This window comes from Hibiscus syriacus, unplaced genomic scaffold, assembly GCF_006381635.1.
Source record: "Hibiscus syriacus cultivar Baekdansim isolate YM2019G1 unplaced genomic scaffold, ASM638163v2 tig00111587_pilon, whole genome shotgun sequence".
Lineage (NCBI taxonomy): Eukaryota > Viridiplantae > Streptophyta > Magnoliopsida > Malvales > Malvaceae > Hibiscus > Hibiscus syriacus.
The window spans coordinates 224,647-296,735 of record NW_024063129.1 but is presented as its reverse complement, the minus strand read 5'-3'; the positions used below and the strand labels follow the sequence as shown (position 1 = coordinate 296,735).

The 72,089-nt window shown below is 33.9% G+C and overlaps 4 protein-coding genes and 3 pseudogenes across 4 annotated transcripts; 5 read left to right on the top strand and 2 right to left on the bottom strand.

The window, feature by feature from the left end:
* Window positions 1-30,832: 30,832 nt before the first annotated feature.
* LOC120165704 (protein YIPF5 homolog) lies at window positions 30,833-31,803 on the top strand. The gene has a single exon (XM_039175161.1). It carries the CDS (start codon window positions 30,884-30,886, stop codon window positions 31,640-31,642), a length of 759 nt encoding a protein of 252 aa, XP_039031092.1. The 5' UTR covers window positions 30,833-30,883; the 3' UTR covers window positions 31,643-31,803.
* A 7,014-nt stretch (window positions 31,804-38,817) lies between these two features.
* LOC120165702 lies at window positions 38,818-41,039 on the top strand. The gene is made up of 5 exons (XM_039175160.1): window positions 38,818-39,019; window positions 39,436-39,689; window positions 39,786-39,997; window positions 40,109-40,373; window positions 40,622-41,039. The coding sequence occupies exons 1-5, from the start codon at window positions 38,926-38,928 to the stop codon at window positions 40,916-40,918; spliced, it is 1,122 nt and encodes a 373-aa protein (XP_039031091.1). The 5' UTR covers window positions 38,818-38,925; the 3' UTR covers window positions 40,919-41,039.
* Window positions 41,040-42,619: 1,580 nt separating this feature from the next.
* LOC120165693 lies at window positions 42,620-44,847 on the top strand (annotated as a pseudogene).
* Window positions 44,848-45,126: 279 nt separating this feature from the next.
* Window positions 45,127-47,642, bottom strand: LOC120165668 (iron-sulfur assembly protein IscA-like 2, mitochondrial). Its single transcript, XM_039175141.1, has 4 exons — window positions 47,318-47,642; window positions 46,490-46,620; window positions 46,268-46,376; window positions 45,127-45,344 (listed from the first exon to the last, which is right to left on the bottom strand). Exons 1-4 carry the CDS (start codon window positions 47,483-47,485, stop codon window positions 45,279-45,281), a joined length of 474 nt encoding a protein of 157 aa, XP_039031072.1. The 5' UTR covers window positions 47,486-47,642; the 3' UTR covers window positions 45,127-45,278.
* A 2,662-nt stretch (window positions 47,643-50,304) lies between these two features.
* Window positions 50,305-51,343, top strand: LOC120165671 (annotated as a pseudogene).
* Window positions 51,344-54,527: 3,184 nt separating this feature from the next.
* LOC120165665 lies at window positions 54,528-56,085 on the bottom strand (annotated as a pseudogene).
* Window positions 56,086-60,384: 4,299 nt separating this feature from the next.
* LOC120165691 (NAC domain-containing protein 90-like) lies at window positions 60,385-61,305 on the top strand. The gene is made up of 3 exons (XM_039175156.1): window positions 60,385-60,553; window positions 60,655-60,959; window positions 61,045-61,305. The coding sequence occupies exons 1-3, from the start codon at window positions 60,385-60,387 to the stop codon at window positions 61,303-61,305; spliced, it is 735 nt and encodes a 244-aa protein (XP_039031087.1).
* The last annotated feature ends 10,784 nt before the right edge of the window (window positions 61,306-72,089 follow it).

Below are 72,089 nucleotides of genomic sequence, written 5' to 3'. Positions count from 1 at the left end.
ACTAGGCATAAATTAGTCATATCAATAGAGTCTAAATGCACCATATATATGTTTCCTATTCTATGACCAACAAGCATAATCCGATTAGATGCAATGTCAATAACTTTACAACCATTAGTTTCAAACATAACATTAAATCCTTTATCATATAATTGACTAATACTTAGGAGATTATCCTTTAATCCATTCACATATAAAACATTTTTAATTTGTATGGAAGAGGTCTTACCTATGGTACATATACCTTTGATGTGACCTTTTGAATTATCACCAAAAGTCACTTCTCCATTTTTGGCGTTAAGCTCTATGAATCGGCTTTTGTCTCCTGTCATGTGTCTTGAGCATCCACTATCAAGGTACCATGAGTTTGAATTTGTTTCCCGTGCCTTGTAGCAATGCTCATTTTCCTACAAACATAAATTAATTTCTAATTTTTGGTACCCAAATTCTTTTGGGTCCATATTCATTAGTTTCTAAAATCCTAGTCCCCTTAGGTATCCATTTGTATAGGATATCTTTATCTTTAGTAGTAATGAGTCCTTTAGGAACCCATATACTTCTAACGATTTTTCCATTAGAGGTTCTTCGGGGACCTCTATGATTGTAGTTTTTAAAACTTTTTCTAACAAAGTTGGATTTTGAATTTTCTCCATTTTCAAAACGTTTTGTTCCAACTTTATAAAAAAAATCTTTAAGATTATCAATTTTCTTTTGATGATCATCATTGACCTTTGAAAGTAAATTTTGCAAATCCGAATTTTTCTTTTCAAACTCTTCTAGTTTGATTTGCAAATCTTTGATTTTACTTTCAAAATCATTGTTGGTCTTGGATATGAGCTTATTTTCATTTTTCAATTTTGAGACATCATTTTTATATTTTAAAAACAATTTCTCATAATCCGAAGCCAACTCATTATATTCCTCTAATAACTTATCATAAGATAAATCATCTAATTCAGATGAGTTAGAGGTTACCTTAGAATCTTCCCTGAATGCCATCAAGCACAAGTTTGTTACTTCTTGTTCCTCTTCATCGGAACTCTCTTCATCGATCCATGTAGCCACATGAGCCTTGTGCTTATTCTTTGATTGACCCTTTCTTTTCAATTGTGGGCAATCATATTTGACATGCCCCGACTTTTTGCATTCATAGTAAATGATAGGGTCCTTCTCTTTTGGTTCATTTTTTAGACCTTCATTTCGTTTAAATTTTCTTCTTCGGTAAGGTCTTATCATTTTTCTGAACCGTTTGGCAAACAATGTCATTTTCTCGTCATCGTCATCTTCATCTGAATCACTCTCATCTTTTATGGATTTGAGAGCAACTTCAATGTTTTTCTTCTTCTCATTCTCCTTTGGTGTCTCATCAATCTTATCGAGGTCCACCTCATCTTCAAGCATCATTTCATGAGTGAGGAGGGAACCAATTAGCTCTTCAAGAGTTAAGGATTTCAGGTTCTTAGCCTCGATGATTGCCGTCTTCTTGGATTGTCATGATTATGGAAGTAAGTAAACTAACTTTCTCACAAGCTTTTCGTTTGGAATGATCTCTCCATATGATTTGAGACCATTAACAATCGTTGAGAATCTATCCGTCATAACTTTGATATCTTCATTTGGTTTCATCCTGAAATTTTTCATAGCTATGTGTTAGAAGACTAATTTTAGATTCTTTTACCTCGTCGGTGCTTTCATGAGTGACTTGTAGTTTATCCCAAATTTCTTTGGCGGTTGTACAAGATGAAACTCTTCCATATTCATCTGGTCCAAGAGCACAAAATATGATATGGATTACTTTGGAGTTGAGTTGGAACATTCTTGTATCTCCTTCACTCCACAATCTTGGATGAGTGAGAAGCTTGATATATCCGTCTTCTACAACATTTCATGCTCTCATGTCACTTTCTTGAATGAAATACATCATCCTATTCTTCCAATAGGCATAGTTAGCTCCATTGAAGAAAAGAGGCTTGTTGACGGGCATCGAATCGAGACCGGAGTTGACATTTGAAGTAGAGGCCATTGATGACTTGATAATCGATGTAACTCTTCCTGAATTGACTCAAGAGGCGATTAAACCTTCAAATGAGTGAGGCTCTGATACCAATTATTGAGTTAATCGATCGACAAAATCAGCCAAGAGGGGGTGAATTGGCAATTTAAAAATTGGTGGAAGCTTTTGCAGAAAATTAAAAGAAATTGCACAGCGATTTAGAGTGTTAGACTTTCTCAACCAAAGTATACGTCCACTACCTTAGCTATCCACACTAAGAATTTTCCAACAAATTCACTAATTTGTTCTTCCTTTTGAGGACAAAGAGTAACCTTACAACTCCCTCAAGAATTATACCCCAATTCTTGAGCACACTTTTTTTCAAAGAGAAATACACAAATTTGTAAACTTACAAGGAAAATCTCACAAGGCAATATGTTTGCACAATTCTAGAACAAGATAAGAACACTCAAAGATAATTATAAATGAGCACAAATTATGTTCTTGAAAGTAAAATGAATATTGAAAGGAAATTTTGGCTTGAATTGCAGAAACTTGATGTTTGATGCTTTCTCTCTTGTTTCTATATGATTTCTTCTTGATTGTTGTTGATCAATGGCTTCAGAACTTGTTTAAATACTCCTTCAAATGATTCTGAACATTGAGGATGGTTAATGGAGTCAATATAGATGTTTAAGTGTGAAAACAATTAATAAAATCAGTTGGGAGCGTCAGTGCATCGATGCATACCCATGGTGCATCAGTGTAAAATTCAAATATTTTGACCGTTGGATCCTTAGTGCATCGATGCATCAAGTGCATCGATGCATCAAGTGCATTCGATGTTTCAAAATAGCCTAAGTGCATCGATGCATGGCTTATTCATTTATGCATCAAATGCATTCGATGCTTTCATAAAATCCTCAGTGCATCGATGCATGGTATGTGCATCGATGCATGAAATGCATTCGATGTTCAATTTAATTCATGGTGCATCGATGCATGGATTGGTGCATCGATGCATCACTTTGATAAATTGATTTTAGGCTTGATTTTGGTTCAAAATACTTTATGAAAATTGTTTCAAAAATAGTTTAAGTATAAAACACAATTTTACACATTTAGTAAGGTTTGAATTTGAACTTGAAAGATATGGAGTAATAATTTGATATTCGATTAATTAAATCGAATATACTTAAAAAATCATTTGTAAAATCTTAAAATTCATTTAAACTTAATTTGTTATATCGAAACACAAAAATATTTTCAATACTATAATATTTTTTCCAATTCAACCCTAACCAAGGATCACCCTCCACACTGGGGGCAAAGATGAAAGACATCTGTTCGCATGAGTGAACATCATCAATCTGAATTTCGCTACAGAGGCAAGTAATAGGAAGAAATAACAAGATATCACAAGGTGGACCAAATACGAAGCGCTTGAATATCAAATCGAGTTGACAACACAGAGAGAAAAAGAAGAGATATAGAAAAAAAAACACAAAAAAAAAGCAAAAACAAAATGAAATAAAGAGAAAAATGAAAAAAAGAAAAAAAGAAAAAAGAAAAAAAAGAAGAAAGAAGAAAAAAGAAAAAGAAAAGAAAGAAAGAAGTTATAAAACCGATCAAACATTTCAAGACGAGTGGTTCAAAGATCTCAAATTTATTCGCCAGAAAATCAAAGAACACCAAAAGAATAAGAAGAATATAAGACGCATGAGCAGATTCAAATGAGGCAGAGAAAGATTGAAGATGACAGAACGAATTGATCCCTTGTTCAATAACCCTTAAATACCTATTTGGGCCTATTTATCCCTTTCTTTCATAACCATGAGCCCTAGCTTACGTTACGTGTCTGAAAAGTCCATTCTAATCATACATGGATTTCTAAGTGGAGAGACTATCTTCAGATTTCATTCCGCCTCTCAGGGTTAATTTTATTTGCAAAAAAATAGTTTTCTAAAATCTTTAATGTATGATAGGGAAAAATAATAAAAGGAGGGTTCAAGACGTAAAATTTTAGATGACGTCTTGAAACCAAAGGAGAATTCAAGTTGAAAACCTGAAAAGGCGGCTCGAATATGAAGATTGTCAAATATTGCATAGAAGACAATCTTATACATCTATTGATAATTCATTACACAGTCCAAAGGTGCTCACGAGGGTTGAGAACCAGTGAACATTTCCATAAGAGAAGAATGATGGTTGCTTCATCAGATCAATGAACACTATAATCAAGGAAGCAAGAAGCCAACCTAAAACACATTACCTCCCCAAATTAACTTGAAACACATTACCTACCCAAGTCAGCCTAAGCTTTATATAAGCATTAATCTTTACCCTTTTCAAATTTATATAATTTTTGAAGGATTAAAAGAGAAGTTGATTTATTTGATATTCAATGAACTCTTGTTTTACAATTTGTTTTGATTGTGAGCCTGAAGAAAATGGAAGCATTCTTGAAATTTATTCATCAATTTTTTTCACATTTCTAAAACTAAAAGAAAGGATAAAAATATTTTCAAACAGGACAATCTCACATGAAAAAGGTCTTTAAAGCTTATGAGTCTCATTCTGCCTCTATCGAAGAAAAATAGCAAACAATGTTGGAGCAATGAAGCATGTTTTAAAAACAAATAATCCAAGAGATCAGAAGGACTGGAGGACAAAACTTCTAACAATTCATTGTGACGTTGTCAAGAAGTAGACGGTCGCCTTAGTTGAATGTGGCACATATCTCAGCTCATAGCAAAGATGAAAGACAATCATGTTAGAGGAATTAATCACTTTTTAAGTGTCCATTTGATTGTGGCATCATGAAGAGAAGCCCTCAAGTTATTTGTTAACATTACTGATTAGGGATACAAGAGCAAGACCATTAGAGATTAAGATTTTGGCACGAAGAGAGCCACAAGTACCCACATTGGGGCATTACCAAAACCATATCTCCCTGAGATAACAAGATTCAAATCAAACATACATGTTAAATGAACCTCACTGTTTGGGAGTGCCAAGGGAAGAATGAGGACAAGAAGAGTTTACCTCACAGTTTCTGATAGAACCATTGAATTAAAGCCAGAAAAAAGCATCAAGATCGTATACCTGACTACATAAGAGCATTTCTTCTAAGATTGTAGTGAAGAAACCAAAGATAGAAGATAGAAAGGCATGATTGCACAAGATAATCATATTACTCTTCGGAAGATGCAAGCTTAAGCTGACAAGTTTCCATTGAGGCAGAATTCATTCAAGATGATCAAAGTGAGGGAAGACTCATATCTCCACTTTGGAGCGAGAAGAAGAATAATTAACATTTCTGCATACAAGAAAGTCGTGCATTATATTTAGATTCATTTAATTGTATTCATACATGCATACATAATTTTTACAGATTTTCCAGGAAAATAAGAGAAAGAAAAGAAAAATCAGAATTCAAACCTCAAACGGAGGTAATTACATTAAGAGTTGCAGAACCTCAAGAATTGAGGAACTCAATACACATAACAATCATCATTTTGAAGTGGGGCATGCTACCCAGCTAATGTGTTTTTTTAGAAACTAAGTCTGATTTTCAAAAGTTTCTTGATGATTTTCAAATAAGTTTAAAAAAAACTAAGTCCAATTTTTGGAAGTTTCTTGATTATTTGAGATTTCAAAGAAACTAAGCTTTATTTTCATGGGTTTCTTGATGTTTTTAAATGAACTTTTGAAAGAAGCTAAGCCTAATTTTAAGGGTTTCTTGATAACTATAAATGGATCTTTTGAAGAAGCAAAATTTACCCCAAGGACAAATTGTTTTTACTGGGGCAAGATGTGCCCATTCACAAGTCAATATTCGAAAGAATACACTCAGGTGCGACAGATAAAGAAGACAATCAAACCAGGAAAAGAATGAAGACTATTCTAGCAACGAAGATTGCTCTTATAACTATTTCCAATAGATTAAGAAAATCTGCATTCATACATGAATTTGCATCTTCGCATCATACATTTCATCATTTCATACACATGAAAAATTTTGATTTTCCTCTCATAAGGATATCTGTAAAGTCTATTTTGAAAAATTATTTTATCCTTCTTAAGATCATTTTTCTAGAGAATTGTTTGAGTCCTTCTTATGACCGTTTTTATGGGATGTCGCATGAGTCATTCTTAAGATTTTTCCCTAGAAGCATTTTCAATAATTTCTTTCTTCCAACTTGACTTTTCTAGGATACTTCCATGAGAATGAGCAGTGTCGTTTGTAGGATGTATGCAACAAAGACAAAAACTCAACAATTTACAACATTAAGGAATTCGAAGAGCCAACAAAAATTTCATTTCACGACTTCAGCAGAGAATCAATCCACATTTTTTTACCATTGAAAGAAATGTATCTTAGTTTAAAACTCTTCAAAGAAAGGATGAACCAATCAACATTTCCAGTGGAGAGTTCATAATGAGAAGAACTCATCTGATGAGGGAGAAGAAGTTCATAATGAGAAGAACTTGTTCAACCTTAGCTTGATTCATCACATATGGAGTTGAATCAGCAACACCTCACTCGAGGGATCGACATTTCCAGTGGAGAGTTCATAATGTGAATAACTCATCCGACAGAGAGAGAAGAAGTTCATAATGAAAAGAACTTGTTCAACCTTAGCTCGATTCATCACATATGGAGTTAAATCAGCAACACCTCAGAATGAGGTGAATCAATATTTCCAGAAGAGTTCATAATGAGAAGAACTCATCCGACAAAATGAGAAGTTCATAATGAGAAGAACTTGTTCAATCTTAGCTCGATTCATCGCATATGGAGTTGAATCAACAACACCTCACTCGAGGGATCAACATTTTAAGTGGAGATTTCATAATGAGAAGAACTCATCCGATGAGGGAGAAGAAGTTCATAATGAGAAGAACTTGTTCAACCTTAACTTGTTTCCATCGCATACGGAGTTGGAACAGCACTAACATTTCGTTCAATTTCATCACAGAATGAGGTGGATCAAATATTTTCATCTCACTTAAATCCATCGCATAAGTAGTTGGATTAGCATCATCTTGGCTCAACCATCGCAGAAGATAGTGGATTGATATCCCCAGCGAAGAGTTCATAATGAGAAGAACTCGCCTGATAAGAAGAATTTGGAGCTCGAGTGTTTGGCAGTCCGATCAGATGAAAAATTGGTGCTTCATGTCTTTGCTCTATTTTTGTTTCACAACAATTATCAAAGAGGGGTAGCTGTAATCACCAATTTTTCCTAACCTCTACTTTGCCACCCTTATAGCAATACCCAAAACCCAAAACAACCCAAACCTCAAACAGACCCTAACTAAACCCCAAATAACCCAGACCCAAATAAAAATCAAACATGTTGACCCGAGTATAGGCCCAAACCCGGATACTAACCTAACCCTAATCCTAACCCTAGAGATATCATGCCTATAGCCATCGCCGTCGGTTCCAAGTACAGCCGCCGCTGTCGGTTCCATGTACAGCCACCGCCATTGCCACGCCGGTCAAAGCCTGTCAGAGATATCAACAAAACCCCAGAATATCCGGGGCATTAAAAGCACACCATCATAAACACAGTAGCACCACAGTAGATATATGATTGTTTTTATTTATTTTTTTAAACCTATGTAAAATCGGTTATAAAAAACCAAACCATGTAACAAAAGGAATGATCTTCTTTTCCTTTCGTTTTTTAGCAATCAAACTCTTGAAGGTATTCGAATCCTTGCTTTAAGTTTTGAACCTCTCGGCCAAAGGATGGACGAAGGGTCTAGGCTGGGTTCGACGGGGTTTATGGGCGATGAGTTTCGACGAGGCTTTGAGGATAGAATATCGAGAGAATGACCACCCATGTAGGGTGGCCGAGGCGGTGATGCTTTGATTTCCTTGGTGAGCTGCCACCGTGGGTGAGTGAAGAAGGAAGGGAGAGGAAATTTAAGTTTAGGCTCGTGCAGAAATGAAATCTGGAAAGGGGAGAAGTTGATATTTAAAGATTTTTGGGTAAATCACGCTAAGGTCCCTGGACCTTTAGCATGTTTTACACTATGGTCACTAGTTTTAGGTTAAATCACCCTACTGGTCCTTTATGTTTAAGGTAATTCACGTTTTATTAACTTTTTAGGGTTAATCATACTTTAAGTCCCTTCCATTTTAGCGTGTTTTGTGATTTGGTCCCCAGTTTCTACTTATTTTCTATGATTTGCGAATTGGATGCATGATTTTACATTATTTTAATTTAGTCCTCTGATTGGATGTATTATTTTTGTTCGAAATTGGCTATTGATATTTATTTTATTGCATTTTAGTCCTATATTTATGGTTTTATTACGATTATGGTGTTTCTATTGTGATATTTTCTTGTTTCATGCTATAATATTCGTTTTATTAATGTTTATAATACCCATGTTACTTTATAATTATTTTGTCACTATGTTATGAGTGATTCATATGTATATTGTTTATTTATCATTAAAGTGATTTATGTTTTAAATATTTATTTTACTTGTATTGTATATTACTTTATTATGTACATAAGATTGTATGCATAGCATGGTATAAATTTTATATTTTTTCATTTTCATTATATTTTAGAATAAATATTTGGTTCTATGTTTAATATAATATTTAGAAAATATTTATATATTTATAAAGTAAAATAAAGTTAAAAATAAATTTAAAATTGTTCTTGTAATCCATATGTGTATTTATTTATTTTTCCTCTAAGTGCTTCAATGTACCATATTTTATTTTGTTCAAAAGACTCATTATCATAATTAACTGATTACATAATTGGTTTAAGTGTAATATTTATTTATTTTAAAATATTAAGAAGTGACAATCTTAAAATAATTAGATGTCATTTTCTGATATTTTAAAATAAATAAATATCACACTAGAAAGACCTAAAAAATTGATTGCATTAAAATTAATTAATTTTGAAAGGAAAATGAAATATTCACTATTTTAAACTTATCGAGACAATTCGTCTAATTTTATTAGGGATTTAGTCTCTGTATTTTTAAATAATTGAATATCTTTATCTTTTCTAATCATATGTAATTTGGATTAATTGGTTTTATATGGTCAAATCAAATTATTTTAATCTTGAATTTTTAGAAGAAATTATCATATTATTTTATTTCAGTTGGAAAGATAAATATTTGTCCTAATATATTTTAGGGATTATTTTCTTTTCTATTGGAAATATTAGAATATTTTTTATTTCTTCTTAGAATTTTTCATTAAATAAAATTGCATGTTTGAATTTGGAATAATGAGATCGTAATTTAAATTTATATTCAAATTCTTAGATTTTCACTATTAGATACAATTTATAATCGATGAGTACCAATTTTGGGCGTTGTGGGGTGTTTATCCTTCCCCACACGTAATCGATACCCGAACCCTTTTTTTATTACAAAAAAGAATGAATCTTTGGTTACACGTAGACTGAATTATCTTTTAAAATGATGTTTTCTTAAAAACTCTTTTAAAAAAAAAATTTTAGGTATTGGATCTACCTAACCCAAAATGACAATGGCGACTCCTTACATTTCAAAACTTTTTCAAAGAAAAACCCCCAAGTCGTATTAAGTTTTTCCCAACCCAGGCGAAAAACAGCGTCGACAAACTCTTTTGATTTTTCTTCCTAAAGTTCCTTCCTAGGATTCCATTCATCGATTTCGTCCAATAAGTCTTTGTAACGTGTTGTACAAAATCATTACGAAGATTATAATGAATAGCCTAAAGCCTTACCTGCCTGATTGGGTCTCTGATAACCAAACGAGTTTTGTGTCGGGTTGTTGTATAACGAACAATATTATAATAACGTAGGATGTGATTCACTCCATGAAGAAGAAGACCGGTAAGCGTGGGTGGAAATTAAAATTGATCTTGAGAAAGCTTACGACAGGTTAGAATAGGACTTTATTGAAGATACTTTACATGATATTGGCATACCTTGTAATCTCATTCACCTAATTATGCAATGCATTACAACGGTGTCCACTCAGATTTTGTGGAACGGATCAATGACCGAAGCTTTTGCGCCAACCCGAGGAATTAGACAAGGGGAACCCTTATTGCCGTATATTTTAGTTTTATGTATAGAAAGGTTAGCTCAAGCGATCCAGATTGAGATCAAGAATGGGAATTGGAAACCATTCGCACTGCGAAGAACTGTCCAGGTATCTCGCATCATTTTTTTGTTAATGACATGATTCTATTTACAGAAGCCTCTTTTGAACAACTCCAGATTATGCGTAAGGTTCTGGATAGATTTTGCATGGTGTTGGGTCACAAAATCAGTTTGGCGAAGACGACAATCTTTTTTTCCAAGAATGTTATGATGACCAACAGAGTTAGCATCAGTGGGGAGTTTGGTTTCACAATGGTTGAAGATCTTGGCAAGTACCTAGGTGTGCCGATTCTTCACTCTAGAGTTACGAAGGTTTCTTACCGTTATTTGGTTAGAGGATTAAGTGAAAATTGAGTGGTTGGAGGGCCAGGACTCTTTCTCTTGCAGGTCGTATTACGCTAGCAAAAGTTGTCCTATCAGTTATACTTACTTATACGATGCAATCAACAACCATTCCGAAAACGATATACTTAGAGATGGAACGTATAATACGAGGTTTCATTTGGGGAAAGGAGTCCAGTGGTAATGGCATTTCTCTAGTGCGTTGGGAGACCGTATGCCAACCGGTTGATTTTGGGGGTCTTGGCTTTCGGCGCCTGGATATGCAAAACGAAGCCTTCTTGAAGAAACTCATTTTCAATCTCATTAAGTGAAAAAATACATTGTGGGTTCGTTTTCTCCTGGCGAAGTATAAAATAGAGGAGGACGTACCAATGACCATCTGCTCTCAAAGGTGTTCCAAGCTCTGGAGGGGTATTGGCATTTTTTGGCAAGATGTTCGGAATAATATCACTCATGTGGTTGGAAATGGGCATTCTACTGATTTCTGGAATGACTAGTGGGTGCCGGATCGACATCCGTTAATTCAGTACGTTAACCACAATGAGGTTAACCGATGTGTTTCGAGTTCGGTTAGTTGTATGGCTGATGAAGGCGAAAATTGAAAGTGGCATTTATTTGAACATCTACTTTCGAGCAATATTCTGTTGAGGATGGCAGCGATAAAGGGTCCGATTCGAGGTGGTTCGGCGGATACAATTGGATGGGGTCCTTGTGAGAATTTAAATTTTTCCGTTAAGTCAGGCTATGAGATTCGGAAGGGACCTAATTCCAGTACAACTGATAACATTTGGAAAGCTATTCAAAGGTACAAATGTATGCAACGGGTGAAGGTTTTCTTATGGACTATAAGCTGGGGAAAACTAATGACCAATGCAGAGCGATTAAAATGGCACTTCACGTCTAATGGTGATTGCCCGTGTTGTGCGGATGCTTTGGAGGACATTGAACATATTTTTCGAAAATACAGTTGTAGATATTCGATATGTCCGGGACTAAATCAGAACAGGGGCCCGAATCAGAGCAAACCCATTTGGTCAGAGCCCAAGGCACAATTAACCCAGCAAGTGCAGACTCAAGGGTGGAGACAACACCAAAAGCCTCAGCAGTTCCTTTCCATCCAACAGATGCCAGACAAGCCCCATAACCGTGCACCCGTTTGGAGATACATGCAACAAATAAGGGACGTGGGGATATCTATAGGGGATAACCACTCATCATTAGCAAAAAAAATAAAGAGGGGAAAACTATGAACCATCAAGAAAATCATACGGAGAAGGGGGAATACACACAAGAAACAGAGAAAAAGATCAGATTTTTTTTTGTTTTTATTTACACACCAGAACTAATAGAAAACAGAAACATTGTAAACAACATTTCCATTTTCGAAAAGGCAAGCAGTGTAACAAGGATTTTTCCCTACTATTGTCGAAGCAATACAAGTTTATTGAGGTATTTTTTTTTAATTTTTGCTTTCCAGTGCCTTTGTGTGTGTTTAAGGATGAAATATTAGTAAAGAAGAAAGGGTTTTGGGGTTGAGTTACCTGGGTTATAGGAAATCCGGTGGAGTTTAGTTGACTTCTTCTCGTCTCCGTTAGGATTCCATGGTCGTAAAAAATTGGGTTTAGTCTTAATGAGTCAAACGATTTCAAAATAAAATAGAAAATAGATAAATCTATTTACCTCGTTATATTGGGTCTTCACCGGAGTAGGGAAGTAGTTTAAGAGTCCCAGAAGCTTTGGGTGATCGGAGAAAGGGGCTATCGTTGAGCGGTGGCCAAGGAAGTTTTGAAGGCTAATAGGTATTGAGGGTCTCAATTAAGAGTAGTGAGAGAGAGATGTTCACAGTTGCGTGGAAGAAAGGGAGAGTGGAGAAGGATACTGGAAATGACTAGGTTCTTTAGTTTTAATAAAATAACTTAAGTTTTGTTTTTAAGTTAGGTTATATATTAATTATTTTGGGTTTTGCGTGAGGTTCCTGTAGGGTTAGTTCATTTGGGCTCTATATTAAATATTTAGGATAAAATTAGGTTTTAGTCTTCTTATTTTAGCGTGTTTATATTTCAGTCACTTGTAAGTCTATATTCGAATTTTAACATTTTGTGTTTGTCCTAATTTCGCTATTTTTCAGTTTTAGTTTTAGTTATAATTTTCAGTTATTCACGTGTAGACCCTTTATTATTGATGTGATTATATTTAGGTCCTTGGTTTATTTTTGATTTGCAAGCTGAATTTTACATTTATTTAAATTTAGTCTTAGTTTTAATATGTATATACATTTTTTAAATTTTTAGTTTAGCATGTTATGTTTTTGTTTTTATATTTGAGTCACATTTGTACATTACATGTTAATATGCATAATTTTTAATTTTTAATCAAAATATATGTATATATTTTTTTTGTCATGTTGTATGATATTTTTAATTTTGTTTAATTAATTTTGGCATGACATCCTTTTTTGTACTATTCGTATGGTAACCTCATTTGCATAACTCGACATAATACATAATTGGATTAAGGGTAATACACTTTTAATTTAAAATTATTTTAAGTGGGCAGTCATAACTGATTTGAGGTCCGCTTTTAATAATTTTAAAATAAAAGTGTATCCCGAAAGTGAAACCAAAAAATTGATTCGTCACCTAAAATTTGGGAACGAGAGAAAAAGAAATGTTCGTTTATTTAAATATATCGAGAAAATGTTGTTATATCTTTAAGATCTGGTCTCGATATTTGTAAATAATCGAACATTCTTTATCTTTCTAAAACGACTTGGTAATTTTAATTTAATTATTTTGAGTGCTTTTGAATGTTTTAAATTTACATTTTTATTTTATGGGATCAAAAATCAAAATAAATTTGAATTTGTAAAGTTCATTGCAAAGACGTTAATTAATCGACTAGGTACCGATTTAGGGCGTTGTGGGGGTGCTAATCCTTCCCCACACGTAACCGACTCCCGAACTCGGATTTTGGTGACGCAGACCTCAATTTGTTGTTTTAATTAAAATTAATTTTTATTTAAAATGACAAAACATTTTTGGGTGTCCAATCACACCCTAATCAAAGATTGGTGGCGACTCTTCGAACCTTATTTGTCGATCGTAAAGGAAATTCAAATTTTTCGAAACGAGAGGTCTTTTAAATCGCATATGTTTTTAAAATGAAAAGAGACAATTAAGAATTAATGTGGTTTTCAAAATCTCACCTTTTTTAACCTTGTAAGAAAAAAATCGTTTCGACAGCTTGGCGACTCCGCTGGGAACTTTTTTTTAAGAGAGTCAAGCCGATAGTCGATTAATTAATTGTCTTTGCAATTGAAAATTACAAATTCGTTTTAATTTGATTTTTGATCCATCTTTTTTGTTTTTAATAAGTTTTGTTTGTATTTTGATTTTTTTCGATTAACAATTAAATAGTTGTACTAATCTGTTTGCTATTGGTTTCAGAATAATTGTTTGTTTTTAGAATTGATTTTGAGTGTTTTTATTGTGTTTTTTCGCTTTTCCTCACACACTGCACAACTGCATTATCATGCCATGAGCTAAAACCCCGCTCCGTCCTATTTAAGTAGGAGTGAGAGACTATGCCCTCGTGTGGTTTTCACATCCGCATGGGATAGTGGATCGCTCCTGGAGCTCACGCCTTATGGTCCTCGTGATGGTAATCACCTCCGCATGGACATAAGGAGGTGTGTTCCCTCGAAATTAAACTCGATCCCCTAAAGCCTGTGATGGGCCAGGATTGAGGGTTCGGCAGCCCAATGGGGCACCGGCAAGGACAATTCGAGAACCTATTACTTTAGAACCTAACCCGACATATAGTGAACATAGAGCCTGAACTTAGGTTGAACCAAACCCGAACCTTAAGAATCCCGTGAGGAGGGTACACAAGGAAAAGCTTTTTTGAGTCATTTATTTTCGTTTTTTCGAATAAATGCATGCGAACTAGATATCATGCGGTTAGGTTTATTTTCTGAATAAGCATGCGAATTAGATATCATGAGGTTAGGATTTCTTTTTGTGGATAACAAAGCATGGGGGTAGATATCATATTGGGTAGGATCTGATAAAGCATGATGGGGTAGTCAACATATGTGGGTAGGATTTTTGAACAAATTATTATCCTGAATTAATTGCTTCATGTTTACTAACCGATCTTTTGTTGTTTTTACCTTGTTTCTTTTCTGTTTTGCATTGCATTGTCCATTACATGGTGTTGATTTGGGATCGATGTCCATATAGAAGGCCAGTAATATGGAACGAACGGCTCAGAAAGATGTTGAAGTCAATGCAGATGTTTTGAGGTGGTCGGAACAGTCCCAACTGACCAATGGGGACAGCGTGATGCCTGGATACGTGTCGGAGTTATTTGGTTATACTCACATCAACGTGCGTCAGAATGATCTAAGTGAGCTAAAGGAGATATGGGGAAGATGGACAGTAGCCGATAAGGAGATGTTTTATCAGTTGTACGGCGATATTCCTTATCTTCTGGATGTTTCTATTGACCGAAATCTGTTTAGAGCATTGGCACAGTTCTGGAACCCGGCTTATAGCTGTTTCACATTTGGTAGAGTAGATCTGACACCAACAATAGAGGAGTATCAAGCATTGGTCCGTTGTCCGAGGTCCCAGATAGATAGAATATATACCAAGTTGCCAATCACTCCTTCATTTAAGAAAAAATTACTATTGATGACCGGAATGAGTGAAGATTGGGTAGTCAGAAACATTAAGAAGAAGGGAGACAGTGAGTGCATCTCTTGGGCTGTTCTGAAAGAAGTAATTGCTCATCATCCTGATAAGAGAAAGAAGCTTGACTTGTTTGCTTTAGGGATTTATGGGCTTGTTATTTTTCCAAAAGTGCTAGGATATGTAGACGTATCAGTTGTTGACCTGTTTGAAAGATTAGACAAGCACGTGGATCCTGTTCCAGCTATTCTAGCTGAGACGTTCCGGTCTTTGAGTTCTTGTAGGCGCGAGGGAGAAGGACACTTTATAGGATGTGCGCCTTTGCTGCTAGTGTGGATTCTGAATCATTTTAAACATGTTGAAAGAGCACCAGGACGAGTGTTTCTAGAGGGGTTTTCGCCTTTGAAAGATTTTCTTTCTAAAGAGTGGCCTGAGGGTTTTACTGAAGAAAAATGGATGGTCATCTTCAAGGATATCAGAGATGGAGATATTTTGTGGCGAGCTTCGTGGAATACCTCTTCGGATATACTTTACCGATGTGGAGAGAGAGATTGGGTTCCTTTACCAGGTATATGGGGCTCTGTTGGGTATGCACCGCTACTAGTTTCCAGACAGTATGGGTCAAGGCAGTTCATTCCAGCCACATGGAACTTGGTAGGGTCGGATTTTGCATTCAAAGGAGATCAGTATAAGGGTAAAGTTAAAGGGGTTGCTGAGGCCTGGAAGCAAACTCGTCGCGTGAATTTGTTTACCTATGATCTCGAGTTGTCTCAAGAGTACGAGCAGTGGAGAAGCGGTCGAGTAAATGACAATATCCCGATGGTGAATCCTGAAAATATTCAGCCGGTGGAGGAACAGTTGAGAGTGGTGCCATCTCCATTAGAGTTAGCCAAGCGCGATTTCGAAGCAGAACGGAGACAATGGAGAATGACTTTGCAGAAGCTAGAAGATGAAGTGTATCAAAAAGGATTGGAGATTGACATTCAGAAGAGTAGAGCAGATCGAATTGAAAAAGTAGAGAAGCAACTTCGGCTAGACTTTGACGATCTTCGGTCAACTTATCAGCGAATGGTAAAAGCTCAGGCAGGTTCTAGCTCGAGTAAGTCTGTCGAATTAAGGCAAGAGGTGGCGAGCCTCAAAAGAGTAGCCGGAGAGAGTCAAGAAGAGCTCAAGCAAAGCAGGCACCAAGTGAAAATTTTATCGAAAGAAAAGGATTCTTTAGAGCAGCGGTTACAAAAGAGTCAAGCCCAGAATGAAAAGTTGAAGGAGAAAATTTCAAGTTTAGAGACTGCATTACGACGATATCGAAACAAGGAAAGTAGCTCGAGCCAGGGAGAGGTTGAAAGTCTGAAAAAACAAGTGAGTGAGCTTGAAGCCACGGTTCAAGATTTTCAGAGGCAAGCAAGTGAGTTATCGATAGTTCCTTATGAGGGGGATATACAGTGGCGTTTTCGGTGGGAGCGAGCTCAGGCGAGAGTTAAGCAAATAGAGGACTTTATTGCTTGTTACCTAGAACACGCGCGAGGAATAGCTCAATATTTGGTCATTCTATCTGAGGAAGCTGCTGATGTGACTGAAGAACTGGATCCCGAGGCTGAAGAAAACCAGAAGATCGTGGAGTTGCTAGCACATGTACAGCAAATAGGAGAGATGGTGCAAATTTATTTGTGATATGTTTCAACTTTGTACTTGAACGTCGTTCTAATATAAAGAGTTGTTCTAAGGAGTCGTTCTAGGATCAACACCCTGCATTTTGCATATACATTTAATTTTTGCATCGCATTTTATTCATTCATAATCATATGTTTCATATTCATTAATAAATATCAGCGATAACAAAATGACTCTGTGACAGAGTAATACTGGAAAATCCCAAGTATATCTACAGAACCAGGAAGAAAGTTATGGAAGACAAACTTGCCCAAATTGAGAAGGCTCAGTCGGAGTTACAAGATAATATCAAGAAAATGCAAGAAGATATGATGAATGCCCAAAAGGAGATATTTGCCAAGTTTGCGAGTATGTTGGATGGAAGAAATCCAGAACATGGGAAAAGCCCTATGCCAGAAGGTGTAACTGAAGACCCACTTCATCATCCAGGGTTAACCCCAGAACAATCTCAGAATGTTCAAGTGACCCCTGTTCATGTCGGGAAGGTGCACATTAATCCAGTCGGTGCTTCTGTTAACGTACAGCCTGGATCTAGTTCATATCAGGAAGAACATCAATATCATCAAGTTCCGGACCTTGATGAAGAAGCCAAGAAGGACCAAAACAATCTGTTGGAAGAGAAATGGAAACAGTTAGAAAGAGAGGTCAGAGCCATGAAAGAAGATACCAGTGTCTATGGATTTGACGCAAAGGAGTTAAGTCTAGTTCCCGATCTGGTCTTGCCTCCAAAGTTTAAAGTTCCTGACTTTGAGAAGTTTGATGGTACTAGGTGTCCCTCTACGCATATCACGATGTTTTGTAGGAAGATGATCGAATACATAGGGGACGATCAATTGTTGATACACTGCTTTCAGGAAAGCTTAACTGGTTCGGCAATCGGATGGTATAACCAGCTGAGTAGAGCTAATATTAAATCGTGGAAAGACTTGGCTAAGTCCTTTCTTGAGCAATACAAACATGTGAAGGATGTTAGGCCCAACAGGATGATGTTGCAAGGAATGGAAAAGAAGTCTAACGAGAGTTTTAGACAATATGCTCAAAGATGGAGAGATGTAGCAGTGCAAGTCCACCCGCCATTGGAAGAGGAGGAAACAAATATGCTTTTTGTCAACACCTTAAAGTCTCCTTTTTTCTCACATCTTATCGGTAATCCTTATCGAAGTTTTACTGATGTAGTTACGGCAGGAGAAATGATTGAAATGGTTGTTAAGAATGGGAAGCTCGAGGGAGGAGAGTCTAGTAAGAGACCACCAACGAGGAAAAAGGAAAACGAAGTCAGTAATGTGAGGCAGTATGATTCTAATAACATTACTGTTTCCAGTCCTCAAGGAGCAGGGTCATCAACACAAAATGACAATAGACAAGGGGCAAGGGACCAGAGGAGAGAGAGGCCTCAATTTGATCCAATTCCGATGACTTATAAGGAATTGTTTCAGATTTTGTATGATCGACATGTGGTTTCGCCGTATCACGTGACACCAATGCAACCTCCTTTTCCCAAATGGTATGATGCTAGTGCTCAGTGTGAGTACCATGCAGGGAACCCTGGGCATTCCATTGAGAATTGTACTGCTTTTAAGAAGGTTGTCCAAGCTTTGAGAACGAGGAATGTCATCAACTTTGGTGACAGTGAGCAGCCAAATATAGCTCAGAATCCATTGCCAAGCCATGCAGGGGCAGGAGTTAATGCGATTACTGAAGAGAAAGGAAAGAGAATTGTAAGGAATGTTGGTGAGGTGGTATCACCCATGAGTTGGGTGTGATGCCAGATGGTCAAGGTAGGATTGTTGAAGCCCATTTTGATGGGTGAACAGTTTAAAAGTGGAGAGGTATGTCTGTATCATAACAGTGAGGGACACAATATTCAGCAATGTCCTGACTTCCTATCTTTGGTACAAGACATGATGGACAGTAAAAAAATTGAGTTCTTTAGAGAGATTGCTGAAGAAGAGGAAGCGGAAGTTTGCGCTTCAGAAGGATCGTCTAAAGGGGTATACAATGCCAGTTGTCCCCTAATTATTACTCCCAAAAATCGAGTTGCTGAGAAGGTCGCCCCGAAAGTGGTTATTACACCTCCATCTCCATTCCCATATCGGGGTAATAAACAAGTGCCTTGGAGATATGATTGCCAGATGGGAGATGTAACAAAAGAGAATGAGGAAATAGATGAGGTGGGACGCTTTACTAGAAGTGGTAGGTGTTATTCTCTTAATCCACCTAAAGAGTCTGAGAAGAGGGTTGCAGTTGATAAAGGGAAAAAGGTTGACGTGCAGATAGAAGAAGATAAGCATGTTATCAATGAACCAATAACCGAGAGTGAAGCGGTAGAATTTTTGAAGTTTTTGAAACACAGTGAATACAGTGTTGTGGAACAGTTACACAAGTTGCCTGCCCGTATTTCTATTTTATCATTACTTTTGAGTTCAGAGGCCCATAGGAATGCTCTGTTAAAGGTTTTGAACCAGACTTTTGTTCCGAAAGATTGCCCATTGAAAAGTTGGATCGTTTAGTTTCTAATATACAAGCTGATAATTTTTTATCTTTTTCTGAGGATGAAATCCCTTCTGGGATGATGGGTAGTCAGAAGGCTTTGCACATTACAGTTAAATGTAAAGGGCATGTGTTGTCCCGGGTCTTGGTTGATAATGGTTCAGCTTTGAATGTGATGCCCTTAGTGACTCTAAAGAAGCTTCCATTAGATAGTACACTTATGAGAACCTGTCAAAGTGTGGTTCGAGCTTTCGATGGGACTAAAAGAGAAGTGTTGGGCAAGATTGATGTTCCTCTGAATATTGGTCCAGCAACTTATGAAGTGGAATTTCTCGTAATGGACATTATGCCTACGTACAATTGTTTGTTGGGAAGGCCTTGGATTCATCAGGCCGGTGCAGTTCCGTCCACATTACACCAGAGACTGAAATTTGTGATTGATGGAAGGTTGGTATGTATTCATGCTGAAGAGGACATTATTGCTTCTGTTTCTACTACTGCTCCGTATATTGAAGTTGATGAGCAAGCCGTCGAGTGTTCTTTCAGATCGTTGGAGTTTGTCAATGCTATGTTTATGGCCGAAGGCAAGAAGATACCAAAGCCTCGATTGTCAAATTGTACCAAGATGGGGCTTAAATTGACTCTTGGAAGAGGAGCAAAAGTTGGAAAGGGTTTAGGCCGACAGTTGCAAGGACCGGTGAATCCCATATGCCCTATTACTAAAAAAGATCGATTTGGTTTGGGATATCAGCCAACTTCGAGGGATAAGATGAGGGGAATTAAGAAGGGCCAAGAAATCAGAAAGGCCAGATTGGCTGGTGAAGACCTTAGCTGGGAACCCATGACCTTCCCGCCGTTGAGTAGCATTTTCATGTCTGGGGGGCATATGTTTCAAGGGAATTCAAGGAACACTGAGACGATGGTTGAGAATGCCTTGGGAGATTTAGGCATTAATGTTATAACTGATGATGAATCCGAGAAAATGAGAGCTATGGGCATTTATCCTGCACCGCCGGGCTTCGTGTTGAACAATTGGACCGCGGAAGAACTGCCTGTAGTTTACAAATCTTTTACCGAGTAATGCACTGGAACTTTCTCCCTGTTGTTCATACCCTGGGGCAATAGGTGATTTTATGTAAAGGGTTAAGCTGTTTGTTTTTTCTTGCTTTCAATAAAAGATGCATTCTGTTAGTTCCAAATGGCAAACATTCTCTCATGCATTTCATTCATTCATTCTTTGTTATATATATATGTATGTATTTATTTATTTCTATTTATTTATATGGGAAAAGATTCTCCCATATTTATATATGTATATATATCTTCTCTTTCATTATTTTTTCAGGAGCTCAGATATCAATAATATGAATGCCAATGACTCTGACCCGGAGATTGATTTCGAGAAGCCTATATGTCAAGGGGAAATCGAAGATTGTGATGATGATGAGGGATGTGAATTACCTTCTGAATTGCTGAAAATGGTGGAGAATGAAGATAAGCAGATTCTACCTCATAAAGAGTCTACTGAGATTTTGAATTTGGGGACAGATGAAGATAAGAGAGAAATTAAGATTGGTACCACTCTGTCAGTTGGAGGTCGATATGATTTGATAGAATTGCTTCAAGAATACAAGAATGTGTTTGCTTGGTCATACGAAGATATGCCGGGTTTAGATACAGAGTTGGTTGTTCACAAACTGCCAATAAAGCCTGAATGTAAACCGGTACAACAAAAACTGAGAAGAATGAGACCTGAGATGCTGCTCAAGATTAAAGAGGAAGTGAAGAAACAATTTGATGCCGGGTTTCTTAAAGTGGCCAAATATCCTGAATGGGTGGATAATATTGTCCCAGTACCGAAGAAGGATGGGAAAGTTCGAATGTGTGTTGACTACAGGGATCTCAACCGAGCTAGTCCAAAAGATAATTTTCCTTTGCCACATATAGACACTCTAGTGGATAATACTGCTGGAAATTCTTTGTTCTCTTTTATGGATGGTTTCTCTGGCTATAATCAAATTAATATGAACCCTGAAGATATGGAAAAAACGACATTTGTTACCATGTGGGGAACGTTTTGCTATAAAGTAATGCCGTTTGGACTGAAGAATGCAGGGGCAACATATCAAAGGGCCATGGTGACGTTATTTCACGACATGATGCATAAAGAGATAAGAGTTTATGTCGATGATATGATTGTCAAAGCCAAGACAGAGGAAGAACATATTGGGAATTTGAGAAAGCTTTTTAAAAGACTAAGAAGATGCCAATTAAAACTCAACCCAAATAAATGTACTTTTGGGGTGACATCTGGGAAGTTATTGGGTTTCGTAGTAAGCCAAAAAGGAATTGAAATAGACCCAGATAAAGTAAAGGCTATTCAAGACTTGCCAGCCCCACAAACACAAAAAGAAGTCAGAGGATTTTTGGGAAGATTGAATTATATAGCTCGGTTTATTTCACAGCTGACAGAAAAGTGTGATCCCATATTCCGCCTTCTTCGCAAGAATAACTCAGGGGAATGGAGTGAAGATTGTCAAAGAGCTTTTGAAGCAGTGAAACGATATTTGTCGAGCACTCCAATCTTAGCGCCACCCATCTCAGGCAAACCCTTGATTCTTTATTTGTCAGTTTATGAAAATTCAATGGGGTGTGTGCTGGGGCAACGTGACCAAACTGAGAAGAAAGAAAGGGCTATTTATTATCTCAGCAAGAAGTTCACTGAATGTGAGACAAGATACTCACCCATTGAAAAGTTGTGTTGCGCTTTAGTATGGGCTACCCGAAGGCTTAGGCAATATATGTTGTATCATACTACTTGGCTTATATCCAAGCTTGATCCTTTGAAATATCTAATGGTTGTGCCTGCATTATCTGGAAGATTAGCTCGTTGGCAGATCTTATTGTCCGAATTTGACATCCAGTATGTAAACCAGACGGCAATTAAAGGAAGTGCTATAGCAGAATTCATTGCAAGCAGGGCTTCGGAAGAATATGAGTCGTTGAGCTTTGATTTCCCAGATGAAGATTTAATGGCTATTTCGGTAGAAGAAGCCGTGGCATCCACTAGCAAATATTGGAAGTTGAACTTCGATGGTGCTTCGAATGCCTTGGGACATGGAATCGGGGCAATTTTGGTCTCACCAGAGGGAGAGCATTATCCTTTCACCAGTCGGCTTAATTTTGATTGTACAAACAATATGGCCGAGTATGAAGCCTGTGTTCTGGGTCTTAGAGCTGCTGTTGAACGCAAAGTAAAAATGCTCAAGGTGTATGGAGATTCAGCTTTGGTAATATACCAGCTCAGAGGAGAATGGGAGACAAAAGATCCCAAGCTTGTAGAATACCGTAAGTTAGTAATGGAACTTGTTGAAGAATTTGATGAAGTAACTTTCAATTACCTCCCCAGAGAAGAGAATCAAATGGCAGATGCCTTAGCCACACTGGCAGCAGCGTTTAAGATGAACGAGCATTCAAATATGATGCCCATTGAAATGAAAGCTTATGAGTATCCAGCCCATTGTTTTAATATCGAAGAGGAAGAATATGGAAACCCCTGGTATTATGACATCTTGCAATATATAAGGTATCAGAGTTATCCAGAACAGGCCACTGAGAATGATAAGAGAACCATTAGAAGAATGTCATCAGGGTATGTGCTTGATGGTGAGACCCTATACAAGAAAAGTCTGGATCAGGTCTTGTTAAGATGTGTGAACGCGAAAGAGGCCAAATTGATTCTTGAAGAAGTGCATGAGGGAATATGTGGTACCCATGCTAATGGGCATGTTATGGCTAGGCAGATTATGAGATTTGGGTATTATTGGTCAACTATGGAAACAGACTGTATCAATTATGCCCGAAAATGTCACAAATGTCAGATTTATGGAGATAGGATACATACTCCTCCTCATCCGTTGTATGTAATGACAGCTCCGTGGCCATTCTCAATGTGGGGCATGGATGTTATTGGACAAATTTCGCCCAAAGCTTCAAATGGTCATCGCTTCATTCTGGTAGCCATAGATTATTTCACCAAGTGGGTAGAAACAGCTTCTTATGCAAATGTTACTCAGTCTACAATATGCAAATTCCTAAAGAAGGAGATCATTTGTAGATATGGTTTGCCCGAGAGGATTATCTCTGATAATGCGTTGAATTTAAATAATAAGATGATGGACTCGGTCTGTAAACAGTTCAAAATAAAGCATCATAATTCCACTACTTATCGCCCAAAGATGAATGGGGCAGTAGAGGCGGCCAATAAGAACATCAAAAGGCTCATAGAGAAAATGACTGAGACCTATAAGGATTGGCATGAGAAGTTGCCCTTTGCTCTGTTTGCTTATCGAACTTCAGTACGGACTTCAACTGGAGCAACTCCGTTTTCTCTGGTATATGGGATGGAGGCTGTCTTACCTATTGAGGTGGAAATTCCCTCACTTCGGATTTTGTCAGAGGTAAAGCTTGATGAGGCAGAATGGGTCCAAGCTAGGTATGACCAGTTGAATTTGATTGAAGAAAAGAGATTGAAAGCTATTTGTCATTGTCAGATGTACCAAAAACGTATGATACGGGCACATGGTAAGAAAGTTCGCCTTCGAGAATTCCATGAGGGAGATTTGGTGCTTAAAAGGATTTTGCCTATTCAGAAGGATTTTAGAGGAAAATGGATGCCCAATTGGGAAGGACCTTATGTTGTCAAGAAGGCCTTTTCTGGGGGAGCTCTAGTCCTAACTGAAATGGACGGATCAGAATTACCATATCCAGTGAATTCCGATGCTGTTAAGAGATATTTTGCTTGAAGAAGAAATAAAAGAAAAAAGAAGAAAAAATGAGAAAAAAGAAAAAATGATGGAAAAAACGAAAAAAATGAAAAAAAAAAGAGAAAAAATGGAAAAAGAAAGGAAAAGAGAAAAATGAAAAAAGAGAAATAAAAGGAGGGTTCAAGATGAAAACCCGAAAAGGGCGTCTTGGAACCAAAGGAGGTCTCAAGTTGAAAACTCGCAAAGGGCGACTTGAGTTGAATTTGAAATTCAGAATTCGCGCATGGTGGAGGTTCTGAATCAATTTTGGAAGTGGAAAGAGCTCCTAATATGGATAGTAACAATGACAGTTGGTGATCAAGGATGAGACTAAAGATTAATGAGTCTCGATGAAAACAACCAGGAGAAAAATTGAATGCATATGAGATTCGATACTGGTTTAGGGCATCCAATGATGAGATTTGGGAGTTTAGAAGTAGCTTCATACTCTTAAGCATCACAATTTTGGAGATCCTTCTGACAGAAGCTACACTCGAGATATTCTAACGGCGTGCCAGTTCAAAAGCATTTGCATTATTGATATTTGAAGACGCCTACTCTTTTGTTCTTTTACTGTTTCCAGTTAAAAGTTTGCCATTTAGTTGCCTAAAATTCTCTGTATTTATATAAATAAAGAGATGTATTTTCTTGTTCGTTTCCCTTTTGTGAGTATCTTATTTTGAAAGGTCAAAACATATAGCTTAACTTGAAGTACATGAGATCATTTTGTATTATTGTGTAAAAGGTTTTGGAAAATGCAGGTATTCTGAAGTTGACAATGGTTTAAACATGTAAGCTTGTGTGGTTACGGAAAAATGAAATCTTGAAGTTCGTAGAAAATTTCAGCCATTAAAAGATGACCCTAAGAGATTGTTGTTTGTCGAGAAGTTGGTCAGGGATACTGGCGGGTTTCAAGAAAGAAATAAGTCAAGGTACTGTTAAGCCGAGAGATATGGAATTGAGATTGTTAACTGGGGTGAACTGGTCAAACGTTCTGTGCCCAAGATGAAGCCGAGTTCCATCGAGATCAAAGAAGATAGAGTTCCTTCGAAGAAGAAAGTGCATCAAATTGCATATTTGCATACATTTAGGCATGAATAGGATCATGGCACTCATAATTGCATGATGACTTAAGCATTTGCAGGTTTCCCAATGATAGTTGAAGATTGAAGATATTGAAGCATTGAGATGAAGATATTTGGTTTGGAGATTTTGAAAAGAATGATGTTTATACGAAAACTGAACTAAAGCAGATTCAAATATCCAATGGCTTTCAGACAAGTTTTTATGATAGAGATGAATTTTTTAGAAATTTTCTCAAATTCTAAATTTTTTAATATAATATTTCTAAGCATATGTTCATGATTGATAATGTTTGATTTTCAGGTTTGACCTTCAAAATAAGCAAATTTAAGCCTTCACGAAAGAGCAGTGAAGCAATTAAATCTATAAGCCTTCACGAAAGAGTAGTGAGGCAAACTCGTTTGTTGAAGATTGAGTCCTATACTCTCTGAAGGAATAGGGAGCGGACAAGTTCGTTGAAGATTGAGTCCTATACTCTCTGAAGGAATAGGGAGCGGACAAGTTCGTTGAAGATTGAGTCCTATACTCTCTGAAGGAATAGGGAGCGGACAAGTTCGTTGAAGATTGAGTCCTATACTCTCTGAAGGAATAGGGAGCGGACAAGTTCGTTGAAGATTGAGTCCTATACTCTGTGAAGGAATAGAGAGCGGACAAGTTCGTTGAATATTGAGTCCTATACTCTCTGAAGGAATAGAGAGTGGACACGTTTATTGAAGATCGAGTCTTATACTCTTTGAAAGAATAGGGAGCAGACCCATTTTTTGAAGATTGTTCGAGTCTTATACTCCCTGAACGAATAGAGAGCAGACACGTTTACTGAAGATTGTTCGAGTCTTATACTCCCTGAAAGAATAGAGAGCAGACCCGCCAATTGAAGATCTTTTCAAGTCTCGCTTATCTTGAAATAGCAGAGAAGCGGATTAATCTTTTGAAGTTCTCATGACCGGACAAACTCGATCATCTTTTGATCTTTGCTCTATTCTCTTTATACTACAATGAGCAAAGAGGGGCAGCTGTAGATATTCGATATGTCCGGGACTAAATCAGAACAGGGGCCCGAATCAGAGCAAACCCATTTGGTCAGAGCCCAAGGCACAATTAACCCAGCAAGTGCAGACTCAAGGGTGGAGACAACACCAAAAGCCTCAGCAGTTCCTTTCCATCCAACAGATGCCAGACAAGCCCCATAACCGTGCAACCGTTTGGAGATACATGCAACAAATAAGGGACGTGGGGATATCTATAGGGGATAACCACTCATCATTAGCAAAAAAAATAAAGAGGGGAAAACTATGAACCATCAAGAAAATCATACGGAGAAGGGGGAATACACACAAGAAACAGAGAAAAAGATCATATTTTTTTTTTGTTTTTATTTACACACCAGAACTAATAGAAAACAGAAACATTGTAAACAACATTTCCATTTTCGAAAAGGCAAGCAGTGTAACAAGGATTTTTCCCTACTATTGTCGAAGCAATACAAGTTTATTGAGGTATTTTTTTTTAATTTTTGCTTTCCAGTGCCTTTGTGTGTGTTTAAGGATGAAATATTAGTAAAGAAGAAAGGGTTTTTGGGGTTGAGTTACCTGGGTTATAGGAAATCCGGTGGAGTTTAGTTGACTTCTTCTCGTCTCCGTTAGGATTCCATGGTCGTAAAAAATTGGGTTTAGTCTTAATGAGTCAAACGATTTCAAAATAAAATAGAAAATAGAGAAATCTATTTACCTCGTTATATTGGGTCTTCACCGGAGTAGGGAAGTAGTTTAAGAGTCCCAGAAGCTTTGGGTGATCGGAGAAAGGGGCTATCGTTGAGCGGTGGCCAAGGAAGTTTTGAAGGCTAATAGGTATTGAGGGTCTCAATTAAGAGTAGTGAGAGAGAGATGTTCACAGTTGCGTGGAAGAAAGGGAGAGTGGAGAAGGATACTGGAAATGACTAGGTTCTTTAGTTTTAATAAAATAACTTAAGTTTTGTTTTTAAGTTAGGTTATATATTAATTATTTTGGGTTTTGCGTGAGGTTCCTGTAGGGTTAGTTCATTTGGGCTCTATATTAAATATTTAGGATAAAATTAGGTTTTAGTCTTCTTATTTTAGCGTGTTTATATTTCAGTCACTTGTAAGTCTATATTCGAATTTTAACATTTTGTGTTTGTCCTAATTTCGCTATTTTTCAGTTTTAGTTTTAGTTATAATTTTCAGTTATTCACGTGTAGACCCTTTATTATTGATGTGATTATATTTAGGTCCTTGGTTTATTTTTGATTTGCAAGCTGAATTTTACATTTATTTAAATTTAGTCTTAGTTTTAATATGTATATACATTTTTTAAATTTTTAGTTTAGCATGTTATGTTTTTGTTTTATATTTGAGTCACATTTGTACATTACATGTTAATATGCATAATTTTTAATTTTTAATCAAAATATATGTATATATTTTTTTTGTCATGTTGTATGATATTTTTAATTTTGTTTAATTAATTTTGGCATGACATCCTTTTTTTTGTACTATTCGTATGGTAACCTCATTTGCATAACTCGACATAATACATAATTGGATTAAGGGTAATACACTTTTAATTTAAAATTATTTTAAGTGGGCAGTCATAACTGATTTGAGGTCCGCTTTTAATAATTTTAAAATAAAAGTGTATCCCGAAAGTGAAACCAAAAAATTGATTCGTCACCTAAAATTTGGGAACGAGAGAAAAAGAAATGTTCGTTTATTTAAATATATCAAGAAAAGGTTGTTATATCTTTAAGATCTGGTCTCGATATTTGTAAATAATCGAACATTCTTTATCTTTCTAAAACGACTTGGTAATTTTAATTTAATTATTTTGAGTGCTTTTGAATGTTTTAAATTTACATTTTTATTTTATGGGATCAAAAATCAAAATAAATTTGAATTTGTAAAGTTCATTGCAAAGACGTTAATTAATCGACTAGGTACCGATTTAGGGCGTTGTGGGGGTGCTAATCCTTCCCCACACGTAACCGACTCCCGAACTCGGATTTTGGTGACGCAGACCTCAATTTGTTGTTTTAATTAAAATTAATTTTTATTTAAAATGACAAAACATTTTTGGGTGTCCAATCACACCCTAATCAAAGATTGGTGGCGACTCTTCGAACCTTATTTGTCGATCGTAAAGGAAATTCAAATTTTTCGAAACGAGAGGTCTTTTAAATCGCATATGTTTTTAAAATGAAAAGAGACAATTAAGAATTAATGTGGTTTTCAAAATCTCACCTTTTTTCACCTTGTAAGAAAAAAATCGTTTCGACAACAGTATTATTTACTCCATTTGGGTGATGTTGATTAAGGAGAAGAAGCTGGAGGAGTTTATGTCAATGGAGATCAAAAATTGGATCTATGTCAATCTTGTGAATATTAACTATTTCACCATAGTGTTTGATAACCCCTTAGAGGGTAATACTGGCATTCTCGAGCATAGTAGGAGGCTGCAGAGGTTGACGATCTAAGCTATTGAGCGGGAGCATGGTAATACAGGGGGGCATCCTTCACATGTGGGAGCTGATTCGTGGATGGTGCCGCCGGTTCATTGGATTAAAGTCAATAATGATAGTGCTCGAAGAGATGGAAACGGTTTTGCGTCTTGCGGTGGTGTGGCTCCGAATCATAACGGATGTTGGATTATGGGTTTTAAAAAGTTTCTGGGGGTGTGCTCGATTTTGGAAGTAGAGCTTTGGGGTGTGTACATCGATCTCCATTGTGCTTGACGCTCGGGTGCGCGAAAGGTGATTGTAGAGAATGATAACTTGTCGGTTGTAAAGCTCCTGCATGGCTGCAAAAAGAAGAACAATTTGCTGTCTACTGTTGAACATATCTATGGGATTCTCGACTGGGATTGAGAAGTTAGATTCCAACATGTTTTGAGACAAGGAAACCGAGTTGCCGATAGTCTTGCGAGAAGTGTTGGACCGGATGTTATTACGCAGTTTATTGATACCCCCCCCCCCCCCCGAGGAAGTGGTTCCAATCCTGAATGAGGACATGGTGTGAGAGCTGTTTGCCGTTTGGGTGCTCCTGGGAAAGGGTTGGGTGGACTGTTCTTGTTCTTCGTTTTGCTCTTGTTGTAATATTATTGCCGTGTCTACTCTTTTCCTCATTTAACGAGCCACGTAGTAATAATTCACCTTTTTCATCAAAATTTTTTTATTAAATCTTCGTTTAAGGGCATTTCAAAAGTATGTTTTCTCTATTTCCAACGCACCACTGTACCCTTTCTCACTTTCTTCTAACACGATAATTAAATAAATTATTTATTAGAAAAAGAAATAAAAATATTAAGACCCCAAAAAATTATTATCAAAAACCGACCGAAGTGACAATGGTGAAAATAGAAATAAATATAAAAACTCTAAAATATAATTTGTTTAATATAGAAACTAGAACAAATGATATTTTGATGAATAGGATGGATCAATAATTATTTTTATATAATCTTTAAATTAGGATAATCTTTTAAATCTTAAAAAAAGAAAATTGTGGTTTTTGGGATTAAATTGTGTATTTAAATATACTTGAATATAAAATCTTCAAGTTGTTATTCATAATTATATAAATTGAATTAAGATCTAATCAGCATAAATACAATATTTTTAGATATAAAATAATTGTATAATATGGAAACCTTACACAAGATATAACAAGTTTTATACAAACCCAATGTAAATATATGCATATATAACTTGCAAAAGCTCTCAAGCCAACCTCCTTGAAACAGGTTATCTTTCTTAATCTGTCTTTTGTAATCTGGTTCTAACCAGACATCCTACGTATGGATGTTTTGTCTAATTATTTGCATTCTTTTGGTTGCCAATGTTGCAGTTGATCTTTCCATGGAAAGGCTTAACTCAAACCTGTATCTGCAGAACTGTCACATAATGAAAGAAAACGAGAAGCTGAGGAAGAAAGCAGAGATGCTGAACCAGGAGAATCAAGCCCTGTTATCTGAGCTCGAAAACAAGCTCTTCAATCCCAATAACTCGAAGGGATACCATTCACCAAATACTACTCATGAATTCGGCTTCACCTCCACTTTTAACCCAAATCCTTCCACTTCTTCCAATCCCTGATCCTCCTCCATAGCCATTAGAGTCCAGCTTGGATGGAATTAATTTAAGTTTGGATCAATTTAAATTGGGTTAAATTCTTGATGAAGAGTGTTATTCTCTCTTGAAGTATTAAGTTTGATCGGTTGTGTTTATAAGATAAATGTTGTCAATAATTAAGAAAATTTTTGAATAGATAGGATCTTATAATCATTTTAGACTATTAAAAAAAACTGTTGGAGTGTTTTCAATTTATTAGGAATTTAAAATTATTCTTCAAGAGCTTTAATATAATCTCTGGTTTAACCGAGTTACCAAGTGACCATAATTAATTAGAGGTGTGAGATTAGGGACGAAATTTGAGAAAAGGAAAATATAAATGTACAATAATGTAATTTTCTCCGTGCATAACACGTCATCCCGTCCATCTACCGCGGCTCAACAATAGAGCTATAGTGTATAAATTAGAAAACAGTTCAAACGAATAGTCAAAATTACCCTTCTATCATTAAGAAGCAAAGAACCAATCAAATCGATTAAAAAAAACCTTGCCTTATCCCCCAAAAAAAGAATCGCAAAAAAGAAAAATGGCCAAACAATTCAATGTGCCGCCGGTCGTTTTCCCTTCCGGTGGTGGAGTCAATCCCACCGTCGGAAACGTCAACCAACGCCGAGTTCCAACGGCTCCTTTCCAACCCTCCCGCCCTCCATCGTCCTCCATACCCTTCATGGCCTTCGATATAGGGTCGGTTCCGCCATCATCCGGACCCGTCGGCGGCACAATCTCCACGTCAGCATCATCCGGTTCCGGTTCTTTTGACGACGAAGAGCCCCTCCTCGACGAACTGGGCATCCACCCGGAACAAATCTGGCACAAAACGAGATCCATCCTCAATCCCTTCCGAGTCAACCCGACGGCCCATAAAGACTCGGATCTTTCCGGTCCGATCTTCCTCTACTTGTGTTTCTGCTTATTCCAGCTCCTCGGCGGCAAGATCCAGTTCGGTATAATCCTCGGCTGGATCGTCGTCTCCTCGATTTTCCTCTACATCGTTTTCAACATGTTAGCGGGTCGCAACTACGGCAACCTAGATCTGCACACGTGTACGAGCGTGGTAGGTTATTGTCTACTACCGGTTGTGCTCTTTTCGGCGGCTTCACTTTTTATCCCGCAAGGGAGCAGCGTCCCTAAATTTGCATTGGCGGGGGTTTTCGTCCTTTGGGCCAGTAGGGCTTGCACCAATTTGATGGTGACGCTTGCTGATGGAGGTGAAGAACACCGTGGGCTTATCGCGTACTCTTGTTTCTTGATCTACGCTTTATTTTCCCTTATTGTCATATTTTAACTGAAACTGGTTTTCCTACCCTCCTGTTGAGTTAGGGTTTTGGTGGATTATATGAATAGCTGAAGACAATGGGATCCCTTTCTGGAATTTGATGTGTAAAATGTTACAGAATTGCACTCTTTCGTTTCTGAATATGAAGAACATGAACTTATTTGGATGAAGTGAAATAGGCTTTTACCTTGGCATGAAAATTTCTTTTAATTCATGATAAAATCATTCCTACATTCATTTCCCGTTAGATTCATGGAAAAATCAATGCTAAAGGGGTAAAAATCTTTGCAATGATTGCTTTTTTCTAGTTCTTTTTTACCAGTTCATCTAGCTTTAGCTTAATTTTAGTTTTGGTGAGACTTTTATGTGCATGTAGTAAAGCTTTCATATGATTCTGGTTATGGCAATCTTGAAATTTTTATTTATTTTTTGAGCTTTGGGGACCCAACGTTATGTTGGTATTTGAACAGAGGGAGCAGCATCGTTTTATTTGGTTTCTCTATAATCATCATAAAGCTTGTTGAATTCATCAAATTATCCAAGCCATAACCAAACAAGTTTATTTATTTACTTTGGTTTAACTTTTTTTCTTTTCAGCTTAATTGAATTAAATCATTTAATATAATTAAAATGATTCAAAATGTATCTGTAAGCTGAAAATTGTTTAGTTCTAAACATACCAGGATTCTTCTTCTTAGATTTTTGGATTCTTGAATTGATTTAGATGTTACGCAATGGTTAGACTAATATAAAAAAGTTATCCGTGAACTGCGTTGGACTGGTGCTAGATTTTAATGGAGATTGCTCGTCTGATTCCACCAGAAGTTCTTCGTATACCACTGATTCATGGAACCGCTTTGGAAGAAAACATCGACTCCGAAGCGTTGCTCCAAGTATAAGGTTGCAGCAAAGAACATGCCCAACATAAGAATAATGAAGTCCGAATCAATTGAGTAGTAATATGCATAAATGAATGAGTTAGCCCGCATATGAACATTTGAGTTACACTTAGATTCAAGAATATTTTAAAGTTAAGAAGAATATGAAGAAGAATGCACAAATGTATGAGTTAGCCAACATATGAACATTTAAGTTACTTAGATTCAAGAATGAGAATCTTTTAAAGTTAAGAAGAAGAAGAAGAAGAAGAACAAGAGTAAAATATGTCGAGTCAGTTGGTTTAACGTGTAACGATAGCATTGCGTTACTGCGACCGTTAATGGAAAGTGACTAATTTGTTATAAACTAATAACATTAGTGACTAATTTGTTACTTTTGAAACTTTAGTGGAGAAAATAAAAATTTACTCAAATATTAATGAATGTTTGTTTGTTTACCCTTAAAATTATGCACAAGATCAATCCCAGAATCATTGTAAAATTTTAAATTTATTTATTTTTTACCCAAATTGGAAAATAACTAGAGATTACACTTATTAAAAATTAAAGGTAATTCGATTACATTACTACTTTGAAGAGAATAGTCAAAAATATTTTTATAACAATAATGATTAAGTACGAATCAACCTACCGTTAATAGGAAAAAACCTTTAATGCTAATAAATGTTACCGTGGACTGAAATTAAATAGTTTCAGTTAACTAGGTATCTAATTTTTTTGAATTAATTGTTAGTATCTGATTTATTGATTGACTAATTTAGATTAGATACTACAGAGGTAAAGGTGACCCTCCAAACTCAGTTTGCCCTATTAATAAACGCTAATATTCAAACATCTGACCTTACTTAAAAGACATAATATCTCATCCTACTAGACCAAACCTATATTTTAATTGTTATAAGGTATTGCTATTATTCAAGTCTTCCAAGTTAGATTTATGAACATCTCGAACCAGTTAAAAAACAAAAGAAAAAGAAAATGCAACTAACACCTTTTTCTTCTTATCAAATTTTTATTATTTTTTATTTTGATCATCATAGTATTATTTATTAATATTATATTTTTAAACAAAATTAATAGGAACATTATAAGTTAATCACGTCTTTTCAACAAAATAATTTTAAATTAATTGTGCTGTTCAAAAATCGCACCTAAACGGGTTTTTTTTAGATTTTAAACGAAATACGTGTTTAAATAATTATGTATTCTTTAAAGAACCGATAAATGTTATATTACGCTTTGTTACATAAAATAAAAGCGTTACTAGTAAAGAGCGCCTTCGATTCTGTGCGCTAGATGCATTTTTTCCCCATGTAGTTGAAAAAGTGTCATTTTTAAAATTAATATTGTTTTGGTTTCATTTAGATAAAAAAAATCATTTGAGTATTTCAATAATCAAGCTAAAATGAATAAAAATAATAAAAAAGTAAATCGTTGTTTCTTTAGGTGTTTCGATTATAATTATCGTTAAAAAATTATATTAAGTAACTTATATCACATTTTGATAATTTTAAAAAAATTACTTAAAATAATTTAAAAATATTTTTATATTTTAAAAAGTTTCTAATTTCTCTTAAAGAAAAAGCTTAATGTAAAAATAAGTGATTCAAAATTAACTTTTGTTGTCTAAATTTTTTTTTTATTAAAAATAGGTGTCTAATATTTTCTCCTTTACACTTTTAGGTGTATATCATTAAAAAATTTATTAAGTAACACGTTTCATTTTTATATTTTTTAAAAATGTTTTTGAATAATATTTTATTTAAAAAATAAAAAATAAAAACGTGAAACGGACACGTGACTTTTTTTAATGGTATATACCTAAAAACGTAACGGATAAAATATTAAGCATTCATTTTTAACGAAAATTTTTTTAGACACTTAATATTGTATTAAGCCTAAAGAAAAAGCAATTTAAAAAAAAAAACTCAAAACTTTAAAAACTATAATTTCAATCCCATGCTAGCCACCATCTTTATTTAAGATTTTTATTATCGTTGTCGGTCATCACTGACTGTCATAATAGGTCATCACCGATCGTCGTCACTGAATGACCACATATCCGAAAAGAAAGATGCTAAGGGTGACGATAACAGTAGTCACTATAGCTTAAAAGAAAGATTGCAAGGTTTTTTTTATATATATATAATTTTAGAGAAAGTATATTTTTTTATAAATGTAATATATTTTTAATTTTTTTAAAATACATTTTTTAAAATAATATAAATATGACACATGTCACTTAATGAAATTTTTTAATAATCGCTATAGTTGAAACACCTAAAATGATAACTTTTGTATAAAAAAAATGTATTCATCACTATAAAAAAGATAAAATCACATGCTGAGAAAAAAATTAATATCAACTATCAGTATATGGGGTTCTACTGTTTACTCTGTAAAAAAGATAAATCTATCATATCCTTTATTGTGTGACGAATTTTCCGAAAAATCACCTTAACTTTTTTTTTTCTATCAGACACCGTTCAGACTTATTTCCCGATCTAACACCTTTTGTAGAAAGACGCGCTCTAGGGGACGCGCCTTATGCTGATATGAGGGTAAGGCGCGCCCCTTAAAGTGCGCCTTGTGAAATGTGTAAAAGTTCAAGTGCTAATTTTATAAATATTTTTAAAATAGTGCCTAATATGTAATTAATTTTTATTATTGTGATATTTTTATAAAAACGTCAACTTTATTAATTTATTTTTTGTGTGTGAAAAAAAACTTTCTACATTAAAATCTTTAAATGTTCATTTGTAAATTATTTTATAACTCGATAAATTTTGATTTTTGCATAAAATTTAACAATACGTATAATCTAGTATATGAAAACTTTGAGGGTAAGTATTTTAAAATATGAATAATTTTATAAAAGCTTTATAACTAGTATTTCTTTTTCAAAATGATGATGATGATGATGATAAATATTTTATAATTTAAAAAATTATAAATTTTATATATTTTTGAAGAAAAAAATTGACTTTATATTCTTTTTGTATTGACTTTTATTCACTTTTAATTCTTTTTTTATTATATTTTTATACTTTTAATTACAATTGATAGATTAAATGAATTATTATTCATTTTTTTAAATCAATAAAAATACAATAAAAAATAATTAAAAGTGAATAAATTCAATAAAAACGTCAATTTTATTGATTTATTTTTTGTGTGATAATTATTTTTTAGCAGTTAATAATGTTTATTAACTTTTAATATTAATTGTTTAAAAATATAAAAATATTAAAATAAACTTTTAATTACAATTGATAGATAAAATGAATTATTATTTATTTTTTTAAAAATCAATAAAAATACAATAAAAAAGAATTAAAAGTGAATAAAATTCAATACAAAAAAGAATATAAAGTCAATTTTTTCTTTAAAAATATATAAAATTTATAATTTTTAAATTATAAAATATTTATTATCATCATTTTGAAAAAGAAATATTAGTTGTAAAATTTTTATAAAATTATTTTTATTTTAAAATAATTACCGTCAAATTTTTCCTATACTAGATCATACGTATTGTGTAATTTCATACAAAAATAAAAATTTGTCGATTTATAAAATAATTTACAAAAGAATATTTAAAGATTTTAACGTAGAAATTTTTTTCACACACAAAAAATAAAATAAATAAATAAAGTTGACGTTTTTACACAAATATAACCCTAACAAAAATTAATTATATATTAGGTATTATTTCAAAAATATTTATAAAATTAATACTCGATTTTTTACACATTTCACAAGATGTGTTTCAGAGAACGCGCCATTCTACAAAGGGTGTTAGATCAAAAAATAAAATATGAACGATGGAGTAAAAAAAGATTAGGGTGATTTTTCGGCGCCTTACTGTGTATAAAATTTATAATTTTTGTTGAGGGAAATCTAATCTTGAAATTTACGATGAGAAAAAATTTCCATCGATAGTAATCCTTATCTATTATTTAGATATTTTTTTATGTTAAGCCTTACTTATCGCAACCATCTTTCAGTTGGGTCCCGGAATTGGGCTTCGACTTGAAAAATGTGGATTGGAGTCGCCACCGATCATTTATTTTATAAAAAATGGGTTGACCGGATATCTTAATTCTCACCTGATCTGCGTCTTACCAAAGATGTGTCGGATTCGGGAGTCAGTTACAGTCAAGGAAGGGTTAGCACCCTTGAACTGCCCTTTCGGTACTATATAATTTCCAGTTGTCTTTAATTAAGAAAATTGTAATTTTAAATTAAAAGGTAAAATGACGATCTGAATTACTTACATTTAACCGTTTTTGAAAACATACTTTTAAAGAATAAAGAAAAGTGTTAGATAAAAAAATGAGAAAATAAAAACAAATAAAATAAAAAAAATAATACGGAGATAAAAAGATAAAGAAAATAAAAAGGATTAAGTAAAGGTAAATGAAAATAAGATAAAGAAGATAAAAAAAATAAAAATAAAAATAAAGATGAAACAAAGAAGATAATAAAGAAAATAGAATAAAGTAAAAATATAATAAAAAGAGTAGTAAGAACCAAAAAGAAATATAGAGAATAGAAAAATATAATTATATATATATATAAATAGGGGATAAAATTACAATAAAAGAAAAATTAAGGGGTAAAAATAATAATAAAAAGAGGAAGACGTGTGGGCTGCATGTTTAGTTATTTTTGTCAAAAGAAGATGCCTTTAGCTAATAGGCTTTAAGGGTCTCATGGTGTTAATAATTATGTTTCAATATTCTCCTAACTAATGGATTTTCACCGAAAAAAATAGATTGGTCAAAAAGAGGGGACATGGGGGGCCTAGAGAGAAAAAGAAAAGGTTTGGTTAGTAATATATATAATAATAATATATATAATAATAATAATATAAATAATAATAATAAACACAAGAGTAAAAAAATATAATTGTGGTAAAAATCGAAAAAAAAAATAAATAGAAAAGAATATATATACATATAATTATAAGATATTAGAATAGTAATAAAAAAACAATGAAATAAAAAAATAGAAAAAATATATACATATAATTATAAGCTATAGTACGTTAAATAAGAAAAAAAATTAAATATATACATATATATATATATATATATATTAATAATAGGTATAGATAAAATATTAAAAATATACGTATATGTAACAAAATAAAAAAGGGGTTAAATTGAATTAAAAAGCAAGTTGGGTGGCCAAATCAAAAGAAAATCAAAATTAGAAATCAATTTAAAGTAAAATTGGGGTTAAAATAACTCTTTAAAATCAACGAGGGACCAAAAGAGTAGTTTACCCTTTAATTCGTAAAAACACACGGGTCAGAAGACTGGGTCGGGTCTACACGCGAGTTAACTGGTTAATATAAATGTTAAATTTTTTAAAAACCTTCATTTTTTTCATCTCTCGCCGAAACAACCCCCTAGCTCTCCCAAATTCTCTCTATTGTTCATCTTCTGAGATGAACACCGTCGCTTGTTTCCAGATTCTGACGACCCTGCCACCATCGCTGACCGGCGACGGCCGCCGTTCATCAGCGGCCAAACATAAAAAAGGTAGGTTTTTTGGAAAGATTTCGATCCCCGGTTTCAAAAATGAACTTTGTTTTTGCAAAGTGGCCTCAAGGGAGGCTAGATTTGGGTTTAAAAACCCCGAACCTTCCCCTAGAGTTCATCGGCCATCTCGAAAAAAAATGAAAAGAAAGAATGGGGAAAGCAACCATCAAAGCGAAACAAAGGTAAAAAATGCTACCTTTTTATTCTCTTTTTCTTGTTTCGATGATTACAAGTATTCTGGCCTTTTGCTCGATTCGTTTATTTTTGTGCCTAATACTCTATGATATTATGTCTTAAAAACGGATGATTACATGTTTATTTATACCCTAAAAATACTATTTTAGTGATTGAGTCCTAATGAAACTGGTACTCTTGTTTGCTGTGCTTGTGAGGTCCTTGTGCCGGAGTTTACGGGATTTGGTGGTAAGTGACGTGCGGTAGTGAGAGGCGTGAAGTGCAGAGGAGAGGGAGCGGCGCCCTAAGATTTCTGGAAACCCTGATAGTCGAGTTTGGCTTGGAGTGGATCTGGGTCACTGCTACTGGGCCTCTGAATCGGGCTATTTGGATTTTGGCCTGTAACATAAAAAATACATAAATATATTATATAATATAATAATTGAATGAAAAAAGAAAGGTCGAAATTCGGTGTCTTCGTTACTATAAAAACAAACTTATTTTAATAGAAAGTGCGTTTCAATAGTCAAGCTAAATATCTGAAAAGGTATGAAAATGTCACATGTCAATGTCATCAAAGAATCAAACTCCTTTAAGTAAGAAATTCTTCTGCTTATTTAGAAAAAAAAAATCTTGAGCAGGTCCATTTGGTTTCTTCAGAGATACAAAGATGGCAGGAGGAGTTAATAGGAAAATATCAGCTGCATCAGCAAGAGCTCACACTAGAAAAGCAAAGCAAAACCCTTCCTTCAACCTTCCTTCAGGTGGGTTATATATATATATATATTCTTTAAAACAAAACATTACGGAAGATCTAGCTTTTATTTCATCTGATTTAGGTTATAACCATGTTATAGAATTCCACATTTCTTTTAAAATCTGGGTCACTTTGTTTTCCTTATGTCTCTTCTTTAATCCTTGAAAAGAATAAGAAAATTATGATTTTGGATCTTAGATTCTTCGGTTGTTGCAGATTCTTCAAATATTGGTTCATTCTACTGTAGTGAAAATTTTGGAATTTTATTTTTCATAGATGAAATAAAATTGTGATTTTATTTTGAACTTTTTAAGTGCAGTGGTTTTATCTTGTTTCGCAAATGACGTGCTTGCCATTGCAACTTATTTCACATGGATTTCTACTACATTACGGGCTATTATAGCTATATCTCAAAAATTGCAGGTTTATTCACAAAACTACTATTGGTCTTGTCCGTGGGGGCTTTAGCATGGGCTTATCAGGCCATTCAGCCACCACCACCAAAATTATGTGGCTCTCCGGACGGTCCACCCGTCACAGCATCAAGAATAAAGCTGAGGGATGGACGTCATTTGGCCTACGAAGAGCATGGCGTTCCAAGAGATGCAGCAAAGTATAAAATCATCCAAGTCCATGGATTCTACTCTCGTAGGCTTGATACTATTAGTCTGTCACCGGTATTTTTGTTGTTGTTGTGGTCATCTAAGCTTTCAGCTATAATATGTTTGGATTGAGAGCCATTTGACTTTGTTATTGTTTCTTCTTACTACCAGGAACTCGTTAAACGATTCGGGATCTACATTGTGTCTTTTGACAGACCAGTTTATGGAGAGAGTGACCCTAATCCAAAACGAACGGTAAAGAGTATGGCTTTGGATATAGAAGAGCTTGCTGATCAATTGAGACTAGGATCCAAGTTTTATGTAATTGGAATTTCCATGGGGGGGCAGGCGATTTTGAGCTGCCTCAAGTACATACCTCACAAGTACTCCTTTTACTGAACTACACAAATGCAACCTAAGTGAGAAACCAAGAGATTGCACATAATGTTTGTTCAACTGTTGTGTATACTACTTGATGTTTGCAACTTCGACAGGTTAGTTGGGGCGACATTGATAGCTCCAGCTGTTAACTACTGGTGGTCTGGTTTACCAACAAACTTATCGAACCAAGGATTTCAGCAACAGTTACCGCAAGATCAATGGGTGCTTCGTCTGGCTCACTATGCTCCCTGGCTTACCTACTGGTGGAACACTCAGAAACGGTTCCCTGGTTTTAGCGTTCTCACTAACAGTACTGATCATTTGTCTAGTGAGGATATCAACCTCTTGATGAAGATGCCTTCAAGGGATCATATCGTGGCATGTATCTCTCGACCGAAAATCGCTTCTTGTTGTATTAGAAGTTTAGTATTGTTGACTTATAGTTAAGCTGTGGCTTGTTGTATATGTGGATTGCTGTGGTTTAGTCATCGGAATCTGTTGGCATTATGAGGATTTCATGGTAGTAATCAGTTGTTAGGGGTTGAGGGGCTAATATTTTACAATTGATTCTTGAACTTCATTTGTTGCAATCGCTACAATCGTAATCTTGTGTGTCCTTTCTTTAGGCACACTTAAGACAACAAGGCGAATATGAGTCCTTGCATCGGGACATGATAATCGGATTTGGAGCATGGGAATTCTCTCCTGTGGAACTGGACAACCCATTTCCTAACAATGAGGGCTCAGTGCACCTATGGCAAGGAGATGAGGATAAGCTTGTGCCGGTTACACTGCAACGTTACATCGCCCAGCAGCTCCCATGGATGCACTACCACGAACTACCCGGTGCTGGACATATGTTTCCAGTCACGGATGGGATGTGCGATAATATAGTAAAGGCACTTTTGGTTGGAAGGAAGTAGTCGGTGCAGCGTTTATAGGTTTTCACCCTTATCCCATTATTCCCCATCACAACCAAACTTGATATTTTCAACATTTTAAGCGTTGAATCAACAATTTGGTACCCATTAGTACACTTGTACTTAGCATTTCTCAAGGTATTAACCATGTTTGCGGCTGGTGCAGTTCTGTGTCACGGTTTGAGAGTCGAGACCCGGCATATCAGCTGGATTCGGTTCATCAATTGGAAGCGTCGAGTACGATCCAGTGCCCTGACTGTGGCACCTTCATTGCATATGTATTTGTGAAAACATTGAGGCATGTTATATATATAGCATTACTTCGCTTTGTTTTTTGATTTTCTGAGCTATGAAACGATGAATCTGGTTGATTGCTTTAACACTGCATTGCTTAAATCTGGTTGGTTTGGTTCAACTGTCCAATCATATGGAGCTGGTAAAAGACCGGGACTTGAAAACTGGTCAAAACATATTTTTATTTATTTTTATTTTTAACAAAAAGGTTTTTCATCATGTTTTTGTTGGTTTCGATCACTATATACAAATTTATATTTATTTTCTAAAATGACCTTAACTATTTTTATTAGAGTATTTTTACCATTTTATACCTATAAAATTAAATGTGGAAGGATCAAATATGAGATTAGTAACACGAATCAAATTACCTCAGTGGTTAAAAGAATCGTAATAGTTTCTAGAGGTCATGTGTTCATTATCAAATGATTGAGAGTATTTAGAATTATGGGTGTTCAAAATTACCCGACCCGAACTACTCAACTCGTTGAATTGCCGACCCGGTATAAAATTACCGGGTGTTTTAGAGGTAAACACCTAATTTTGTAGGTTGGCCACTGGACCCATTATTTTTGGCGGGTTTTGAAGTTAAGGTTCGGGTCGTAAAATTTCTCTTAACCATTGACGTGATTCCCTTTATTTATTTTATTACTATTTTTATTTTAAACTAGATTTTTCATTTCTAATTTTAAAATTATTTTACCGTAACATTTTAAATCTCTATTTTTTTAAAATTATTTAACATTAACATTTAAATTATTTATTTTAATCTTAAATTATTTTAAATTTAGTTTTAATTTTATATTTTTATTTTATATTTTTATACTTTTAAATTTTATTTTTAGATTATAAAATTTGAATTTATAAATTTTATGTTTATGATATGTATTATAATATGTTAAGTTTTAAATTTTATGTTTTTTCAATGTGGATTTTTTTTAAAAAAATAATATAAATTTAAAAAATAAAATAGTAATCGGATACCCGTGACCCGAAAATATAGATAGCTATGTTTTATAGGTACTCGACTTATTGATACCTACCTCTAAGGGCAGGGTCCTGGGCCAAATTTTTGTGACCTGAAAATCCCAAGTACCCGACATTTTGGGTACCTAGATTTAAACATCCTTACATAGAATATACTACTTTGTAATAACCTTAAAAAAAGGGTAAATTTCATGGATCATCACTGTATTTTGCTTTATTTTCTATTTCACTCACTTTATTTTAAATTCTATCAATTTCCTCACTGAACTTTATACATTTAGTATTTTTGGTCACTAAACTTAATAAAATTAGTTTTTAGGTCACTGAGTTGTTAACGTCGTCATCTTTCCCCATCATCCGTCCTCTTTCCCCATGGCTAACTAAAAACTTATCCACGAAGGAGGTAAGACGCACGATGATAGAATGACGGCTAAGGGACACTACCACCTGAGTTTCGGTCGGAACTGGACAAGGAACTCATTGGTGAAGGCAGTGAGGTGCAACAGTGACGGAATCGATCGAAAATCGCAAAAAATTAGCAGCGACATCGTTATGGGTTTTTGACAAAACTTCGATCAGTCCTCGACGGTGAATGACGACACTTCACGGAGCGGGGTCGATAGGGGTTTTACCGGAGCACGAAGACACTTCCGATGCCATAGGCTGTGACACTCACCGACGAGTTTTACCAAACAACGTCATAACATCGTTTGTGGGGGAAACGACTGAGTGACCAAATTTGTCAATTATATTAAGTTCAGTGATGAAATTGACCAGTTTTAAAGTAAAATAGTAAAATAGGAAATACAACAAAGTACAGTGATGACCGTGTAATTTACCCTAAAAATACGTGATTAGTAAGAATTTACATAATACAATAAATAAATAAATAAATAAAAAGACAAAAAGGCATTGGGCCGTTGACTCTGAACGTCAAATCCGTTATCATTCGGTTCGACCCGATAGCCAATGTTGAAGGTTTAATCGTCGCAATGAAAAACTCTTCATCTCTTCGCTTATGGCATCTCTGCAAACCCTAATCACAGATCCAAGCAAAAAGAGACTTCGTTTACCATAGAGAATTTCCATGGATAACGTTTAGACGAGGTCAAGGAGGCCTTTTTTGAAGCTCTCTACAGAGTCATAATGCGACGTAACTCTGTCTACGTTACCTTCGTCATCGCCGGCGCTTTCATCGGCGAACGGGTGAATTTTTAACTCTTTTTCGTATTGAATATTTATCGTTTCCAATTTCGATCCGTTGTTTCCATTAAATTTTCTTGTTGATTTTTTAGGAAACAATTTTAGAGCTTTTTAATTTACTGATCGGAATTTAATCGGGTTTAGCATTGTTAAATTTAATTGATTATTTTGTTTTTTTAATTGTATACTTTGATTTTTCTAATAAATATTTTAAAAAGGCTCTGCTTACTTATTGGAATATTATAGGTTCCATTGATTATTTGGTTTTTTTTATTGTGAATGCCGAATTTCTAATTGACTCGACTTTTGAATGCAGAATTTCTAATTGACTCGACTTTTGCAGGCTGTGGATTATGGAGTTCATAGGCTCTGGGAATAAACAATGTTGGGGTAAATTTTCTTTTCTTTGGGATTTCAGTTCTGCTGTAATTTTTATAGCTTAGGCAGCTTAATTGTGCCTGGATTGTCCGGAATATTAATCCCAAATTTGATTATCAATAACTCAATATATTAATTTACACAACTACACTACAACTACACTTTGATTAGTATTTGATTGCATTGTGGGTAGGTTAGTTCCTTCTCTCTGATACAAGTTGTTTAAACCTCTAAATCAGTTGATGATAGTTTTCTTTAGTTTATTACATTAGATGGTGGATTTTGAAGTAACTGTACTCTTATAGGTAGATGTCAACTTTGTTCAAGAGTAACCATCATTATCTTCCATAATTCCATTAATGTATATTAGATGCTCGAAAACGCCCTAGTTTCCTTGCAAGCTCAAATATTATGGACAACTTTCCGACTGAAGGTTGTACCACCTGTTCATTAATTACTGCACTTCATATTGTTATTCAGTGGTGGGTGATATGTTGCTTGCTAGTTTGTCCATATTATCTGCTGTCAAGTTGCATGCATTGTTATATATTAGACAAAATGTTTTTTTTTTTTTTTTGCTTTTCTGTTTCCTCCTAAACAATATAACATAATCTGACTTTTTATATAGCCTTATCGCAAATTTTTTGATAATTGTAATACGGATTTGGTTAGCTTGTCCAACTTGAAACACCCTCAGAAATTGTTCACACAATGGCTGAACGACTGCATGTTTTCCAATCTTTGTCTGCTATAATTAGTTGCTTCCATAGCTCAAGTAGTTCATGTACTAACTTGTATATTTGATTTCATTGATATACAACAGAAATGGTACGAAGACATTCCGGTGCTAGGACAGAGGCAATCAGAGGAATGAAACCATCCTTTTGGATTTTGAAGTTGTTCTTAAGAATTGGGTTTAAGCATGCGTGTTAAGTAGCAATGCTCATTGTTGAAATAAAGGTCACTATAATATTTGTTTGTTCTAAACCTTGGAAAATTTTGGGTGGCTACAATGTACGCCTACTGATCTATTTCATGCAGCATTCTGCAATTTATGATTGTTTCAACTTTGTTAATTTCTACATAAACATTCAAATAATCAACATAAGATCAACTCATTTTCAACAAATATTCGGATATAGATATTGATCTCATTTTCTACAAATATTTGGATATGAATATAACTATCATGGATCAAACATGTACCGATATTTGCATTCATCTTAAATTCAGGTAATATATAACTACAAGAATGAAGTATTTAATTCATTTAAATAACAATGGGTTCACTTGTTGATAAATAATCATCTCATTACATTATGATACTCGTCTCAAATGCAAATAACACAGAACTAGGAGAAATAAGTATGCTTATTAGGTTTGCATCCAAATAAATATCATGACGGGAAAAAATTGGGTAGAAAACCGGTTTCGTGAATCCATTCGGCCAACTAAAGCTCTGAACCTGGCAGAAATATGATGAGCAAGGAACTTGTAATATCTACTGTTTCACCATGAAAGAACTTTTACAGCTGCACCCTCCCACTGCACTAGGATTTGTTGTCACCTGCAAGAGAAATCAGAAGCCTTGATTATGACATACTAGGTAAAATGTAAACGAAGCCATGCTTATAATACGAAGCATGTGGTTCATAATCATTTGTACCATGTAATTACAACCAATGATATTGCGATGAAGCATATTCTTTCGGTTTTCATAAACCTTATAATTGATCTTAGAAACATTTTCCGGTGTGATTCGTGAGAATGATTTCATGCAAGCATTTACAGATCATGCCCAAAGGATCAACATATAAGTAATTATCATCCCTACAATTTCGTTCAAATCTCATACAATTTGTTTGAACAAATTCTGTTAAGGAATGCCGGACATAGTTAACTTCAAGGTAGTAGTAGCAGGCCACAAAGGTGATATCACACTGAAGCAAAACCACAAGGGAAAGTTGACAATGTGCCAAGATAGGGTTATCTTAGAATATAAGGCATAATCGACTACAATGAGCTAAACGTATGCTTAGAGGGGCGTAATCCATATATAGGAACTACGGATATCAGTTTCTGGTACAGAACAAGAAAGGGTTATCTTGTCTGGCCAAACTTGATGATAAATTGTTCATGCTTCCTATTTCCTAATACAACAAATTTGAATACAAATCTAATCACACTAATATTCCTATAGTTCGCATAAAGCAACATTAATTGAAACCAGGACAACCGAAACCTGTAATCGATTTAGTACTACCTAAACAAAAGAAAACAGCATCGTATTTTTACATTGAACATTTCTCATTCAACCATAAATGAATTTTATCATCTTATCTGAGTTCCCGGTTAATGCATGAAACGTACTGGCAACTATTTAGAAAATACCATAACGAATCACTTAGCCAGAAGGAAACTACTTACATCCTAGGATTTAAGCTAACATCATCGATGCATTTATGCATGGAAGAAGAAAACACGGCTTACCACGAATGCTGAACGTATTAACTCCTCAACATAATCTACTGTTGCTCCTTTTACAAAATCATAGGATATATCATCAATTACCAACTTTATTCCTTCCCTTACAAAAACTCTGCAAATAGGAATCGACACAATGAGAAAACAATAAAGGTTAAAGCGGTAGGAAGAGAGTAAAAAAATTACTTTTCATAAAACCAAAACGAGAACAAAAAGAAACAAAGAAACCTGTCATCCGGGTTTGTTTTGTCATCCAAATCAAATACATATTGAAACCCCGAACATCCTCCGGTTTCCACACTCAGCCGGAGCATCTTATCCTCAGATGATTTTTCACTTGCTTGCAGTTCTTTCATTCTCTAAAAGGAAAACCAAATGTCAATGAAAAAATGATTAAAAAATGTAGATTTTCTAAGCATTTGGCAAACATATATGCCACCGGCATTAAAAACATTATACAAAAACGCCCAGCAGGACTGTTCATGCATATTTCACTGCAATGGGAAACAAGTCATAAGGTCCACAATATTTCCTACATATCCTACTGTAGGCAATTTTAACAAGTTAAAAATTAGAACCTTGCAGAAAGGGTATTGTTTTGCAATATATTTTGGTATCAATTTATAACAAGAAAATGCTGATATAACAAATATAACAGAACTTTAGATGAATGCGGGGAAATGGGGTTTGCGAGGGAAAGGGCAGAAAGTGAAATTATGAATAATAAAGAAATTGAATGAAAAATTCAGCTTGTTTGTGAACCAAATGCTATCATAAGCTACATGTTACACAATAAGAAATAAACATAATTCAGAAGGTTCAATCTTTTCCTACACTTTCTCAGCGTCCAAACGCAAGAGCAATCCACAATTAAATTACAAAAGATTCTAAAGCAATTTGATCTGAGAACCCAAGAAAGCAATACTAGCAAAAGTAAAAGAAATCCATAAACAACAGATAATAGTAATAAATTCAAATGAATCAAATAAGAAAGATTCAGAATATCAATCATATACCGCAAAAAGGAAAAACAAATAGTTTTCTCTTAAATTTTACCTTGACGCAATTATCAGTCATGTGAACTGCATCGAGAGAAAGAGATTCAGAAGAACCCTCATGAAGAGCTGAAGAAGACGAACAAAAAGCCGACCTTAGAAGCTGGTGGTTTTGCTTGATTCGAGCTATTAAAAATGGAGAAATGCGTTGAATCAATGATTTCGACATGAGAAGTAGATTAAGTATTCATATTAAGTTTTTCATGGCTTTAAAGCTTCGATCTTTTTGAACCTTTTTCAATGTAGATTTCTGGGTTTTTCTCTTTGGGAGCCCAAATGAGCAGAAGGATTGTGACAAACACAATCTAGGACCAAGACCAAACACCCGAACTAACGAGTCACGTGTCGACCTGTACGCGTATTTCCTTTCAATCTATACAATTAGACTTCTCAATTATGATCTGATTAATTTAAGTTAAAATTCAATTTATCTTGATTTTATTAAAACGTTAACGGTTTGAATTTTAAATTTAAGTTTAATGGCTACTTTCAATAGATTTAATTTATTATTTTTGATCATATTGTATTTTTTTTATTAATTTAGTCTTTAAATTTGTTTAATTGTTTCAACATTTAAAAGAATTATTATTGTTTATGGTTTTAAGTTAGAGTTTAAAATTTAAGATTTTAGGGTTTAGGGTTTAAGTTTCAAGATTTAGGATTTAAGTTAGGTTTTGGGTTTAGACTTTAAGGTTTAGGATAATGTAATTAACTTTGAGGGTTAAACTGATACGAAAATACGATAAGAGAAAATGATAAATTAATTCTGCTACAATGGCAAAAGTAGCTCTTAAACCTTAAATTTATTCAAATTAAATATAATTTAAAATTAAAACTATCCAAACAAAAATTTAGAAAGACTTACATTGACATGAATCAAGTGGACTTATTGTTATTCCTTAACATCTCGGGTTTGAGCATCACAAATGCTAAAGGTATGAATATCGCTTCTCCTACTCGTATCGAATAGAACATGCTGAGGCAAACCTTCTTCATATAAAACCTGTTTGATTTAGATCGGAAAATCGTCCGTTTTTATAAAACTATTGTACATGGCTTGAATCCATAGTCAATCATGTTTTTTTATTAAAACAGTACAATTGAATCCAACTTTTTCTATTATTTTTGTATCCGTAATAGTTCGAAAAGAAAGCTTGGCTCCAAGTTGTTCAAGAATAGTGGCGTTGTTGAGTTTCTCAATCCTTTGACTTAGGATTAGTCAGTTCTATTCTTGATGGGGGCAGGGTAGGGATATAACTAAGCATTTATTGTTAAATGACTGAGAGTATTTGAACAAATATTGTCTTATATTTACTCCAAAATTATCAAAAAAAATGTAAATTATAATATTGATCACTTTCGTTTAAGTTTTGTACATTTTTCCTTATTGAATTCAAAAAGCATAATATTTGATCATTTTCGATTTTATTAAATTAAAATGTGATTACTAATGATGAATGAATGTTAAACCTTTAACAAATTTCTGATATGACACGATAAATATATAAATTTGAAAATAATAAATTCCATAAATGATCACTTATATTCGAGTAAGTTTTCATTTTTCCAAGTAAGTACCCATACATACAAATAAGGGAAAAATTCATGGGTTTAACAAAGGATTCCCTAGAGATTCCATTCCAAATTAAGAAAGAGCTCAAGCATGGATAGGCAATATATATGATAATGAGTTTACATCCCAACTAGAATGAAAATCAGAGGGTTTTAAATCACATTAGCATAACTATAACAGCATGAAATGCATTTAGCAACAAATACATTAAATAAGCATTAAACCCTTATTATAAACTAATTGTGCCCCTGTCTCCCGAAATAAAATATAGTGAGCCTGGGAACATACCCAGAGCTGTCTTTGAAGAATCATTCATTTTCTCTAATTGGTCTTGGATGTTTGAGTCTACACTAGGGGTGCTAGTCGAGTGAGTCGATAGTGAGTTGGGTAGTGCTCGAATTGTGCTCGTTAAAAATTTTTGTTGCTCGATTCGACTCGTTGCTCGTTAAAATTTTGTTTGACTCGTGATCGTTAAAAAAACTTATTTCTCAACTTGTTGCTCGTTAAGTTCATTGAAATTTTAATATTAATTTTGTAACTATAGTAAAATCTACTAATATTATAAATTAATAGAATATTCATTTATAATATCATCTATTAGTGAATTAGTAATTTTTGAATGAAATAATTTTTTAAAATAACTACTAAAAATTATAAAAAAAATTAACTAATTGTTCGCGAACTTATCGAGTCGAGTTGGACTTTATCGACTCAACTCGTTAAGATCTCGAGCTTTTACCTAATTTTGACCAATTTAAATTCAAATTGCTCAAATCATTAAACACCCTTAGTCTAGAGTTGCCACTTTTCAAATTATGAGCTGAAGGGAAATGGCGTTTTCGGAAGGGATGGTGATAGTGGTTGGGCTATCAGGGGAAAAAAGAGAGTAAATTATAACGGAGAAAATAAAGATTTACCTAGCGACAATTTTTATAATTTATTTTTATAATTTTATATATTTACTGTGTCAAATTAATAATTTGTTAAAGGTTAACAATAATTATTTTTCAATAGCTATATTTTAATTAAATAAAATAAAAAACAATCAAATATTATATATTTTTTAATTCAATTAGAAAATAGTGTACAAAATTTAAATGAAAGTAATCAAACATATAGTTTAGTAAAAAGAAAAAAAAAGACTTAAATTAAAATAAAGATAAGTACATCATTAATTAATTAAGTATTTACAAGAATATTATGTTAACAATATATATTAATCGTTAGACAATTAATAATTTTTATCTAATAAATAATATTTTCACCAAAAATTAAAATATTAGAAACTAAATTCTTAAAAAAAATAAGAGTTAAAATGATTATATAAACAAATGTTGGAGGTTAATTTTATCATATATATATATATATATATATATATGTTATTTAGTAAAAAAAAAAATATCGAAATCCCTAACCTAAGTCACTCATCCTCTTAACACGTACACCCCCTACTCAGACACAGGCCAAACCGTCGGTTCATCGCAGCCGGCGCCTTCGATTGTGACGTAGGAACCAGCAAGCTTGCCTCTGGCATTCGAACCGGTAACTTTTATTCATTTTTTTGGAGATACACTGTTTATATATATGTTTTATTAATGTTTCTTCACAATAGCTTTTTGTCTTCACACTAAAAGAAAACAAAATGGATCCATAAAAGAGTTGCTGTTTAATTCATTTTCATTTTTCATTTACAGCGTTTGTTTTGTTTGTTTATAATTTCAATCTGTTTTCTAGCTTGAAAATTTGTTCAAACACTTGAAATGCATTAAAGTCTTAAGAGACAATACTTGTTAAACTCTATATTGCTTTTCCCCATTTATATTGAATACTTTTTTTTATTAATCATTTATATTGAATACTTGATTCAATTGAAAGGTACCTTTTTTGTCTTACCATGTACAGAATCGGAAAGAAGGGAAATGGAGAACACTAATTCATCAAGTGAAGGAAAAAAATTCAGGGTCCGGAAGCTGGAACTTTCAGACAAAAGCAAAGGCTTTATAGAGCTATTACGGCAACTAACAGTTTGCGATTCGGTTTCGGACAAAGAATTCGAAGAGAGGTTTAAGGAAATAAGCACATACGGCAATGACCATGTTATCTGTGTGATGGAAGATGAAACATCAGGTAAGATTATAGCTTCGGGCAGTGTGTTTATAGAGAAGAAGTTCATAAGGAATTGTGGTAAAGTTGGGCACATTGAAGATGTGGTGGTGGATGCCGGGGCGAGAGGATGCGATTGGGGAAGGAAATCGTGGGGTATCTTGAAGATCATGCTCGTTCCATGGGGTGTTATAAGGTTATTCTGGATTGCAGTGATGACAACGAGGTGTTCTATGAGAAATGTGGCTTTAAGCGTAAGGAGATTCAAATGGTTAAGTATTTTGTTTGAACCTGACGTTTTGCTTTTGCTTTTGCCTTTCGTTAATGTACATTGTTTATTCTGATGGTGACTTCAATGGCATATTTCTTTCTGGGTAAGCACTTGATCAGTAGGTGCATTCTATTTATCATACTCTAATCCCAATGGCCTATCTGGTTGGTGCATTTTATATCATGGAATATATCTTGATCTTGTAAGGCACCCTTTCTATAGAACCCTTTTCATGCTTGTTTGTCCAACTCATATGACTCGTGTTGTCTCAACTCTCAAAGCGAGACTGGGTTTATGATTTGAGTGAAACAAGATTTTTATCTGAAGGGAGACAACATTCATGTTTTGAGGGAGACCGAGTTTGTTTATGTTTTGAGGGAACATGATTTTAACCTTTAAATGATTTGAAACTTGACAAATATCCAGAGAGGGGGATTTTGAAAATGTCCTTAAGAAAGAAAAGAAGCATCCTCAACAGGAGAGAATTTACATGAACAAAACTGAAAAAGTTCTCATGAACACTCCAACATGAATATATTAACAAAGTGAAAGCAATGATACATGTCATGCATATTGTAACGGACCACCAGCCCACAACCGAGGTCAGCCCATGAGAAGTACCCAAGACTACTTAAGTGGTGTTATGGACATTACGGGACCCAAAGACTTTACAACCACAAGTGGACTTTAATTTTGTATAGAAAACACAATCCCTTGATTGGTGGGATTAGGTAAAGTGCATTCAATTTAGGCCGTCGATGTAATTAAATCTTAGTCGTTCATTGACGGAGCTTCAACTATAAATAGAGGTCTCCCCTCCTCATTTGTACTCACTCTTCACTTTGAGAAATCATAAGAGCATTCTTCTCTCAAAGATTTCTTATCTTCCTTTTGTGCTAATTCTCTTGTTTTGCTTCCGTTGAGAATCTAAGCATCCTTGCTTGGGTTATTTTCGGCTTACTTAGCCGCAATCACTAAGAAGGCAACTAAGGCCGCATGTTTCGAGGCATCGAAATTCCAAGGGCGTGACAAGTGGTATCAGAGCTAGTTTTGCGAGAAATAGCACAACACAACCAAGACGAGATCCCGACAAACAAAGGGTTTGAGATAGTGGCCTCATTCGAGCAAAGGGTTGGTAGGTTGAAGATCGGTATAATGAAGTCCAGGAGACTCAATTAAATCTCGCTTGGAGAATCTGGAGTTGTGGAGGATGTAATTCGCCAAGAAATTCAAACACTCGTCAACGATATGGCCGAGAAGGTGGATGAGCGTACCGAGGCCTAGAGAGCATGTACTTGGTAATGAGGGTCGAAATGATGCGGGAGATAAAGGAGCTCAAGAGTGAGCTGCTTGTCTACAAAGTTGTCGTGTTGAATGGAGTTATTGGGGAGGCGCAAGCACCAAGACCCAGGATCGACATCCCTAAGTCGAAGGAGTTCAAGGGGAGTCGAACTACCCAAGATGTGGAGAATTTCATCTAGGGCATTGAGCAATTCTTCTGAGGCATGGGTATCGAGGATGATACCACCAAGGTAAATGTTGCTTCAAAATATTTTACTGATGTTGATATGTTATGGTGGCGACGTAGGTGTTCTGAGAGGGCGAACCCAGTTGGGACATGGGAGGAGTTCGTGGGTGAACTCAAAGAACATTTCTATCCAAAGAATGATGTGCTCGAGGCTCGAGCAAAAATGAAGCAATTGAATGATTATCGTTCCATCTTGGAGTATGTCAAGAACTTCACTGAGATCAAGATGTAAATCCCATACTTGGGCGAGTAAAGGGTTCTTTGCATTCATAGATGCGTTGGGCCAACATGGAGATCCAGAGAAGAGGAGTGACCGGACTCTCCAAGGCATTAGATACAGCCGAGGCCATTGCTCGTTTGAAGTGAAGAAGACCGACTCTCTCAACCCAAGCCAAAACCCAAAGGTAATGGTGGGGGAGAGAAAGCCAAAGGAGATTCAAGACATACAGGCGAGAGAGTTATTCGACAACCAGGACACTGCCCAATGCATTAGTACTTTGTTCTGTGGAAGGGATAACCCGAGTGCGAAGGGTTGGGAGCATGCCGAGGGACTCTGGCAATTCAAAACAAGCTAGCCAGTTTCATGCAACAAGTGACGAGGGCGTCACCGGAACTAGTGGGGGAGAATGTCACAGACCACCAACCTACAACCGAGGTCAGCCCATTAAAAGTAGCCCAAGACTACTTAAGTGGTGTTATGGACATTACGGGACCCGCGAAGACTTTACAACCACAAGCGGTGGACTTTAATTTTGTATAGAAAATACAATCCCTTGATTGGTGGGATTAGATCAAGTACATTCAATCTAGGCGTCAATGTAATTAAATCTTAGCCGTTCATTGAGGGTAGTTTCAACTATAAATAGATGCCTCCCCTCCTCATTTGTACTCACTCCTTCACTTTGAGAAATCATAAGAGCATTATTCTCTCAAAGATTTCTTATTTTCTTTTGTGTAGTTCTCTTGTTTTGCTTCCGTTGAGAATCTAAGCATCATTACTTGGGTTATTTTCGGGCTTACTTAGCCACAATTTCTAAGAATACGACTAAAGCCGCACGTTCTGAGGCGTCAAAGTTCCAAGGGCGTACAATATATTTAAATGTTTGATGTAGAAGGAAAATGTTATATTAATGAATATGAGATAATCACCTCAATGGTTAAAAGAACGATTATTATTCTAATTGTAACAAACATTATCATCAAATGGTTGAGAATTTTTAGAACAAACACTATTTTATAATCACCTTATAACTTAATAAAAAAATATTATATTAATGATACAAATATACGCTCTCATGGCTAACGTCGACATAAGATGTGTGGGAAATCATTTTTTTCTCGGATTAACTTTTTCTTTCAAATTTTATTCTTCGCAAATTAGTGTGCATCTTTATCACTCCTAAATCACGAGTTATTTTTTCTTTCCCCAATATTTTCTCTCAAGACACATTTTTTCTCTTAAGCTTGAGAGAGAAAACGTTAGGGAAATTACACTTGCAAATCAAAGGTAAAACTGATTTAAAAAAAAGATATTTACCCAAAATTCAACAATTCCACTAATCAAACTCACACCATGAGTCCACAAGTAAAACCAAGAACAATAAAAAAGTTATTTTTTGGTTTAAAAGGAGCATAAAGAGTACCACACTCTGTCTAAATCAAGATTCAATATCAAAATCCATTCACCATTTAGGGTCTATAAATGTGCTACGGAACAGGGTAAAGCAAACTTGAACCAGAAATTTGTTTCAAAAACAAACTCCCAGTGTCGAAGCAGCAGCAGCAGCAACTGAGTAACAGATATGAAGCAAAAATCACAGCCTTCTTCCACGTCTGCCACCCTTTCTCCGGGTACTATCAGTAGGAATGGAGTAACATCCTCTGTGGTGAAGAAAATGTTACATTGTCAGTTTACAAGAGATGAAGTAAATGGACCCGAAGAAACTGAATCGAAAGGACGAAAGATTTGTACCTATGCGCCCGATTTTCATGCCTGAACGAGCAAGGGCTCTAAGTGCCGACTGGGCACCAGGACCCGGTGTCTTGGTCTTGTTACCTCCAGTAGCTCGGAGCTTTATATGAAGGGCTGTAATACCCAACTCCTACAGATAACATTCATGAACAAAAATTAAATTCAAGCCAATGCATAGTGCAAAACAATTCAAATGGGAAAGCAATAAGGACCTTGCAGCGTTGAGAAACATCTTGAGCCGCAAGCATGGCTGCATAAGGGGAAGACTCATCCCTATCAGCTTTCACCTTCATTCCGCCTATGTAAAATCCAGGGATTATGTTATAAAAAAATATTTAAGCATACTCTTCATAGAAACAACTCCGAGCATTGACATGAAGATCAGCTCACAGCAATGTTTGATTAACAGGTTCTTATTAACTACTATAGCTTAAAAAATCCAATACCAGTGTCGCATTTGAATAAACAGAACAAGCTACAACAGCTACAAATCAGGAGATGGCAAAAACCGACGATTGCAAAAGAACCATTTGTGAAAGATCAGCACAAGCCATACCCGTAATGCGAACCATTGTTTCCCTTCCAGACAAATCTGTCACATGCTGCAATTGCAATTCAATGACATCATTCTAAATGGAATGAACTCCCAGAACACAAAATCAAATGTAAAACAAAGAAGCTTATCGCTTACTATAAATGTGTCATTGAAAGAAGCAAAAATGTGAGCCACCCCAAAAGCATACTCGCCTTCTCGGACAGCAGGTCCAAGGGTTGTATTCTCCTCCTTGGGCTCCCTAACCTTTCTCCTCGACTACAAAATACCACAAATCATGGAAGTGTCACCTAAATCTGCCTTAAACTAAAAAAAAACTAATAAAAAACGATCCTATGAATCTAAACAAACACCATTGGCAATAAATACAAATTTAGGTCTAATCTAATTAGTAAATGATTCCAATAAGAAATTTCCTTTTTTCCAAAGACTAAAAGACAGGCTTTGCACATTTCCAGTTTTTATTTAGCCTCAGTGTTTTTCAAGCATGAAAACGCAACTAAAGCTATCTAGTGCAATGTTTATAATACAAAAATTAAATAAATGAAGAGAGCACATGGTTTGCAACATTGTCACAGTTAATACGTAAAATTCCACTCTTATCTTCTATACCAAAATTCTAAACTTATTTTCTCAGCCACCAAACAAGATTTAGCTTAACACTGGTATAAAAGATGAAAATCGAGACCTACCATGGCTTCAGGCAAAATGCAAGAGAGTTGTCAAAAAGGTTTTCTGAGAGCGCTATTGCAGAAGAGATGACGCGGAATCCAACTTTTTTATAGTTAGGGTTTTGATAACCTTGAGATTAAATGACGAAAAGGACCTTTGAGTTAGATTAACTTGCTCAATTTCGTTTTGGTCCCTCTAATTTAATTTTTTGTTTTAGTCACCTTACTATCATCAATATTATGTTTTAGTCCGAATCATTAAAATAATTAAAAAAAACTTTATTCGTTGGTTGATGTATAATTTTAAAAACTAAAATAGAATTGTTTTAATATTGAGTTGATTTTTATTTTACTTTATTTTTTAATGGTAAATTAATGAAAAGTAACTGTTTTGAAGATTATAACTTCACTTTTTAAATGACTTAATTAACTTTAGGGTTCGTGTTTTAAAAAATCCACATCTATAGACAAAAATAAAATTTAACCATGTTAATGCTTTGGACCAAAGAATAGAAAAATCAAATTATACAAATTAAAGTAATTAAAACAAAATGTTTATATATATATATTTTGGGTAAATAAAAGAAAGAGACTCCTAAAACTGTTCTAGTTCACATTGCATGGAGCAGGTTCAGTACTTCGGCTGGAGGGTTTTGTAGATGGTGAACTTCCAATCTCTCTTTTCCATTTCCTTGATGTGCGATAAAATGGCGAGCTTGCCTTATTGATCAGACTTTTCTTTCATTAACCGGATTGCTTGCATGTTTTCCGGTTCGACCTCGATATGTGATAGACCCAAGTCCCATGCAGTTCTCATGCCCGTGTAAGCTCCCCAAAGTTTCGCTTCGAGTATCGAGCATATGACAATGTATTCGTAGAATCTCATGACCCATTTTCCTTCATGGTTCCTTACCACTCCACACATTGAGTTGTCGTTTGAAGGCCTGTGTTCATTCATGCGACTTGTTTCTAGAATTGTGTAGGAGGATCCCCTGTTGGAGCTTTGATTAGAGACGATCCCTTGTTGGTGTATGTTACCTGGAGGTTTCGGCTTCTCTCAACACAGTTCCATATTTATCTATTGTTGCATCGAAGGCTGCAACATTCTCAAGCCAAAGATTCCATAGAATTAGACCGAAAAGAATGTCCCAGTCCTTTGTCACCTTTGCAAAAGTGTTAATTTGTGTCGGAAAGGTTTACCAGGATCCAAGTCTGGAACTCCATGGACCTGAAGTCGTCAAGTCTCTATGGGTTTGATTGTTGAGGATCAGACACTTAGGGCTCGGGGGCACCACCAAAGTATGTGATTAATATCTTCTAGAGAAGCTGCGCATAAAGGACATCTGTCGTCGAAGGAGAAATGTCTACATACTCTCTCTGCGTTTGTCATGACTTTATTATTGCAGGCAAGCCAGATGAATATTTTTATTCTTTGCAAACCTTTGAATTTATGGATGGTTTTCCATAGGACCTCCTTATTGTCAACCGTTGGTCCTCGACGTATTCTGTGTGCCGACTTTACCGAAAAAAGGTGGTTCACCAAGCAGTTATACAACGCTAAAGTTATCCTCTTGTAAATCAATGGGACCCCAAATATTTACCCATGTCTTATAATATTAATTATTAATTACTCGTACATAATTATAATATGTAATAATCATTAGGCATAATAATAGAAGTATGAACTTACAAGTCTTCCGATAATATAAAATAGCATTTCTTATAAACAAAATGTTTTTACTTTATGATTTTACATAAAAGAACAAAAGAAAATTATCAAACACAAAAAAAACAACACCAATCGAATGAGGAATGTTTGTTATTCTATGAGGTTCTCAGGTTCGAGCACAAAAAATATTATAAATGTGAGCGTTTAATATCAAATTATTAAGAATTGTCTTTAAAAAATACAATACAAAGGAACAAGTGAAAAGGAAGAGAAAAACTAAAAATTTGACAGCTGTGGGATTTGAACCCACACGCTTCGAACCGGCACCTTAGACCACTCAGCCAAAATATCTTAATTCATAGGTTATAAAATCAATTTTATTTATTCAATATTTTCTTTGGAGAAATTTTAAAAAAGGGAGCTTGAACCTCCGACCTTATGGTGACACACGCTCTAACCAACTGACAATTCCAGCTTTCCGATGATATGTGTAGATTAATTTTTAAAATATTTTTAAAAAGAGCTTATGTAGTTCTGGCGCCTGAGCTACCTGAACATATATATACTCAGATTCATTGCTTAAGCGAGGATATGTTTATTTCATATAATTTATTTATTGAAAAATATTTTCTTCATTTTATACTATTTGGTTAGCGTTAAATAATTTAAGTTTTTTAGATTTTGATAATATATTTTAACTTTTCGCTTCAAAAATAAACAGACATTATATTATTGGACAAAGTTTTGACTTTTGTGGTATTTACTAAGCACACGGCCAGGCTCTTTTGAATTGTTTTTCTTTCTCGGAAAGACCAGCTCAACCCCATTCGATTGAGCTTTGTAAAGTTTCTGTATAATATAATTAGGGTGCATTTGGTTCACAGAATATAAGATTACCGCGGGAATAAGATTACTGGAATGTTGTATTTTGTGTTTGGTTAGTTTAACATGAATATAAGATTACAGTATTTGGTTAAAGGAATAAAAGATTATTGGAATGTATATTTTACCAAATTGTCCTTATTATATATTTATTTTTTTTAAAAATTGAATTTTACTATAATTAATTTATATATTTTCTTTAAAAATTTTAAATTTATAAAATTTATATAATTTTTTTTTACAAAATTGAAAAGATATTTATTTTAACCCCTGAACTTCATATAAAATTCTAATTATTGATTTTTTTGTAAATCTAAAATAGTTTAAGGATAAATTTGTAATTTAACCTTCGTAGAATATTTTTTATTCAACGACAGAAGAATGATATTTTTGGAAAAAAAAATTAAGGGCCTTTTAGGCCAAAACGCCGATAATCCAACAATATCTAAGGGAAGAGGGTAATCACATTCTCGGTAATATACCCCCAAAATACTACAGTTGGGAATAAAGGATTACCAGGGGCTGGGAATGTTTGCCAACCAAACGGGGGAATGACATTCCATTCCCCCGGTAATGTGAGATGACTTGAACCAAACTCGCCTTAGGGTTAGAATCCACTTATCTAATGTATTTTTTTTTGTTTTACATATATTTAGGATCGTTGGATGAGTGAAAATAAAAGACTAAGATTAACTCTCTGTTTTTTTCTGTGAATATCTTCTCATTTTGTAATGTAAATCTCAACTATCTATTTTTACTCATCCAACGCTCTAAATCTCTAAAAAACTTGCACTATGTAATTGATGCGCAACCCCCTAAGAAAATGCATATACACATTAATAAGTGTTTGGAAAAGAAATACCATTAAATGTTTAAGAAAATGCATATACGTACATTATGTAAATGTTTAAGAATTATATTATCTAATTGTATGTAGGGATGGACCGAGAAAGGACATATGAGAATATCCGTCATCTGAAAATTTAATCATCATATATTTTTTTTTTTTATATTTTACAATTTTTTTTAAATTTAAAAATCCGTCCTCCAACATGAATCTTATGTCGGTCCCTAATTGTATCCTAACCCTTTAAAGAAAAATGCATATACACATTAATATATGTTTGAAAAAGAATTACTATTGTGCTATCAACGAAAATTTTATTGAATTTCACAAATATGAGATGCTCCTCGCCGTCAGGTTTACTTGGAAAGAAAAATTATAAAGAATTAAATAAGTATTGAATTCCATCATTTGACTTAATAATAGAATATAATTAAAATATAGTCCCAAGCATTATTAAATTCTTACTTTTGACCAAAAAATTAAATTCAGTTTATACTAAAAATTCACCAAATTTCATGAATAGATCCTTCTCCCCAATAAGTCCACTCGTAGAGGAATCAGATACGATAAGACAAAGAAATGCATGAATCTGCTAAGACAAAGGAAAAGTCTTTAGATTTCATAATTTTTCAACAGACAATCCTCTTCTAAAACTTTTAAATTCTATTATATTTTAGATTTTTTTATATTTTATAATTAATAATGTATCTTTTTAATATTAATTAATAATTTATTTTCGTATTTAAAATTTTATAAGTTGATCGTCTCTAAAATTTCATAAATTTTAACTTAAAATCCTACCTCTGTCAATGATTTTAAGGAAATGCAGTGTGAATAAGACCGAATTTTCCCACGAAAGAGAGGAAGTTTCTAAGTCCCATGTGCCTTCCTTTTCGCCAAACATTTCTGGTCTCCTCCATAGTCATCCTGCCTAAATTTCTCACATATTTTCCTTATAAGTTTATGCTTGATTATCACAGGAAAATATAACCAAAAACAATGGAGGGTATGCCACCAGGGTTTCGATTCTATCCAACCGAGGAAGAACTGCTTTCATTTTATCTCAATAACATGTTAGAAGGAAAGAGAGAAAACCTCAACAATCTTATTAACAACCGAGTCATCCCGGTTGTCGACATTTATGGCTACAATCCAACCGATCTCCCACGTAAATAAATAACCACATGGACTTCTCTTTTAAAGTAGTGTTATTTGATCCTTTTGAGTTTACTCTCGTGTAGTTTTCTTTTCCATTTTTTTTTCATGCAGAGTTGTCGGTTTCTTTGTGCCACAAGGACACAGAGCAGTGGTTTTTCTTTGTCCCGAGAAATGAAAATGAAGCTCGAGGAGGGAGGCCCAAGAGGCTAACGGATTCTGGGTATTGGAAGGCTACTGGTTCGCCTAGTTTAGTTTATGCTTCTGATGATCGACCAATTGGGTTTAAGAGAACCATGGTTTTCTACAATGGAAGGGCTCCAAGTGGGCAGAAAACTGATTGGAAGATGAATGAATATAAAGCTTTCCATGGAGAAGTATCCTCGGTTGCGCTCGCTAATGGTGCACAACTTCCTCCTGTATGAAACTCTTAATCCTATTTCATTAACTCTCTTATGGTATAATTAGCCCTTTGCATAATTTTTGTTTTTTTTGGGTTTATAGCTGAGACAAGAATTTAGCTTGTGTCGGGTGTATAAGAAATCAAAATGCTTAAGATCGTTCGACAGGCGACCATTGGCAGGTGCAGTGCAGATAAGCCGGCAAGTTCCTCAACACGTTAAATATGGTTTTGAGTTGACAGAAAGCTTACCAGTGAGTTCATCTTTGGGTGATAAAGGCAATCAAATAACTCAAACCGGAGAAAATAATGACGACGACTATTCCTTTTGGACTATAGATGGGTACTGGGGTCTAAATAATTGATGGAGTTTTATATTTCGTATGTAGATGGTGTGTAATTCTATACACGGTTATTGAATAATAACTTTTCAGTAATATATTATTATATATTTATGATTTAAAATAAAATATTATTTAATATATGATATCATTATAAAATTATTTAAATCTATGTTCAAATATAGTATGAATAAGTAGCCTCCATGGTAGATGAATCGTTGTTATTCCTTGAGGACCTAGGTTTGAGCACCAGAGATGTCAGAGGTGTGAGCATTCAACCTCAAAACGTTGAGAGTGTTCTTTGAACATATATTGCCTTGTATTTACTCTAAATTAAGCAAAAATATGTATATTATTATATATTTTTAGAATTTAATAAAAATATTATATTTATAATTAAACATTAAACATCTATACGAAAATTGAATTGATAATAAAATTTATAATTGAGAATTTTATTTTATATAATTAAGTAGGTCCTATCACAAACTTTTCAGACCGAATTAATACTAAAAAGGTTACAAACTCTAATACGACTTATAAATCAATTCAAGTTTATTGTTGTCCCTAAAGGATGATAAATTTGAATGAAATTGAGTCTAAATAAGATTGACAAATTTACAATGATATATCAATAATTCTATATATACTCGATTGGACTAACACTTAGCCCAACCCAAATTGACATTAAGATCCAAGGTTAACCCGAATTGAAAATCGAATGATCCAATATTGATATAACCCAAAAACTAATCAATGTAATATTGGTCTAAACCTAAAATTATTTGACCCAATATTGATTCAAACAAAAAATTAACTAATATGATATTGACAATAAAAAATTAACCGATCTTATATTTACCCTACTTGATATCTGACTCGACCCAATTATCATAGACCCAAACTAATTTCAAATCTAAAATGATCCAACTCGAATTGTACTTAAACTAAATATAATCTAAACCTGAAATGACCAAATCCCAACAATTTGATTATCGCATATAAACTAGACATTATTTAAAGTTAATATTTTAATTCGATTAATAATAGATTTAATATTTTAACAGAAATTTGCATTTTTCCAAAATCAATATAGACTAAAATCAGACCAACTGTACATCATTGGGCAATTTTACTTAAAAATCATCCAAAAATTTAAGATATACTAAATTAGTACAATTTGACCAATTTTACTAAAATGTCACCCTTTCAGATGAAGTGCATTTTACAAAACACGCCTTAAGCATACGTGGCAAAGGCGAGTCTTAAGCATACCTTTTGCAAGGAATCTCTGTCATATTATAGTGTCTCATCCCATCACACATAAGAGTTGTTAGGATGAATAGTTCCTCAAAGGGAAATATTATATGTACATATATATATTTTGGAATATGCATATAATTTTTGAGAAAAAAGGAGAGCTCTTTTCACAAGGTTTCACCTTTTGTAAGGGATCTCTGCAATGTCATAGTGTCTCATCCCATAAGGCATGGAATTTGTTAGGACTTGAGATGAATATTTTCCCGAAATGGAACATTATATCTACAAATATGTTTCTGGAACATGTAGAGAATCTCTGGAAAAAAAGGAATTTTTTACAAGAATCTTTGAAAAAATGAAGGCTATTTTCACAAGAAGTATTTTCACCTTTTACAAGAAATCTCTATCATATCATAGTGTCTCATTCCATCAGGCATTAGAGTTGTTGGGATGAATAGTTCCCCGAAAGAAAACAATATCTATAATATATGTTTTTGGAATATGTATAGAATCTCTAAAAAAAATAGGGAATACTATTTTCACAAGAAGCGCTTTAATCTTTTGCAGAGAATCTTTGTCATGTCATACTATCTCATCCCATCATGCATGAGAGTTTTTGGAATGAATAATTCCCCAAAGGGGAACGTTATCTGTACATATATGTTTTTTTATTCATTTTAATACTTACACTCTCTAAATCTCTATATTTGTTCTCTTTAAATCTATAACTCAAACTCTCAACATCGCTCTCATCTCTCAAAGAATGAGTCATATTTCTATTATTGTTTATTATGATGGTCAAATTCATGAATCTAAAATAAGAGTTATTTTCGAATCAGATCATTATATTTGCATATCCTTTAAGAGAAAATTCATTCTTGAGGAGTTAATTGAAAAAATTTCCTTGAAAGTTCATGTTAGAAGTACTAGAAGAATCTCTTCACTTTAATATAGATTTCATAATAAACTTGTTCAATTAACATATATATAACGTTTAATCTTTCCAATGATGATGTTACTATGATGGTTGATGCTCAGATTGAAAATTCAAAAGCTCTTACAAAGATATATGCCAAATTTTTTGAAGTGAGTGAGGTTCGTGGTATTTCATTATCCTCTCATCATGGGTTAGCTTATCATGTTTATCAAGTCGAGAGCCCAACTCAAATGTTATGCAATGAGTTTACATCTTTTATGGTGAATTCACTTTGTGGGGTGCCATCAAGTTCAATGAGAAGTCATTCATCAATTACTGCTTACGATTTCTACCGATGTGGGTCGACAAATAATCCATATGGCAACATCCCCTCAAGTTTAAGGGGAAGGTATCCATTTGTCTACTTCTTCAACCTCAACATTGAAATGTTATCAACACAATAATCTATTCAGAATTCATGTAGCAATATGCCGTCAAGTTCAAAGGGAAGGCATTTATCTATCAACTTGTTCGACCTGAACATCGAAATACCATCAACACAACAGCCCGTTCAAAACCAATATGGTGGTGTGCCTTTAAGTTCAAAGGGTTGACATTAATCTGCTAACTTGTTCAATCTCAACATTAGAATGCCATCCATAAATGAGACAAATGATTATTCTTCTCCATCAAGAACCACTTTGTGAGCCAATTATGAATAGTGTTGAGACAAAATTATTCGTTGAACCGAATCATCTCAATTTAACATGAACTCTGATAATGGTGGAGATGAAGTTCCCATAAATACAACAAAATTGAACCTTCAACATATATGTCTAAAGTAGACTTTGACGTAATGTACGAGTCATAATTTCCTGATATGCTTAATATTAGAGACTATAGAATTTCCTGAGATAATAGTTGAGTTCGAAACCCACCATACGTACGAGAATGATAGAGTATTCCAAGGAAAATACAAATTCTACTGTGTTTTTTGGACTTACATACAATGCATTAATGCGGTAAAATACTAAAAAACCGTTACTCCAAATTGATGATACTTTCTTGTAAGAAAAATACAAGCAAGTTCTATTACTGACAATGATCTAAAATGGTAACTGAAATATTATTCTCGTTGCATTTGCCCTAGTTAAGAGGGAATATACAAAGCTTGAGTGTTTTTCCTTAGAAATTTGTGCTTCTATATTGTCAAGAGTGATGATATATGCATCATTTCAGATCGATAAGCTAGGATAAAAGTTAAATGGACTCTTTGTGGGTAGAATGTGGAAACCTCCACATGTTCAAAATCGTTATTATATCTGATATATTGTAGTAAACTATCGTGGAAAATTTAAAAATAATGATGAATGTCAATTACTTATACACAAGAGTATGTTACTTTTTTCAATTTCATTTTTCAGTCGATTTCATTTTATTTACTTATACTTGTCACTAACTGTAACATCCTCAATACTGAGTTAGTGACTAGATTGAAAATTTTCAGAAATTGGTGATTAAAGTGGGATAATTGTATAGTTCAATGACTTATTTGAAGATATTTTATGCATCATTGTTAGTAATTAATAGATGAAGTAAAGGGAAAATGGTCATTTGACATGAAAGATTTTTATTTTCCTTTATAAGATAATGAAGTCCACGTGGAAGAGAAAAAAAAGGCAAAAAAAACTTCCAGAGTTCTCTTCTTCTTCAGCCGTGAGTCACCGTAGCAAAGGTGAGTTTTGTGGTTAGTTGATTATTTGTTGAAATTAAATTTGGTTTATGATTATTGGATGATAATTAAGCTTAAGTAAAACTTAAATTATCTTTAAAATAAAGGATGATGGAGTTATGAGAGATTAAGTAGAAGGAGTTTTTAAGTGAATTCTTGAAATAAAAGGAGTTAATATACTTTGAAGTTGAATTTGACTTATCATTAGTGGAGTTAAAAGATATGAAGTGTTAGAAGTGGATTTAGAACATGTTGAAAATTGAGCATGATTCTTGAATTTCATAAAGAAAAGAGGATATTGAGGTTAAAGATGAGATAAATTAACATTAATGAGGCTCAGTATGTATAGATAAGTTTTAAGGTATAAGGAGAGGTTAATAAGTAGAATTTGAGGACAAAGTAAGACATTTTCGTGTTCAAAATGGAATTTCTGGGTTGTGTGCATTGATGCATCTTCAATGTGTATCGATGCACTCTCAAATAAATAAACATCAAATGCAATTAGTGCATCGATGCACCCCCTTAAAATGAAAACATCTAATGTAATTTGTGTACCGATGCATGTATAGTGCATCGATGCATATGTTAAGGAATGCATCGATGCACTGTAGAATGTACCGATGCACTTCAAGGGGAAATAGAATTAGACCTTTATTTTGGTCTAAGAAATGATAGATTAGAATACATCAATTAGATACTGATAGGTATCAATGTATAAATATGTAAATATCGAGCACGAACAAGTTCCGGGATGACCATCAAGTTAAGATTCGATCGGAAGAAAGGAAATCATAAAAGGGGATTGGAACTTAGTGAGGCCAAGCTGAGTGCATATTAGTGATATGTAATGTTTACTGGAAATTTGACTTGTGATAAGTATATTTCCTAAAGTAATATGCATGAAGTCATGAACATGTGAATAGTTTGATATGATTATATGTGTTATATGTTGATATGCTTTGTATATGATTCATGATTTATGTAAAATATTATTATGTGATAATGGAAGATCATAAAATAAGATATGTAAAGATATGATTGTAAAAAACAAGCCGTGTAGGAATATGTTACTGACAGAATAATTAAGACAAGGTTTATTGTGATACGTAAGAATGAAATGTAACTGCATATAAGTGATAAGTCATGAATATATGTGACTATGAGAATATTTAATAGAAGAAAATATAAATCAGAAGATAATAAATTAAGAGACTCTACGAAAATAATATATAAATTAGGGGACATAACATAACAATGATACGAACTTATAAGATAAGCACTATAGGAAAGAGTGATATATTTAAAAGGAAACTGTGATATAGGAAGTATAAAATGAAGAACTATAAAACCCTACGAGAAGGTTATGAGAGTTATGTGAAACTAAATTAAAATGATATAATAAACTCGTATTTAAATAATGTGAGATAAGTGATAAGGGTTATATGTTATTGTACAGGTTAATATAATAAACCATGTAAGCTGGTGCAACAGGAAAATGAGATAAAGATAAATAGCTTTATCTATAGGATTTATAAGATTAGATGCTGGTATGATAACATGAAAAGTGAACCAAATTCTATGATATTGATATATGTGAGTATAAAAGTACAAACCATAATTTATATGATATGAATAAGTTATTATTGGTACATGATGTCTGTTATGAGATATGATCTATGTAATTACAAGAGAAATGATATTTGACTATATGAGTATATGTATATGTGAATGATATGAAAATGAACTACGTGACTATGCGTGATCTTATAAAAATGTGATAATGAGCTATGTGAAAGAACTATAAGATTATGTGTTTATGTGATATGAATATGGCAATGTGTGATAACATAAATATTAATGCCCATGTTATCTATCATGAGAGCTAGAGGTATAGTTGGCATGCCAAGAGTCGAGGGTCTACGCGGTCTTTCGGAACATATATGTATTCCTTGGAACATGTGTGATATCTTTTGAGACACATACTTGATCCTTAGCATATATATATATGATTCTTAAGGATTTTTCTACGTGGTCCTTAGGGACATTTTATATGGAACTTCAGTGCAATTCTACGCGGCACTTCGGTACAATTCTAAGAGACACTTCGGCACAATTCTACGCGGCACTTCGGTGTAATTCTACGTGGCACTTCGGTGCATTTATATGAGCTGTGGTGACAGCATTAGTGCACAACTTCTAGAGACTCACATATCTATAGTTCTCACTTATGTACATGGACAAATCAAGAGATAAAAACAAATATATATTGTGATATGATAAATTGTATAGCAAGGACATGATGAGGTATATGTATAGTATATGATTAAGAAGGTTAAGTATATGTGCTATGTGATTAAATGATAAGAAACTAATGATGATTTATATGTATGCATGTATTTCTTATTAGATAATCTGATATGATTTATATGATGATGTTTGTATTGCTTGGTTAATTGAATCATATGTTGAGTAAAAGAATAGATATAAGAGGATATAATTATAAGATATAAATGATAAGAATATTGATAGTGGAATAAGGTTAGAGATGAAAATAATGTGTGATATGTATATATGTATAATACGTTATATATAATGTTATATTATTTTGATGTGGAATTAGAAGATGATATGTTCATGCATGTGTAAATAGTTAGAGTTCTTTTATAATTTAATGTCTCACTAAGTCATAGACTTAGCGTGTGATTATTTCAGACGTAGGTTACAGAAACGAGAATAGAAGTTAAGAGGAGCAAGACATGTTAGCATATTCCTTACGAATATCATATCAGAAACATATGGAGTATATGTATTTTGTGTTATAAAATTTAGTTGACATGTAGTTACAAGATTTAGATTGAATATGCTCTGATTGGTTTGCAAAACGATTTGATTATATTTATTTCTAAAAAGTACTCACTTTTTTTAATGTTGAATTTAAGAGTTTGGTGGATTTGAAAAGAAAAGAGTTTTGAAAAGTCAATGTGACACCTCAGACACGGATTCGGGTTGGATACGGGTTGAGGGTGTTACATTTAATGGTATCAGAGCTAAGGTTTAGCTGATTCTAGGCTTAAACCAAATCCAAATGAGGTTTAAAAATGTGTACATGCCAGCTCAAATTGAAAATTTCTGATATGATAGTGTAAGGAGTATGTTGTCTTGATAATAGAGTAAGATTTGTATGATATAGTAGAAATTGATTATAGAAATTGTTAAAGTGAATCGACAACTGACAAATCTTATGGTGATAGCAATTCACATGCCCTAGCCATGCAGGATGAAGAGGAAAACCTCAGAAAGTGTCTTATAAGATTAAATGTTGATTTCAGAAAGTTGAAATCATATCTGAATAAGGATAGAAAGTTTTTCACTATTTTGAAGTGGAAAAGTGATATGGAGTAGTTTTGTTATTTCGTGGATAAGATAGAATATGGTGAACAAGTGTCACTATAAGAGCGTTAAAAGATTAAATGATGTAGTGAGAATTGGTAGAAGAGTTCAAGAATAAGTGTATCAGTGCCAAGCGTATAAAATGTATAAAGTTAGAGCTTATGAGTTTGAAACGAAGGGATATCATTGTGTATAAACAAGAGTGTTTAGATGATAAGGGTTTGCAGTTAAGACGAAAAGAGTTAGCGTTGGTTAACCAGAGTATGTGATAAAAATGTACCAGAATTATAAGATTATAAGATATTGTCAGGATATGATAACCAAATATGAATTAGATCTGGATACGGTTGTATATTTGGATCATAGTAATGTGGTATAGTAAAGGAATTAAGGATTTGTATATTTGAGTAAAGTTGAGGATTGATAAGAAGAGTTTAAGAATGGGTATATCGATGATCAGATTATAAGATAAAGGAAGTCAAAATATTGAGTTTGAGTAATGGAAATTACAGGATGTATATAATTGGTTGACTAGGGCTTGTGCCCTAGATTGAACAGATGTTATTGAATAGCTGTCAGAGTAAATGTGATAGAGTTATAAGATTGGAAGAAAGGATAAAGTTGAATTAATTAATTATGATGTGGATCTGAATATAGTTGTGTATTTTGATCGGATAACTATGATGTAGATAAGGAGAAAAGTAATTGTATGGAGCTTTAAGGAAGGAAAATACAAGTATAAGAGATGATAAAGAATAAAGTTTTGTATAAGTAATTTGGGTTATTGAAGTTCGAGGATGCAATGAAGATTGGTACACAGAGATGAGTATAGGTGATAGGATAAGAATATATGAATATGAAAGGAAATATATGATTTATGTATAAGGATATTTTAATTTTAAATGAATAAAGGAATAATGGAATAAAGAAATAAAAATGATTGAGTTTAAAGGATCAGATACGATAAAGGTTATACGGAAGTGTAGATGATAATTTCGATATAGAAGTAAGAAAAGTGTGCAAGGTGTTGTGAAACGATTCTTTAAAGTGTATGTTTAATCATATTTAAAGAAGATTTAAGGTTGTGTTCTTGGTCAAATGATGATGGAAAACGAGTTTGGTAATTGTTATAAGGTAATTAGAGATGGATTTAGGAGGTTGAGTGATGAAAATGAATGTTATTGTCTACGGGATGAGTGACATTATATGAAATTTTAGAAATGATCAAAGGAAAATGCATAATAGAAAGAGAGAAAAGACAGAAATGAATTAAAATTTCTGGTTACTGTTTATATGATAAGCGATAGTAGATGAATGTATAAAGGAACGAATATGGATGAAAAGCATTAGAAGATATGTATGAATAGTGTACTTATCAATGAGTGCAGTAAAAAATTCGAGGATGAATTTTCTTAAAAGGAGGGGAGATTTGTAACATCCTCAATACCGGGTTAGTGACTAGATTGAAAAATTTTAGAAATTAGTGATTAAAGTGGGATAATTGAATAGTTCAATGACTTATTTGAAGATATTTTATGCATCATTGTTAGTAATTATTAGATGAAGTAAAGGGAAAATTGGTCATTTGACATGAAAGATTTTTATTTTCCTTTATAAGATAAGGAAGTCCACGTGGAAGAGAAAAGAAGGCAAAACAAACTTCTAGAGTTTTCTTCTTCTTCAGCCGTGAGTCACCGTAGCTAAGGTGAGTTTTGTGGTTAGTTGACTATTTGTTGAAATTAAAGTTGGTTTATGATTATTGGATGATAATTAAACTTAAGGAAAGCTTAAATTATCTTAAAAATAAAGGATGATGGAGTTATGAGAGATTAAGTAAAAGGAGTTTTTAAGTGAATTATTGAAATAAAAGGAGTTAATATACTTTGAAGTTGAATTTGACTTATTATTAGTGGAATTAAAAGATATGAAGTGTTAGAAGTGGATTTAGAACATGTTGAAAATTGAGCATGATTCTTGAATTTCATAAAGAAAAGAGGATATTGAGGTTAAAGATGAGATAGACGAATATTAATGAGGCTTAGTATGTATAGATAAGTTTTAAGGTATAAGGAGAGGTTAATAAGTAGAATTTGAGGACAAAGTAAGACATTTTCGTGCTCAAAATGGAATTTATGGGTTGTGTGCATCGATGCATCTTCAATGTGTATCGATGCACTCTCAAATAAATAAACATCGAATGCAATTAGTGCATCGATGCATAAGGAGTGCATCGATGCACCCCCTTAAAATGAAAACATCGAATGTAATTTGTGTACCGATGCATGGATGGTGCATCGATGCACATATTAAGGAATGCATCGATGTACTGTAGAATGTACCGATGCACTTCAAGGGGAAATAGAATTAGAACTTTCTTTTGGTCTAAGAAATGATAGATTAGAATACATCAATTAGATACTGATATGTATCAATGTATAAATATGCATATATCGAGCATGAACAAGTTCTGAGATGACCATCAAGTTAAGATTCGATCGGAAGAAAGAAAATCATAAAAGGGTATTGGAACTTAGTGAGGCCAAGGTGAGTGCATATTAGTGATATGTAATGTTTACTGGAAATTTGACTTGCGATAAGTCTATTTCCTAAAGTAATATGCATGAAGTCATGAGCATGAGAATAGTTTGATATGATTATATGTGTTATATGTTGATATGCTTTGTATATGATACATGATTTATGTAAAATATTATTATGTGATAATGGAAGATCATAAAATAAGATATGTAAAGATATGCTTGTAAGAAACAAGCCATGTAGGTATATGTTACTGATATAATAATTAAGCCAAGGTTTATTGTGATACGTAAGAATGAAATGTAATTGCATATAAGTGATAAGTCATGGAGATATGTAACTATGAGAATATTTAAGAGAATAAAATATAAATCAAAAGATAATAAATTAAGAGACTCTACGAAAATAATATATAAATTAGGGGACATAACATAATGATGATACGAACTTATAAGATAAGCACTATAGGAAAGAGTGATATATTTAAAAGGAAACTATGATATAGGAAGTATAAAACGAAGAACTATAAAACCCTATGAGAAGGTTATGAGAGTTATGTGAAACTAAATTAAATGGATATAATAAATTCGTATTTAAATAATGTGAGATAAGTGATAAAGGTTATATGTTATTGTCAAGTTAGTATAATAAACCATGTAAGCTGGTGCAACAGGAAAATGAGATAAGGATAAATAGCTTTACCTATAGGATTTATAAGATTAGATACTGGTATGATAACATGAAAAGTGAACCAAGTTCTATGATATTGATATATGTGAGTATAAAAGTACAAAGCATAATTTATATGATATGAATAAGTTATTATTGGTACATGATGTCTGTTATGAGATATGATCTATGCAATTACAAGAGAAATGATATTTGACTATATGAGTATATGTATATGTATATGTGAATGATATGAAAATGAACTACGTGACTATGTGTGATCTTATGAAAATGTGACAATGA

Excerpts from the sequence above, each read along its gene's own strand:
- LOC120165704 (XM_039175161.1), top strand. The coding sequence starts at position 30,884 with ATGGCCAAACAATTCAATGTGCCGCCGGTCGTTTTCCCTTCCGGTGGT.
- LOC120165702 (XM_039175160.1), top strand. The coding sequence starts at position 38,926 with ATGGCAGGAGGAGTTAATAGGAAAATATCAGCTGCATCAGCAAGAGCT. Across the intron at positions 39,020-39,435 it reads TTCCTTCAACCTTCCTTCAG|GTTTATTCACAAAACTACTA; the intron begins GTGGGTTATATA and ends CAAAAATTGCAG. Across the intron at positions 40,374-40,621 it reads CTTCAAGGGATCATATCGTG|GCACACTTAAGACAACAAGG; the intron begins GCATGTATCTCT and ends TCCTTTCTTTAG.
- LOC120165668 (XM_039175141.1), bottom strand. The coding sequence starts at position 47,485 with ATGTCGAAATCATTGATTCAACGCATTTCTCCATTTTTAATAGCTCGA. Across the intron at positions 46,621-47,317 it reads TGACTGATAATTGCGTCAAG|AGAATGAAAGAACTGCAAGC; the intron begins GTAAAATTTAAG and ends TTTTCCTTTTAG. Across the intron at positions 46,377-46,489 it reads AAAACAAACCCGGATGACAG|AGTTTTTGTAAGGGAAGGAA; the intron begins GTTTCTTTGTTT and ends TCCTATTTGCAG.
- LOC120165691 (XM_039175156.1), top strand. The coding sequence starts at position 60,385 with ATGGAGGGTATGCCACCAGGGTTTCGATTCTATCCAACCGAGGAAGAA. Across the intron at positions 60,554-60,654 it reads CAATCCAACCGATCTCCCAC|AGTTGTCGGTTTCTTTGTGC; the intron begins GTAAATAAATAA and ends TTTTTCATGCAG. Across the intron at positions 60,960-61,044 it reads ATGGTGCACAACTTCCTCCT|CTGAGACAAGAATTTAGCTT; the intron begins GTATGAAACTCT and ends TTGGGTTTATAG.